Source organism: Hordeum vulgare, chromosome 2H (genome assembly GCF_904849725.1).
Source record: "Hordeum vulgare subsp. vulgare chromosome 2H, MorexV3_pseudomolecules_assembly, whole genome shotgun sequence".
NCBI lineage: Eukaryota > Viridiplantae > Streptophyta > Magnoliopsida > Poales > Poaceae > Hordeum > Hordeum vulgare.
The window spans coordinates 492,830,905-492,902,993 of record NC_058519.1 but is presented as its reverse complement, the minus strand read 5'-3'; the positions used below and the strand labels follow the sequence as shown (position 1 = coordinate 492,902,993).

Below are 72,089 nucleotides of genomic sequence, written 5' to 3'. Positions count from 1 at the left end.
TGATGTTGACTCCTTGATTCCATCCACGGGGTAGCCGGGATCGCCCTCTATCATTCTTCGTGCATCGTCGGGTGAGGCCTCAGATTCAGCCATGCTGCTTTTCCGCTTAGATGGGGCGCCGGTAATATCAAGTGCGGGATCTTCCTGGCGCGCTACTCCTCTAAGCTCATCAATCTGCTTCTGTTGCTCGTTAATCCTGGCAAGCAACTGGTTGAACTTGTCATTCTCCTCATCCTGCTGCCGCTTCTTTGCTCTCGCTCGGCTTTTGTAAGTGTCTTGGTCTCTGGCAAACCCAAGCCACCACGGGTAAGAAGGACCGAAGCCTCGCGTTCGTCCTCCATGTTCGTCATTGCCGAGGACCAGTGTGAGCAAATCTTTCTGTCTATCTGCAGTGAACTTCCTTTTTCCCTCCTTAATTTCTTTCACTATCTTTTTCCAATTCTCCCTGGGTATCCTAAGACCGTCACTGCAGATGAGGTCCCCTGTTTCTTCGCCGTACGAACCACCATGCGCAAGGAACCAATTTCTTGCTCTCAATTCCCACTCATCACGGAGTGGTTCAGGTATGATGCCTTTAGCTAGCAGATCTTGCTCTTTCTTATCCCACTTTGGGATGGCAGTCTCATAGCCCCCTGGCCCCAGCTTGTGGTGATATTTCTTCTTGTCGGCATTTATCTTGTTCTTTTCTGATAATGCCTGGGCATCTTCTGACTCCTTGTACTCTTGAAATGCCTTCCAGTGATTCGCCTGCTTGGCTATATACCCCTCGAATACTAGCACTTTCTTTGTCTTCAGATAGTTTTTCCATAGCTTCTTCTTCCAGCTACGGAATAGTTCGCCATCTTCTTTAGAGTCCACTGCTTGACTTTGGCCCTCAGTTTGTCTGCGGCGTCTTCATTCTCACATTCTAGCAGGTTGAAATGTGACATGAGATCATTCCAGAGATTATCTTTGTACCTTTCAGCGACATAGTCACTATCGGCTGCCCCTTTGCGCTTGTTCCACTCCCGAACGCTGATCGGGACGTGATCCCTAACGAGAACTCCGCATTGCTTCTTGAATGTGTCAGCAGCATTCTTAGGAAGCTTGGGTTCGCCCGTAGGCAATATCACCTCAAAGGTGTAATGCATCCGTGCATCCAACTTTCTAGTCGGGCCTCGTTTCGTAGCTTTGCTCGATGTGGAGGCCTAAGAGGGAGAAACATTCGTCAAATGAACGTATATGTATACAATATAGAGCTATCTCCAATATTTTTTACATATTACAAGTGATTGTCGAACTTCATATGTATACCTCGCCGGACTTTATTATTTCTCCACCGGCTTCTCTCCTGCCCCGTCGGCTTCATCTTCGTGTCGGTCGACCTCCATTCCATATCCGGAGGGGTTTAGATATGATGACGGAGATTCAGCTGGTTCAACGTCGGGGCCGTCTTTGATTATATCTTCGAGAAGTTCTTCCTCTTCGAGGTTCCTGATATGTGGATCCATAGTTCTGCAAAAAACGGACATTTGATTAACTAATAACCTAAAAAACTATACAAGAGGGGTTGGAAACTTCGAAGTGTCGTTTTATATAGGAGGACCTTTAGTCCCGGGTCTTGGCTAGAACCTAAACTCTAAAATATGTCTAACGGATTCTCTTAACCTTTAAGGATTTAACAAAATGGCGACATTCTAGATGTGTAGAAAATGATCCTATTTTTCCTGATCTCATCTACCCTTCTATATGTCACATTGTCTAGTGTCAAAGGACTTTGTTGAACTTTGTACCAAAAAAGAATTATTCTATCAGGAACTTCGTTCCAAAACAACTTTAGTCCCGGCTCGTGGCTCCACCCGGGACTCCTAGATTTCTGCATAGTATTCAAAGTAGGAGTAATTTTCCAATTTGAGCATTCAATAAGCAAAACCAAATCATAAAATAAAGTAGTATTCAAATTAGCATGCATTCAATTATAAGCAAAACTACATCATCTCTTTTGTCCGTACATCGTCGAATATTATCACTAATACTCCTCGAATACTATCATACATATAGCATCACTGATACAGCTAGAACCGTAGCGCCCGACGGGTATCGTCGCGGGCGGTGGACACCCAAAGAGAAGGAACCACCACAGGATCATAGCTCCAGTGAGATCCCCGAAGAACCTGCCAGGTATGCTCGAACCTGCCCACCAACGCAACCATGTAGCGACGGACGTGCTCATCCTCCTCGCTGACACGGTGACGTACCACCTCCGCGGTGTCCGGAAGCCTCGGCACCGTCACTGGCCCACGCGACCGCCACCAAACAAGGATCGGGTCAACAACGGGCTGGCTCCTCACCAACCTACGCCCCCCGGAAGGTAGCACCTCCCAATACCAGCCGGGCGGAGCCCAGTCCCGGACATGGCCCCTCTGATCAAGCAGGTGTCCTCCGCCGAGTCGACGACGAGGATGCGGGATAGGCATCGTAAAATGAACTAAAAAAATAAACTAGTTCTATTAATTTTCTTGCTAAAATTAAACTATTAACACTTAAGCATATACAATAGCAAAATTAAACTATTAACACTTAAGCATATACAATAGCAAAATTAAGCAATAATCTAAGAAACACAAATTAAGCATCTATATACGTAGAAATGTCTTCTTCTTCTTCTTCTTCTTTCTTATTTTCTTCTGCGCTTCTTCTTCAACTTCTCTTCTTCTACTTCTCCTCTTCTTCTATTTTTCCACTTCTTCTCCTCTCCTCCTCTTCTTATTCTCCTTTTTCTTCTTTTCTTCTTCTCCTCTTCTTATTCTTCTTTTCTTCTTCTTATAAGCCTAACCTAATTCTAAATATTACTAACCCTAATAATCTAGCACAAACCTAATAACAATAGGTATTAAATGACAAAAAATATTTTTCTTTTTCTTCTTTTCTTCCCTTTTTCTTATTTTCTTCTCCTTTTTCTTCTTTTCTTCTCCTTTTTCTTCTTTTCTTCTACTTTTTCTTGTTTTCTTCTACTTTTTCTTCCTTTCTTCTCCTTTTTCTTCCTTTCTTCTCCCTTTTCTTCTTTTCTTCTCCTTTTTATTCCTTTCTTCTCCTTTTTCTTCCTTTCTTCTCCTTTTTCTTCCTTTCTTCTCCTTTTTCTTCCTTTCTTCCCTTTTTCTTCCTTTCTTCTCCTTTTTCTTCTTTTCTTCTCCTTTTTCTTCTTTTCTTCTCCTTTTTATTCCTTTCTTCTCCTTTGTCTTCCTTTCTTCCCTTTTTCTTCTTTTCTTCTCCTTTTTCTTCTTTTCTTCTCCTTTTTCTTCTTTTCTTCCCTTTTTCTTCTTTTCTTCTCCTTTTTCTTCTTTTCTTCTCCTTTTTCTTCCTTTCTTCTACCGGCCGGAGTGTTGGGGAGGAGGGGGCGGGGGGCTTACCGGCCGGAGGTGTCGACGACGGCGAGGAGGACGGCAGGCGGCGGCGAGGAGGACGACGGCGACGGCGAGGAGGACGGCAGGCGGCGGCGAGGAGGACGGCGGGCAGCCTGACGGTGTCATCGAGTTCGTCGGTGTGCCGCGTCGGGCAGGAGAACGAGGAAGAAGGAGAGAACGAAATGCGATTTGGGTTGGAAATTTTCTAACTCCCGCTTATATAGGTGGATCTTTAGTCCCGGTTCGGGGCTCGAACCGGGACTAAAGACACCCTTTAGTCCCGGGTGGAGCCACGACCCGGGACTAAAGGCCCTTTTTCGGCAGACCAAAAGGCGGGAAGCAGGGGCCTTTAGTCCCGGGTCGGGGCTCGAGCCGGGACTAAAGACACCCTTTAGTCCCGGGTGGAGCCCCGACCCGGGACTAAAGGCCCGTGCTCGGCAGGCGGCACGCGAGGGGCTTTAGTCCCGGGTCGTGGCTCCACCCGGGACTAAAGCCCCTCCTTGGTTGCACGATAAGTTTAGTCCCACCTCGCCCAGCGAGGGGGACTAACACTGGTTTATAAGCCCCGTCGCAGCATCTCCATCGTGCTCCTCTCTAAACCAGGCTTACGGGCCTAAACTGACTGTAAATTTAAAAATTGAAACTATATTTGAAATTATGGAGAAAATTAAACCTGAATTCAAAGTGAGGTCACTTTGAATTTAGGTTTAATTTTCTTCATAAATTCTCATATAGTTTCAATTTTTTTCAATTTTCAAAATTAACTATTTTGTTATTTTCAATTAAAAACTATGTTTATTAAAATTCTTTTTGCATATTTGAGAATTTGACAAAACTATGATAATGAAAAGTGTTTGAAATTGAATAAATAATTCAAAACTATTTTCTATTTTCAAAAGTAATTATTTTGACTATCCAAACTATTAACTATTTTGTTATTTTCAATTAAAAACTATGTTTATTAAAATTCTTTTTGCATATTTGAGAATTTGACAAAACTATGATAATGAAAAGTGTTTGAAATTGAATAAATAATTCAAAACTATTTTCTATTTTCAAAAGTAATTATTTTGACTATCCAAACTATTAACTATTTTGTTATTTTCCATTAAAAACTATGTTAATTAAAATTCTTTTTGCATATTTGAGAATTTGACAAAACTATGATAATGAAAAGTGTTTAAAATTGAATAAATAATTCAGAGGGCTACGACAAAAACTGGATGCACTTCGTGTACAAAATGGACAATCTCTCTCGAAGTATGAGGGTTTCGAACGAGAACTCATCTCTTACAAAGGGATTTCATTTTTTTGAACTTATTTGAACTCCATACTTTTTGTGTATTCAAAATGCACCATTCAAAGGCACATCACAAAATTTCAACAATTTCTGACTTCATTTGGTATTCTTCGTGCATTTACTTTTTTTTGAGCTAGTTGACCCTGAAATTGAAAAGCACTACAAATGAACTATGAAAATGTTGAAAGTTGGCATGCTATCATCATTTCACCCACATAGCATGTGTTAAAAAGTTGAGAGGGCTACGACAAAAACTGGATGCACTTCGTGTACAAAACGGACAATCTCTCTCGAAGTATCAGGGTTTCGAACGAGAACTCATCTCTTACAAAGGGATTTCATTTTTTTGAACTTATTTGAACTCCATACTTTTTGTGTGTTCAAAATGCACCATTCAAAGGCACATCACAAAATTTCAACAATTTCTGACTTACTTTGGTATTTTCGTGCATTTACTTTTTTTTTTTTTGAGCTAGTTGACCCTAAAATTGAAAAGCACTACAAATGAACTCTGAAAATGTTGAAAGTTGGCATGCTATCATCATTTCACCCACATAGCATGTGTTAAAAAGTTGAGAGGGCTACCACAAAAACTGGATGCACTTCGTGTACAAAACGGACAATCTCTCTCGAAGTATCAGGGTTTCGAACGAGAACTCATCTCTTACAAAGGGATTTCATTTTTTGAACTTATTTGAACTCCATACTTTTTGTGTGTTCAAAATGCACCATTCAAAGGCACATCACAAAATTTCAACAATTTCTGACTTAATTTGGTATTTTTCGTGCATTTACTTTTTTTTGAGCTAGTTGACCCTGAAATTGAAAAGCACTACAAATGAACTCTGAAAATGTTGAAAGTTGGCATGCTATCATCATTTCACCCACATAGCATGTGTTAAAAAGTTGAGAGGGCTACGACAAAAACTGGATGCACTTCGTGTACAAAACGGACAATCTCTCTCGAAGTATCACCGTTTCGAACGAGAACTCATCTCTTACAAAGGTTTATTAAAATTCTTTTTTCATATTTGAGAATTTGACAAAACTATGAAAATGAAAAGTATTTGAAATTTAGTACATTCCATACATGCATTACATAAAAGGTTTAATACATTATTACATTATTGCACCAATATTCCTATCTATTATTTCCGTTTTCTTCTGGGTCGTAGCCATGGAGAATCTTCATCATTCAGTAGGGTGCTTGGGTCAGTTTTCACTTTGAAGGGCCGAATTTCATGAAACTTATTATAATCTTCTGACATGTCTGTCTTGTCATCTACTCCCACGATGTTTCTTTTCCCTGAAAGAACTATGTGGCGTTTTGGCTCATCGGACGATATCTTCTTTTGTTGATTTCTTTTTCTCGTTTTTGTAGACATGTCCTTCACATAGAAAACCTGAGCGACATCATTGGCTAGGACAAATGGTTCGTCCATGTACGCAAGATTGTTGAGATCCACTGTTGTCATGTCGTACTTTTGGTCTACAACTACCCTGCCTCCTGTCAACTTCACCCATTTGCACCGAAACAAAGGGATCTTAAAAGTAGGTCCACAGTCAAGTTCCCATATCTCCTCTATGTACCCGTAATATGTTTCCAAACAGTGCCCATTCTCGTCTGTTGCATCAAAGCGGACACCACTATTTTGGTTGGTGCTCTTTTTATCTTGGGCAACCGTGTAAAATGTATTCCCATTTATCTCATACCCTTGGAAAGTACATATAGTCGAAGATGGTTGCCTGGCCAAATAGTACATCTGATCTCCAACGGTGTCATCATTCATGAGATGTGTCTGCAACCAACTGCCGAAAGTCTTCTCGTGTTCCCCTTTAATCCAAGAGTCAGCCTTCCCCGGGTTTTCGGAGCATAGAATATTCTTGTGTCTCACGATATACGGAGCCACCACGATGGAATTGTGTAGAACTGTGTAGTGTACTTGAGAGAAAGAATGCCCGTCTATACATACTTTTGCTTTCCTTCCTAGTGTGCCTTTTCCTGTCAGCCTACCCTCATACCGAGATTCAGGAACACCAATCGGCTTAAGGTCAGGAAGAAAGTCCACACAAAACTCAATGACCTCCTCTGTTCCATAGCCCTTGGAGATGCTTCCTTCTGGCCTAGCACGGTTACGAACATATTTCTTTAAGACTCCCATGAACCTCTCGAAGGGGAACATATTGTGTAGAAACACAGGCCCGAGAATTCTAATCTCTTCGACTAGGTGAACTAGGAGGTGTGTCATTATATTGAAGAAGGATGGCGGCAACAACAACTCAAAGCTGACCAGACATTGGACCACATCAATCTGTAACCCTGATAGACTTTCTCGATCGATTACCTTCTGAGAAATTGCATTGAGGAATGCACATACCTTCACAATTGCCAGGCGAACATTTTCCGGTAGAATTCCCCTCAATGCAACCGGAAGCAATTGCGTCATAAGCACGTGGCAGACATGAGACTTTAGGTTTTGAAATTTTTAGTCTCTCATATTTACGATTCCCTTTATATTCGACGAGAAGCCAGTCGAGACCTTGATACTGAAAAGGACTTCAAAGAAGATTTCCTTCTCTTCCTTAGTAAGAGCGTAGCTGGCACGCCCTTGAAACTACCCTGGATGCATGCCATCTCTTCCTTTATGACATTCCTGGTCCTCCCGTGCTTCCGGTGTATCTTTTGACTTCCCATACAAGCCCAGGAAGCCTAGAATATTCATGTAGAGATTCTTCGTCAGGTGCATCACGTCGATTGCCGAGCGGACCTCATGGACTTCCCAGTAGGGTAGCTCCCAAAATATAGATTTCTTCTTCCACATGGGTACGTGCTTATCAGGGCCGTTAGGAACAGGTTGGCTGCCAGGACCCTTTCCAAAGATTACTTTTAAATCTTTGACCATATCAAATACTTCAGCACCAGTACGGATGACAGGCTTCCCCCGGGGTTCTGCCTTGCCATTGAAATGCTTGCCTTTTTTCTTTAAGGGATGCTTGGGCGGAAGAAAACGACGATTGTACGGGTACACATTCTTCCTACATTTGTCCAGATATATACTTTCTGTCTGATCCAAACAGTGCGTGCATGCATTGTATCCCTTGTTTGACTGTCCTGAAATGTTACTAAGAGCAGGCCAATTATTGATGATTACGAAAAGCAACGCTCGAAGGTAAAATTCCTCTTGTTTGTGCTCGTCCCACACACGTACACCTGGTTCGGCCCACAGCTGTAAAAGTTCATCAACTAATGGCCTTAGGTACACATCAATATTGTTGCCGGGTTGCTTTGGACCTTGGATAAGCACTGGCATCATAATGAACTTCCGCTTCATGCACAACCAAGGAGGAAGGTTGTAGATACATAGAGTAACGGGCCAGTGCTGTGACTGCAACTCTGCTCCCCAAAAGGATTCATGCCATCTGTACTCAGACCTAACCATAAGTTCCTTGCGTCAGCTACAAATCTCGGGAACTCTCTCTCGATTTTTCTCCACTGCCGACCATCAGCGGTGTGCCTCAACTTATCGTATTTCATATGATCTTCCATGTGCCATCGCAACAACTTCGCATGATCTTTATTTCTGAGCAGACGTTTCAACCGTGGTATTATAGGAGCATACTACATCACCTTGGCAGGAACCCTCTTCCTGGGTGGCTCGCCCTCAATATCACCAGGGTCATCTTTTCTGATCTTATACCGCAATGAAGTGCATACCGGGCATTTATCCATATTCTCGTACTTCTCACCGCGGTAGAGGATGCAGTCATTAGGGCATGCATGTATCTTCTGCACGTCTAATCCTAGAGGGCAGACAAGCTTCTTTGCTTCGTACGTGCTGGCGGGCAATTCATTCTTTCTTGGAAGCATCTTCTTCATCAGTACCAGCAAATTTTCGAATGACGAGTCAGTCACACCGGTCTCTGCCTTCCACTTCAGCATTTCCAGTGTGCTACCCAGCTTCTTCTGGCCATCTTCACAAGTTGGGTACAACAATTTGTTGTGGTCCTGTAACATCTGCTCGAACTGCAACCTCTCCTTTTCTGTGTCGCAACCTCGCCGTGCATCAGAAATGACCCGGCCAAGATCATCAGCGGGCTCATCTGGTTCCCGTTCTTCATCCTGATCTTCTTCTTCATTGTCTTCCATTGCGGTATCAGCATACTCAGGAAACATAGATCGGTAGTTGTCATCATCGTTCTCTTCTTCTTCATCGTCGTCTTCCATCATAACCCCTCTTTCTCCATGATTGGTCCAAACATTATAGCCCGACATAAAACCGGACCGAAGCAGGTGGCTCTGAATGACTCTTGAGGAAGTGTAATCCTTCTCATTCCGACATTCAACACATGGACAAAACATAAAGCCACCACCATGCTTGTTCGCATCGGCTGCATCTCAAAAAGAATGCACGCCTTCTCTGTAAGCGGTTGTGCGTCGATCACCGTACATCCATGGATGGCTCATCTGCGTTATACGACAGTATATCAAATACAATCACGATCCTAAAAATTAGTACCGCACGGTCTAAACGAGGAAATATAGTTGCTAACCTTCTAGCATAAGTAGAAATAAAGAGGAAGAGGTTTAAGCGTGGCTCAGGCATCTCATATCGTAGTTGTGTTCGGTGAACTGAAGCGGCATCGCTCTAACACACATTTCAACAAACACCTCTAGTGCATCAAAAAAAATGGAGAGCTAGCACACACCCACACTCTTCCATCCAAGAAAAATGCAAGGAAGAGGGGAGAGGGGGGTTGTGCTATATATAGGCAGAGGACTTTAGTCTCGGTTTGAGACACAAACCGGGAATAAAGGTGGCGCACATGCGGGCTGCACACCGCATAGCCCTTTAGTCCCGGTTTGGTACACGAACCGGGACTAAAGGCTCCTTACGTGCCGGGACCAAAGCCTCGTGGGAGGCATTGCGATTTGCGACGACGTGGCCGGGCCTTTAGTCCCGGCCCAGAGGCAGGCCGGGACTAAAGGGTCCAGGCCAAAGGCCCGTTTTCCACTAGTGGTAGCACAGCGGCGGTAAGTATTTCCCTCACTATGAGAACCAAGGTATCAATCCAGTAGGAGGATCGCGTCAAGTCACAAGTACCTGCACAAACACAAAGAGCTTGCACCCAACGCTATGAAGGGTTGTCAATCCCTTATAGATTTTTTGCAAAGTGAGAACTAAAAGCAAAAAGTAAACAAAGCAAAGTAAAAGTAAAAGCTGAGATGATAATTGTGAGTAGACCCGGGGGCGTAGTGTTTACTAGTGGCTTCTCTCATGAAAGCAAGTAGACGGTGGGTGAACGAATTATTGTCGAGCAATTGATAGAACCGTGCAAAGTCGTGACGTTATCTATGGCAATGATCATACATATAGGCATCACGTCCAAAACAAGTAGACCGATACTTTCTACATCTACTACTATTACTCCACATGTTGACCGCTATCCAGCATGCATCTAGGGTATTGAGTTCATAAGAACAGAGTAACGCCTTAAGCAAGATGACATGATGTAGATGGACAATCTCAAATCTATCATGAAAGCCCATCTTGTTACCCTTGATGGCAACAACATGATCTGTGCCTTGCTGCCCCTTCTGTCACTGGGAAAGGTCACCGCACGGTATGAACCCAAAACCAAGCACTTCTCCCATTGCAAGAATCATAGATCTAGTTGGCCAAACAAAACCCAAGACCCGGAGAGACTTACAAGGAAATCAAATCATGCATATAAGAAATCAACAAAGAATCAAATATAATTCATAGATAATCTGATCACAAATCCACAATTCATCGGATCTCGACAAACACACCGCCAAAGAGGATTACATCGGATAGATGTCCATGAAGATCATGGAGAACTTTGTATTGAAGATCCAAGAGAGAGAAGAAGCCATCTAGCTACTAACTACGGACCCGTAGGTCTGAAGTAGACTACTCACGAGTCATTGAAGAGGCAATGATGTTGATGTCGAAGCCCTCCAGCTCCAAAGTCCCCTCCACAGGGCACCGGGAAGGGTCTCGAGATGAGATCTCGCGGAAACGGAAGCTTGCGGCGGCGGAAAAGTGGTCTCGTGGACGCCTGATTTTTTCTGGGATTTTACGGAATATATAGGCCAAAGAGCTAGGGCAGGGGAGCTCCACGGAGGCCACAAGCCTGGTGGCCGCGCCCCCTTGGCCACGGCTACAGGGCTTGTGGGCTCCCTGTGGGCCTCTTGCCTTGGCCCTCAAGTCCCCCGATCTTCTTCTGTTCTGGAAAAATTCATTTCGGGGATTTTATTCCGTTTGGACTCCGTTCCAAAATCAGATCTGAAAAGAGTCAAAAACACAGAAAAAATAGGAACTGCCACTTGGCACTGAATTAATAAGTTAGTCCCAAAAAAGATATAAAAGGTATATGAAACATCCAAAGTTCACAAGATAACAGCATGAAACCATCAAAAGTTATAGATATGTTTGAGACGTATCAAGCATCCCCAAGCTTAACTCCTGCTCATCCTCGAGTAGGGAAGTGATAAAGAATGAATTTTTCATGCTTTCATGCTACCTAGCATAGATGTCCTTGTAACTCCTCTTATGTGACGTGAATGTTCAGATCCGTTAGATTCAAAACAATAGTTTGCTATTGACGTGGAGACAATAATACTTCAAGAAAACTAGCAAGGTAATCATGAACTTTCAAAATAACAAGGCCAAAATAAAGTTATCCCGACAAAATCATATAGTCTGGCTATGCTCTATAATCCTTGCACTATGAATTTAAATCATGCACAACCTCGGTATTGGCCAAATAATTGTTTTCACACCTTTACTTTCTCAAACCTTTTCAACTCTCACGCAATACATGAGCGTGAGCCATGGTTTTAGCACTATAAGTGGAATGGAGTCTGGTGGAGGTTGCAAGGCAAACAAGGAGAAGATGGTCACATTGACTAGGCATATCAATGAGCTATGGAGATGCTCATCAATAGATATCAATGTGAATGAGTAGGGATTGCCATACAAATGATGCACTAGAGCTAAGAGTATGTGAAAGCTCTTAAAGAAAACTAGTGGGCGTGCATCCAACTTGCTTGCTCACGAAGACCTAAGGCAATTTTGAGGAAGCCTATCAATGGAATATACAAGCCAAGTTATATAATGAAAAATTCCCACTAGCTATATGGTGGTGACAAAACGAGAGACCCTCAATCATGAAGATCATGGTGCTTAATAAGCACAAGTGTGGAAAGATAGTAGCACTGTCCCTTCTCTCTTTTTCTCTCATTTTTTTGGCGGGCTCTTTGGCCTCTCTTTTTTTATATTTTTTTATTTTTGTGGGCATCTTTGGCCTCCTTTTGTAAATGGGCTTCGCTGGCCTCTTTTATTTCCTCACATGGGACAATGCTCCATCAATGATGATCATCACACTTACAACTCAAAATTTAGAGCAATGATGACTCTATATGAAATGCCTTCGGTAGTGTACCATGACAATGATCTAGCATGGCATAGACATCAATGGAAACATCATGCTAGCTATCTTATGATCATGCAATGGAAATGTAGAAGTGGTGGCACATGTCATGGTGGTAATTGCGTGGCAATATATCTCGGAATGGCTTTGAAAAAGCCATAGTAGGTAGGTATGGTGGCTGTTTTGAGGGAGGCCAATGGTGGTTTTATGCACCGGCGAAAGTTGCACGGCACTAAAGAAGATAGTGATGGTGGCAGGTGAAAGTGCATCTAAACCATGGACTCAACATTAGTCATGAAGAACTCATATACTTGTTGCAAAAAAATTAGTAGTAATCGAAACAAAGCATTCAACGCATACTCCTAGGGGAAGGGTTGGTAGGTATAAACCATCGCGCGATCCTGACCGCCACACAAAGGATGACAATCAATAAACTAATCATGCTCAGACTTCATCATATAGCGGTTCACCATACGTGCATGCTACGGGAATCACTAACTTCAACACAAGTATTTCTAGATCCACAACACCTTACTAGTATAACTTCAATATTACCACAACCACAACTCAAAACTAATTGAGATGAAACAAACTTCTCTAACTACTCAATGCACATGAAGGTCGAAGTTTTCATATCCCTTTGGATAACTACCCCTTTTGAGACTACTTTCATAGCATAGATCAACTACCATGCCACGCGCTTCCGTGCTCTAAAATATAGAAGTGAAACACATAGAGAAAAATCAACTAGCTCAAAAGATATAAGTGAAACACATGTGAGCTGAATTGTCTAACCAAAGGATATAAGTGAAGCTCGACAAAATCATGGTGAGTGCATGTCTCTCTCTCTCTAGGTGTGCAGCAAGGAAGATTGTGACACAACAAAAATAAAAGACTCCTACGATACAAGACGCTCCAAGAAAAACACATAACATGTGGTGAATAAAAATATAGCCCCAAGTAACGTTACCGATGGATTGAAGACGAAAGAGGGGATGCCTTCCCGGGGCATCCCCAAGCTTAGGCTTTTTCGGCATCCTTGAATCAACTTGGGGTGCCTTGGGCATCCCCAAGCTTGAGCTCTTGCCACTCTTTATCTCTTTGTCCATAAGAACTTCACCCAAAACTTGAAAACTTCACAACACGAAACTTAAACAGAAACTCGTGATATCATTAGTATAAGAAAGCAAATCACCACTTCCTTAGGTACTGTAGCAAACTTAAATTCTACTTATGTTGATGTTGGGTTACTGTATTTTCAATCTTCCATGGCTAATACCCCCCGATACTATCCATAGTTTCATCAAAATAAGCAACCAACTCAACAAAAATAGAATCTGTTAACAGCAGACCAGTCTGTAGCAATCCGTATACTTCGTATACTTCTGGTACTTCAAAAATTCTGAACAATTACGAAAGTCTGAAGAATTTGCGTAGAAATCAGCAGAAAAAAGAATCAACTGAAAATCTCAAACAGAAAAAACATGAAAATTCTTTTCGTGAGCAGAAAGTTTCTGTCTTTTCCAGCATGACCAAACGATCATCCCCAAGACTAATCATAACGGTTTTACTTGGCACAAACGCAAAAGAAACACAAAAAACACAATCATAACAGAATTATGAAAGTGTGGAAAACACAAAACAGAAAGAAAAAGGATAGATTCATTGGGTTGCCTCCCAACAAGCGCTATTGTTTAACGCCCTTAGCTAGGCATAAGGTGGTGGAATCACGTATAGTCATCTTTGGTGCTCAAACCATAAGTAGTGTGATCATTTATCATCTTAAGATCTTCATCTTTATTGGATGACTCACCACTAGCTTTAGGAACAAAAGCTGACTTGACGGTCTTTTTGAGAGTGAGATTTGGAGTATTTTGCGCAGCGGCAAAAGCGGAACCCAAGTTGGTTATGGCATCTTCTAGTTTGCCAATTCTAGAGGAATCATTAACTATAGGTTCCTTCTCCCTTAAAATTTTCAAAACCATTCCCACTTTGGATCCATACTGAGTAATTTGATTGTGGATCTTTCTAGCCAAATCCTCAATAAGTTCAATTGTGGCCAATTTGTTTTCAATGGCGTCAAGCCTTTGCATCACGTGTTCCAAGGTCAAGGTAGTTCCATTAACCATGAGCGGGGGTGAGCCTACCAAATTCATGAAAGCTCCATAGGAGTCAACAGTATGGCTCCCCAAAAAATTCATGCCTACGATGATATCAAGAATATACCTATTCCAAGGAGAGATTCTAACATAAAAACTGCGAAGAAGAACGGTAGTGGATTGATTACGAGTAGATCTACTTTGAGCATTGCAAATCCTGTACCAAGCGTCCTTTAAATTTTCTTCCTCATTCTGCTTGAAATTGAGAACTTCGTTCTCAGGGGTATCGTTTGGAGTGGTGGGTCTAGCCATTGATGGACTATCCCACACACAAACGAGCAGGAAGTAAGCGAGTGAAACAGGCAAAAGAGAACGGCAAAAAGGCAAATGAAAACGGCAAAGGAGAAAGGCAAATGAAAATGGAAAATGTGAAGTGGGGGAGAGGAAAACGAGAGGCAACTGGCAAAAAAGGTAAATGCAAGAGATGAGTTTGTGACACTTACTTGGATAGATCTTGACTTGATCTCTCCCCGGCAACAGCGCCAGAAATCCTTCTGCTGCTGGCTACGCCTATAGGGATTTCCTTGGAAAATATGCAAAGGATTCCCCCGCGGACTTGGAGCCTCGCGTTGGTGTTCCCTTGAAGAGGAAAGGGTGATGTAGCACAGCGGCGGTAAGTATTTCCCTTAGTATGAGAACCAAGGTATCAATCCAGTAGGAGGATCGCGTCAAGTCACAAGTACCTGCACAAACACAAAGAGCTTGCACCCAACGCTATGAAGTAAGTGGAAGGAAGGTAGAACTTGATGAGGTAATTACACCCCCTCTCGAACAGGATAGTAGCGCAGCGCGGGAAGTTGTTCATGTGGCGCCTACACCGACTGAAGAGGAAGTTAATGATGATGATCATGAAGCTTCGGATCAAGTTACTACTGAACCGCGAAGGTCCACAAGGGCACGCTCCGCACCAGAGTGGTACGACAACCCTGTGATGGAAATCATGTTGTTAGACAACGGTGAACCTTCGAACTATGAAGAAGCAATGGCGGGCCCGGACCAACAAATGGCTTGAGGCTATGAAATCCGAGATAGGATCCATGTATGAGAACAAAGTATGGACTTTGGTGGACTTGCCCGATGACCGGCGAGCCATAGAAAATAAATGGATCTTCAGGAAGAAGACTGATGCAAACGGTAATGTAATCGTTTACAAAGCTCGACTTGTCGCAAAGGGTTTTCGACTAATTCAAGGAGTTGACTACGAAGAGACTTTCTCTCCCGTAGCGAAGCTGAAATCAGTCCGAATCATGTTAGCAATTGCCGCCTTTTATGATTATGAAATTTGGCAAATGGACGTCAAAACAATGTTCCTTAACGGGAACCTTAAGGAAGAGTTGTATATGATGCAACCAGAAGGTTTTGTCGACCCTAAGGGTGCTAACAAAGTGTGCAAGCTCCAGCGCTCCATCTATGGGCTGGTGCAAGCATCTCGGAGTTGGAACATTCGCTTTAATGAGGTGATTAAAGCGTTTGGGTTCATGTAGGTTTACGGAGAAGCCTGTTTGTACAAGAAAGTGAGCGGGAGCTCTGTAGCTTTCCTCATACTATATATGGATGACATATTATTGATGGGGAATAATATAGAGATGTTGGAGAGCATAAAGGCCTATTTGAACAAGAGTTTTTCGATGAAGGACCTTGGAGAAGCTGCATACATATTAGGCATCAAGATCTATAGAGATAGATCGAGACGCCTCATAGGTCTTTCGCAAAGTACATACCTTGACAAGATATTGAAGAAGTTCAATATGGAAAACTCAAAGAAAGGGTTCCTGCCAGTTTTGCAAGGTATGAGATTGAGTAAGACTCAGTCGCCGACCACGTCAGCAGATAGAGAGAAGATGAGTTCTGTCCCCTACGCTTCAGCCGTGGGCTCTCTAATGTATGCCATGCTGTGTACCAGACCTGATATAAACCTTGCCATAAATTTGGTAGGGAGGTACCAAAGTGATCCCGGTACGGAACACTGGACAGCGGTCAAGAATATCCTTAAGTACCTGAAAAGAACTAAGGAAATGTTTCTCGTTTATGGAGGTGACGAAGAGCTCGTCGTAAAGGGTTACATCAACGCTAGCTTTGACACAGATCCGGATGACTCTAAGTCACAGACCGGATACGTATATGTGTTGAATGGTGGGGCAGTGAGCTGGTGCAGCAGCAAGCAAGAAGTCATGGCAGCATCTACATGCGAAGCGGAGTACATAGCTGCTTCAGAAGCGGCTCATGAAGGAATTTGGATGAAGGAGCTCATCACCGACCTTGAGTGGTTCCAAGCGCGTTGGGTCCAATGACACTCTTCTGTGATAACACTGGAGTCATTGCCATAGTCAAGGAGCCCAGGTTTCACCGGAAGACGAAGCACATCAAACGCCGCTACAACTCCATCCATGACCATGTCCAGAGTGGAGTGATAGATATTTGTAAAGTACACACGAATCTGAATATTGCAGACCCGTTGACTAAACCTCTTCCACGAGCAAAACATGATCAACACCATAATGCTATGGGTGTTCGATACATCACAACGTAACTAGATTATTGACTCTAGTGCAAATGGGAGACTATTGGAAATATGCCCTAGAGGCAATAATAAAATGGTTATTATCATATTTCCTTGTTCATGATAATCGTCTATTGTTCATGCTATAATTGTATTAACAGGAAACAGTAATACATGTGTGAATAAATAGATCACAATGTGTCCCTAGCAAGCCTCTAGTTGGCTAGCTCGGTAGTCAATAGATGATCATGGTTTCCTGATCATGGGCATTAGATGTCATTGATAACGAGATCACATCATTGGGAGAATGATGTGATGGACAAGACCCAATCCTAAGCCTAGCACTAGATCGTATTGTTCGTATGCTAATGCTTTTCTAATGTCAAGTATCTTTTCCTTCGACCGTGAGATTGTGCAACTCCCGGATACCGTAGGAGTGCTTTGGGTGTATCAAACGTCACAACGTAACTGGGTGACTATAAAGGTGCACTACGGGTACCTCCGAAAGTGTCTGTTGGGTTGGTGCGAATCGAGATCGGGATTTTTCACTCCGTGTGACGGAGAGGTATCTCTGGGCCCACTCGGTAGAACATCATCATGAGCCCAATGTGTCTAAGGAGTTAGTCACACGATGACGTGCTACGGAACAAGTAAAGAGACTTACCGGTAACGAGATTGAACAAGGTATAGGTATACCGACGATCGAATCTCGGGCAAGTTCTATACCGACAGACAAAGGGAATCGTGTACCGGATTGATTAAATCCTTGACATCGTGGTTCATCCGATGAGATCATCGTGGAGCAAGTGGGAGCCACAATGGGCATCCATACCCCGCTGATGGTTATTGGCCACAGAGGTGTCTCGGTCATGTCTGCCTGTCTCCCGAACTCGTAGGGTCTACACACTTAAGGTTCGATGACGCTAGGGTTATAGGGAATTGTTATACGAGGTTACCGAAAGTTGTTCGGAGTCCCGGATGAGATCCCTGACGTCACGAAGAGCTCCAGAATGGTCCGGAGGTAAAGATTGATATATAGGACGGATGGTTTCGGACACCGGAAGTGTTTCGGGCATCACCGGTAACGTACCGGGACCACCGGGACCACCGGAGGTGGCCCCGGGGGACCACCGAAGGGGGGAAACGACCCCGGGAGGTAAGGTGGGCCAAGTGGGGGTGGGAACCAGCCCCTAGGTGGGATGGTGCGCCTCCCCACTCAGCCCATTGCGCAAGGGAGAGAAAAGGGGGGGCAAACCCTAAGCCAGGTGGGCCTAAGGCCCACCAGTTGGTGCGCCACCCCCTCCTCCCCCCTCTGGCCGCCGCACCACCCATATGGGAGGGCTGCCGCACCCCCTAGGGTGGGAACCCTAGGTCTGGCTCCCCCTCTCCCCTTCCCCTATATATAGTGGGCACTTTTGGCCATTGGAGATCAGACTTTTCCATCTCCCTCGGCGCAGCCCTGCTCTTCTTCCTCCTCCTCTGTGCCGGTGCTTGGCGAAGCCCTGTCGGGAGACCTCGTCTCTCCATCGACACCACGCCGTCGTGATGCTGGAGTTCTTCCCCAACCTCTCCCTCCTCCTTGCTGGATCAAGGTGCGGGAGACGTCACCGGGCTGCACGTGTGTTGAACGCGGAGGTGCCGTAGTTCGGCACTAGATCGGAATCGCCGCGAGTACGACTCCATCAACCGCGTTCTAGCAACGCTTCTGCTTAGCGATCTTCAAAGGTATGAATATGCTCTTACCCCTCTCTCGTTGCTGGTCTCTCCATAGGAAGATCTAAATATGCGTAGGGAAATTTTGAATTTATGCTACGTTACCCAACAGTGGCATCCGAGCCAGGTTTTCTATGCGTAGATTCTATGCACGAGTAGAACACAAAAGTTGTGGGCGATGATTTGTCAATTTTCTTGCCGCTACTAGTCTTATTCTTTTCCGGCGGTATTGTGGGATGAAGCGGCCCGGACCAACTTTACACGTACGCTTACGTGAGACTGGTTCCACCGACAGACATGCACACCGTGCATAAAGGTGGCTAGCGGGTGTCTGTCTCTCCTACTCTAGTCGGATTGGATTTGATGAAAAGGGTCCTTATGAAGGGTAAATAGCTTTGGCATATCATCGTTGTGTCTGTCACGTAGGTAAGAAGGCGTTCTTGCTAGAAACCCAAATCAGCCACGTAAAACTTGCAACAACAATTAGAGGACGTCTAACTTTCTTTTGCAGGGTTTGACATGTGATGTGATATGGGCAAAGTTGTGATGTTGCATGTATGATGTATGAGATGATCATGTTATTGTAATAGGTTTCACGACTTGCATGTCGATGAGTATGACAACCGGAAGGAGCCATAGGAGTTGTCTTAAATTATTGTATGAGATGCAACGCCATGTGCTTACTACTTTTACTTCATTGCTAACGGTTAGCTATAGTAGTAGTGATAGTAGTAGTTGGCGTGACGACTTCACGAAGACACGATGATGGAGATCATGATGATGGAGATCATGGTGTCACGCCGGTGACGATGATGATCATGCGATGCCTGAAGATGGAGATCGAAAGAGCAAAGATGATAATGGCCATATCATGTCACTATATGATTGCATTGTGATGTTTATCATGTTTTTCATCTTATTGCTTAGAACGAGGTAGCATAATAAGATGATCCCTCTTAAAATTTCGAGAACGTATTCCCCTAAGTGTGCACCGTTGCGAAGGTTCGTTGTCTCGAAGCACCACGTGATGATCGGGTGTGATAGATTCTAACGTTCGCATACAACGGGTGTAAGCCAGATTTACACACGCGAAACACCTAGGTTGACTCTACGAGCTTAGCATGTACAGACATGACCTTGGATACAAGAGACCGAAAGGTCGAACATGAGTCGTATGGTTGAATACGATCAGCATGAAGTTGCTCACCATGGTGACTAGTGCGTCTCACGTGATGATCGGACACGGGTTAGTCAACATGGATCATGTATCACTTAGATGACTAGAGGGATGTCGATTTAAGTGGGAGTTCATACTTAATTTGATTAAATGAACTTAATTGTCATGAACTTAGTATAAAAGTTGTCTTTATAAATATTGTAAATGTCCAACGTCAACCTCAATTTCAACGCATTCCTAGAGAAAAACAAGCTGAAAGATGATGGTAGCAACTATGCGGACTGGGTTCGCAACTTGAAGCTCATCCTTGAAGCAGCTAAAAAGGCTTATGTCCTTGATGCGCCGCTAGGTGACCCTCCCGCTCCCGCAGCAGCCCAGGACATTCTGAACGTCTGGCAAACGCGGAGTGATGACTACTCTCTGGTTAGGTGTGGCATGTTATACAGTTTAGAAACGGGGCTCCAAAGGCGTTTTGAGCAACACGGAGCATATGAGATGTTCCAGGAGCTGAAGCTAGTTTTTCAAGCCCATGCCCGTGTCGAGAGATATGAAGTCTCCGACAAGTTCTTTAGCTATAAGATGGAGGAGAACAGTTCTGTCAGTGAGCACATACTCAAAATGTCTAGGTTACACGGTCGTCTGACTTCACTTGGAGTCGAACTTCCGGATGATGCTATAATTGACAGAATCCTCCAGTCTCTCCCACCAAGCTACAATGGCTTTGTGCTTAACTACAACATGCAAGGGATGGAGAAGACCATTCCTGAATTGTACTCGATGCTCAAGTCTGCAGAAGTAGAAATCAAGAAAGAGCATCAAGTGTTGATGGTCAACAAGACCACTAGTTTCAAGAAAGGCAAGGGTAAGAAGAACTTCAAGAAAGACGGCAAAGCTGTTGCCGCGCCCGGTAAGCCAGATGCCGGGAAGAAGAAAAAGAACGGACCCAAGCCTGAGACTGAGTGCTTCTATTGCAAGGGAAAGGGTCACTGGAAGCGGAACTGCCCCAAATACTTAGCGGACAAGAAGGCCGGCAACGTTAAAGGTATATGTGATATACATGTTATTGATGTGTACCTTACCAGCACTCGTAGTAGCTCCTGGGTATTTGATACCGGTGTTGTTGCTCACATTTGCAACTCAAAGCAGGAACTGCGGAATAAGAGGAGACTGGCCAAGGACGAGGTGACGATGCGCGTCGGTAATGGTTCAAAGGTCGATGTGATCGCCGTCGGCACGCTACCTCTACATCTACCGTCGGGATTAGTTTTAAACCTTAATAATTGTTATTTAGTACCAGCTTTAAGCATGAACATTGTATGAGGGTCTTGCTTAATGCGAGACGGCTACTCATTTAAGTCAGAGAATAATGGTTGTTCTATTTATATGAGTGATATGTTTTATGGTCATGCTCCGCTGGTGAATGTTTATTCTTGATGAATCTCGATCGTGATGTTACACATATTCATAGTGTGAGTACCAAAAGATGTAAAGTTGATAATGATAGTCCCACATACTTGTGGCACTGCCGCCTTGGTCATATCGGCGTTAAGCGCATGAAGAAGCTCCATACTGATGGACTATTAGAGTCTCTTGACTTTGAATCATTTGACACATGCGAACCGTGCCTCATGGGCAAGATGACTAAGACTCCATTCTCAGGAATAATGGAGAGAGCAACCGACTTATTGGAAATAATACATACTGATGTGTGTGGTCCAATGAACGTTGAAGCTCGCGGTGGTTATCGTTATGTTCTCACTCTCACCGATGATTTGAGTAGGTATGGGTATATCTACTTGATGAAGCACAAATCTGAGACGTTTGAAAAGTTCAAGGAATTTCAGAGTGAGGTTGAGAATCAACGTGACAGAAAAATTAAATGTCTACGATATGATCGTGGAGGAGAATATTTGAGTCACGAGTTTGGCACACACCTAAGGAAGTGTGGAATCGTTTCACAACTGACGCCGCCTGGCACACCGCAGCGCAACGGAGTATCTGAACGTCGTAATCGCACTTTATTAGATATGGTACGATCTATGATGTCTCTCACCGACTTACCGCTATCATTTTGGGGATACGCATTAGAAACTGCAGCATTCACTTTAAATAGGGCACCGTCTAAATCCGTTGAGACGACACCATATGAACTATGGTTTGGCAAGAAACCTAAGTTGTCGTTTCTTAAAGTTTGGGGCTGCGAAGCTTATGTGAAGAAACTTCAACCAGAAAAGCTCGAACCCAAAGCGGAGAAATGCGTATTCATAGGATACCCTAAGGAAACTATTGGGTATACCTTCTACCTTAGATCCGAAGGTAAAACCTTTGTTGCCAAGAACGGATCCTTTCTAGAGAAAGAGTTTCTCTCGAAAGAAGTAAGTGGAAGGAAGGTAGAACTTGATGAGGTAATTACACCCCCTCTCGAACAGGATAGTAGCGCAGCGCGGGAAGTTGTTCCTGTGGCGCCTACACCGACTAAAGAGGAAGTTAATGATGATGATCATGAAGCTTCGGATCAAGTTACTACTGAACCGCGAAGGTCCACAAGGTCACGCTCCGCACCAGAGTGGTACGGCAACCCTGTTATGGAAATCATGTTGTTAGACAACGGTGAACCTTCGAACTATGAAGAAGCAATGGCGGGCCCGGATTCCAACAAATGGCTTGAGGCTATGAAATCCGAGATAGGATCCATGTATGAGAACAAAGTATGGACTTTGGTGGACTTGCCCGATGACCGGCGAGCCATAGAAAATAAATGGATCTTCAAGAAGAAGACTGATGCAAACGGTAATGTAACCGTTTACAAAGCTCGACTTGTCGCAAAGGGTTTTCGACAAATTCAAGGAGTTGACTACGAAGAGACTTTCTCTCCCGTAGCGAAGCTGAAATCAGTCTGAATCATGTTAGCAATTGCCGCCTTTTATGATTATGAAATTTGGCAAATGGACGTCAAAACAGCGTTCCTTAACGGGAACCTTGAGGAAGAGTTGTATATGATGCAACCAGAAGGTTTTGTCGACCCTAAGGGTTCTAACAAAGTGTGCAAGCTCCAGCGCTCCATCTATGGGCTGGTGCAAGCATCTCGGAGTTGGAACATTCGCTTTAATGAGGTGATTAAAGCGTTTGGGTTCATACAGGTTTACGGAGAAGCCTGTTTGTACAAGAAAGTGAGTGGGAGCTCTGTAGCTTTCCTCATACTATATGTGGATGACATATTATTGATGGGGAATAATATAGAGATGTTGGAGAGATAAAGGCCTATTTGAACAAGAGTTTTTCGATGAAGGACCTTGGAGAAGCTGCATACATATTAGGCATCAAGATCTATAGAGATAGATCGAGACGCCTCATAGGTCTTTCGCAAAGTACATACCTTGACAAGATATTGAAGAAGTTCAATATGGAAAACTCAAAGAAAAGGTTCTTGCCAGTTTTGCAAGGTATGAGATTGAGTAAGACTCAGTCGCCGACCACGTCAGCAGATAGAGAGAAGATGAGTTATGTCCCCTACGCTTCAGCCGTGGGCTCTCTAATGTATGCCATGTTGTGTACCAGACCTGATATAAACCTTGCCATAAGTTTGGTAGGGAGGTACCAAAGTGATCCCGGTACGGAACACTGGACAGCGGTCAAGAATATCCTTAAGTACCTGAAAAGAACTAAGGAAATGTTTCTCGTTTATGGAGGTGACGAAGAGCTCGTCGTAAAGGGTTACGTCAACGCTAGCTTCGACACAGATCCGGATGACTCTAAGTCACAGACCGGATACGTATATGTGTTGAATGGTGGGGCAGTGAGCTGGTGCAGCAGCAAGCAAGAAGTCGTGGCAGCATCTACATGCGAAGCGGAGTACATAGCTGCTTCAGAAGCGGCTCATGAAGGAATTTGGATGAAGGAGCTCATCACCGACCTTGGAGTGGTTCCAAGCGCGTCGGGTCCATTGACACTCTTCTGTGATAACACTGGAGCCATTGCCATAGCCAAGGAGCCCAGGTTTCACCGGAAGAGGAAGCACATCAAACGTCGCTACAACTCCATCCAGGACCATGTCCAGAGTGGAGTGATAGATATTTGTAAAGTACACACGGATCTGAATATTGCAGACCCGTTGACTAAACCTCTTCCACGAGCAAAACATGATCAACACCATAATGCTATGGGTGTTCGACACATCACAATGTAACTAGATTATTGACTCTAGTGCAAGTGGGAGACTGTTGGAAATATGCCCTAGAGGCAATAATAAAATGGTTATTATCATATTTCCTTGTTCATGATAATCGTCTATTGTTCATGCTATAAGTGTATTAACAGGAAACAGTAATACATGTGTGAATAAATAGATCACAATGTGTCCCTAGCAAGCCTCTAGTTGGCTAGCTCGTAAGTCAATAGATGATCATGGTTTCCTGATCATGGGCATTAGATGTCATTGATAACGGGATCACATCATTGGGAGAATGATGTGATGGACAAGACCCAATCCTAAGCCTAGCACTAGATCGTATTGTTCGTATGCTAATGTTTTTCTAATGTCAAGTATCTTTTCCTTCGACCGTGAGATTGTGCAACTCCCGGATACCGTAGGAGTGCTTTGGGTGTATAAAACGTCACAACGTAACTGGGTGACTATAAAGGTGCACTACGGGTACCTCCGAAAGTGTTTGTTGGGTTGGTGCGAATCGAGATCGGGATTTCTCACTCCGTGTGACGGAGAGGTATCTCTGGGCCAACTCGGTAGAACATCATCATGAGCTCAATGTGTCTAAGGAGTTAGTCACACGATGACGTGCTACGGAACGAGTAAAGAGACTTACCGGTAACGAGATTGAACAAGGTATAGGTATACCGACGATCGAATCTCGGGCAAGTTCTATACCGACAGACAAAGGGAATCGTGTACGGGATTGATTAAATCCTTGACATCGTGGTTCATCCGATGAGATCATCATGGAGCAAGTGGGAGCCACAATGGGTATCCAGACCCCGCTGATGGTTATTGGCCAGAGAGGTGTCTCGGTCATGTCTGCCTGTCTCCCGAACCCGTAGGGTCTACACACTTAAGGTTCGATGACGCTAGGGTTATAGGGAATTGCTATACGAGGTTACCGAAAGTTGTTCGGAGTCCCGGGTGAGATCCCTGACGTCACGAGGAGCTCCAGAATGGTCCGGAGGTAAAGATTGATATATAGGACGGATGGTTTCGGACACCGGAAGTGTTTCGGGCATCACCGGTAACGTACCGGGACCACCGGGACCACCGGAGGTGGCCCCGGGGGACCACCGAAGGGGGGAAACGACCCCGGGAGGTAAGGTGGGCCAAGTGGGGGTGGGAACCAGCCCCTAGGTGGGATGGTGCGCCTCCCCACTCAGCCCATTGCGCAAGGGAGAGAAAAGGGGGGCAAACCCTAAGCCAGGTGGGCCTAAGGCCCACCAGTTGGTGCGCCACCCCCTCCTCCCCCCTCTGGCCGCCGCACCACCCATATGGGAGGGCTGCCGCACCCCCTAGGGTGGGAACCCTAGGGGTGGCTCCCCCTCTCCCCTTCCCCTATATATAGTAGGCACTTTTGGCCATTGCAGATCAGACTTTTCCATCTCCCTCGGCGCAGCCCCGCACTTCTCCCTCCTCCTCTCTGCCGGCGCTTGGCGAAGCCCTGCCGGGAGACCTCGTCTCTCCATGGACACCACACCATCGTGCTTCTGGAGTTCTTCCCCAATCTCTCCCTCCTCCTTGCTGGATCAAGGTGCGGGAGACGTCACCGGGCTGCACGTGTGTTGAACGCGGAGGTGCCGTAGTTCGGCACTAGATCGGAATCGCCGCGAGTACGACTCCATCAACCGCGTTCTAGCAACGTTTCCGCTTAGCGATCTTCAAAGGTATGAAGATGCTCTTACCCCTCTCTCGTTGCTGGTCTCTCCATAGGAAGATCTAAATATGCGTAGGGAAATTTTGAATTTATGCTACGTTACCCAACAAAAGTAAACAAAGCAAAGTAAAAGTAAAAGCTGAGATGATAATTGTGAGTAGACCCGGGGGCCGTAGTGTTCACTAGTGGCTTCTCTCATGAAAGCAAGTAGACGGTGGGTGAACGAATTACTGTCGAGCAATTGATAGAACCGCGAAAAGTCATGATGTTATCTATGGCAATGATCATACATATAGGCATCACGTCCAAAACAAGTAGACCGATACTTTCTGCATCGACTACTATTACTCCACACGTCGACCACTATCCAGCATGCATCTAGTGTATTGAGTTCATAAGAACAGAGTAACGCCTTAAGCAAGATGACATGATGTAGATGGACAATCTCAAATCTGATGAAAACCCATCTTGTTACCCTTGATGGCAACAACACGATGCGTGCCTTGCTGCCCCTTCTGTCACTGGGAAAGGTCACCGCACAGTATGAACCCAAAACCAAGCACTTCTCCCATTGCAAGAATCATAGATCTAGTTGGGCAAACAAAACCCAAGACTCGGAGAGACTTACAAGGATATCAAATCATGCATATGAGAAATCAGCAAAGACTCAAATATAATTCATAGATAATCTAATCACAAATCCACAATTCATCGGATCTCAACAAACACACCGCCAAAGAGGATTACATCGGATAGATCTCCATGAAGATCATGGAGAACTTTGTATTGAAGATCCAAGAGAGAGAAGAAGCCATCTAGCTACTAACTACGGACCCGTAGGTCTGAAGTAGACTACTCATGAGTCATTGGAGAGGCAATGATGTTGATGTAGAAGCCCTCCAGCTCCCCTCCGGCAGGGCACCGGGAAGGGTCTCCAGATGAGATCTAGCGGAAACGGAAGCTTGTGGTGGCGGAAAAGTGGTTTCATGGACGCCCTGATTTTTTCTGGGATTTTAGGGAATATATAGGCCAAAGAGCTTGGGCAGGGGAGCTCCAGGGAGGCCACAAGCCTGGTGGTCGCGCCTCCCTGGCCGCGGCTACAGGGCTTGTGTGCTCCCTGTGGGCCTCCTGCCTTGGCCCTCAAGTCCCCCGATCTTCTTCTGTTCTGGAAAAACTCATTTCGGGGATTTTATTCCGTTTGGACTCCGTTCCAAAATCAGATCTGAAAAGAGTCAAAAACACAGAAAAAACAGGAACTGCCACTTGGCACTGAATTAATAAGTTAGTCCCAAAAAAGATATAAAAGGTATATAAAACATCCAAAGTTGACAAGATAACAGCATGAAACCATAAAAAATTATAGATACGTTTGAGACGTATCAGTGCGCTTCTCGGCCTATGAGGTTCGATAGCTACTTGATCTAAAGTTTCATGGTCATCATCATTAGCTTCCTCTTCAAGTGGTGTATCTTCGACGGAAACTTCTTTGTGTCCTGCGCCACCATCTGGTTGAAGCAAAGGTTCTACAACCTCATCAAGTTCTATCTCCCCCCCCACTCAATTCTTTCGAGAGAAACTCTTTCTCAAGAAATGCTCCATTTTTAGCGACAAACACTTTGCCTTCGGATCTAAGATAGAAGGTGTACCCAACTTTCTCTTTTGGGTATCCTATGAAGACATACTTTTCCGCTTTGGGTTCCAGCTCTTCGGGTTGAAGCTTTTTGACATAAGCATCACATCCCCAAACTTTAAGAAATGACAACTTTGGCTTCTTGCCATACCACGGTTCATATGGTGTCGTCTCAATGGATTTTGATGTTGCCCTATTTAAAGTGAATGCAACTGTCTCCAATGCATAGCCCCAAAATGATAATGGCAAACCAGTAAGAGACATCATAGAACTCACCATATCTAATAAAGTGCGATTACGACGTTCGGACACTCCATTACGTTGTGGTGTTCCACGCGGTGTAAATTTTGAAACAATTCCACATTGTCTTAAGTGAGCACCAAACTCGTAACTTGGATATTCACCTCCTCGATCAGATCGTAGGAATTTGATATACTTGGTACGATGATTTTCAACTTCACTCCCAAATTGCTTAAACTTTTCAAACGTTTCAGACTTGTGCTTCATCAAGTAAATATAACCATATACTCAAATCATCAGTGAAGGTGAGAAAACAATGATATCCACCACGCGCCTCTATGCTCATTGGTCCGCACACATCAGTATGTATGATCTCCAACAAGTCACTTGCACGCTCCATTGTTTCAGAGAACGGAGTCTTAGTCATCTTGCCCATGAGGCATGGTTCACATGTGTCAAGTGATTCAAAATCAAGTGGCTCCAAAAGTCCATCAGCATGGAGTTTCTTCATGCGCTTTATACCAATATGACCTAAGTGGAAGTGCCACAATAAAGTGGCGCTATCATTATTAACTCTACATCTTTTGGCCTCAATGTTATGGATATGAGTGTTATCACTATCAAGATTCGACATGAACAAACCCCTCACATTGGATGCATGACCATAAAAGGTATTACTCATATAAATAGAAAACCATTATTCTCTGACTTAAATGAGTAACCGTCTCGCAACAAATAAACAAGATCCAGATATAATGTTCATGCTCAACGCAGGCACTAAATAACAATTATTTAAGTTCATCACTAAATGTGACGGCTATTGAAGTGAGAGCGTGACTACAACGATTGCATCAACCTTGGAACCATTTCCCACGTGCATCGTCACTTCATCCTTCGCCAGCCTTCGTTTATTCCGTCGTTCCTGTTTCGAGTTGCAAATGTGAGCAACAGAACCAGTATCAAATACCCAAGCACTACTACGAGAGTTGGTGAGGTACACATCAATAACATGTATATCAAATATACCTTGTTTGACGTTGGCCACCTTCTTAACGGCCAGATACTTGGGGCAGTTCCGCTTGCAGTGACCAGTCCCCTTGCAATGATAACACTGAGTCTCCGGCTTGGGTCCAGACTTGGGTTTCTTCGTCAGAGGGGCAACAACTTTACCGCTCTTCTTGGAGTTACCCTTCTTGCCTTTGTCGTTTTTTCTTGAAATTGGTGGTCTTATTGACCATCAACACTTGATGTTCTTCTTGGATTTCTGACTCAGCGACTTTCAGCATCGCAAACAACTCGGCGAGTGACTTATTCATCCCTTTCATGTTATAGTTCAACACAGAGCCTTTTGTAGCTAGGTGGCACTGATTGAAGAACTCTATCAGTGATAGCCTATGGCAGGAGAGAATTCCCAGCTCAGCCATACGGTTAGAGTACCCATACATTCTGAGAAGATTTTCACTGAAAGACCCGTTCTCCTCCGTTTTGCAAGCATAGAACTTATCGGAGGTCTCATACCTCTCGATTTGGGCATTCTTCTCAAAGATAAAATTCAACTCCTGGAACATCTCATATGGTCCATGACGTTCAAAACATCTTTGAAGTCCCGGTTCTAAGCCATGCAATACTGCACATTGAACTAATGAGTAGTCATCCTTGCGCGTGTGCCAGACGTTCATAAATTTTGGAAACGTGGTTGGGTTGTTTCATCACCTACCGGCGCATAAAGGACATATTGCTTTTGGGAGGCCGTGAGGATAAGCCTCAGATTACGGGCCCAGTCAACAAAGTTGCTTCCATCATCTTTTAGCCTAGCTTTCTCTAGGAACGCATTAAAATTGAGGGTTGCTACTGCGCGAGCCATTGATCTACAACATAAAATTTTACAAAGATTACTTAGACTATGTTCAAGATAATTGAGTTTAGCTAATCATATTACTAATAAACTCCCACTCAAATTGACATCCCTATAGTCATTCGAGTGTCACGTGATCCAAATTCACTAACTCAAGTCCGATCATCACGTGAGTTGAGTTAGCTTCAATGGTGAACATCTCCATGTTGATCATATCCACTATATGACTCATGCTTGACCTTTCGGTCTCTTGTGTTCCGGGGCCATGTCTGTAAATGCTAGGCTCGTCAAGTTTAACCCGAGTGTTCCGTGTGGGCAACTGATTTGCACCCGTTGTATGTGAACGTAGAGTCTATCACACCCGATCGTCAAATGGGGTCTCGAAACGACAAACTGTTGCAACGGTGCACACTCGGGGAGGACACAATTTTATCCTGAAATTTTAGTAAGGTATCACCTTATAAAGCTACCGTCGTCCTAAGAAAAATAAGGTGCATAAAAGGATTAACATCACATGCGAATCATAAGTGACATGATATGTCCATGAACTTGTGCTTCTTGATCTCCATCACCAAAGCACTGGCATGATCTACATCATCACTGGTGCCACACAATGATCTCCATCATCATGATCTCCATCATTGTGCTGCCATCGAGGTTGTCGCACTAACTATGTTGTTACGACTAAAGCTACTGACTAGCGATAAAGCAAAGCATCACCAAGCGCAAAATAATTAAAGACAAGCTTATGGCTCCTATCGATTGTCGTAGCATCGACGTGCAAGTCGATATTTAACTATTACAACATGATCATCTCATACATCCAATATATCATATCATGTCTTTGGCCATATCACATCACATCATACCCTGCAAAAACAAGTTAGACGTCCTCTAATTTGTAGTTGCAAATTTTATGGGTTGCTATGGGTATCTAGTATGATCACATCTTACTTACGCAAAGCCACAATGGTGATATGCTAGTTGCTATTTAACCTTCTCCAAGGACCGCCTCAGTCAAATCCGATTCAACTAAAGTTGGAGAAACAAACACCCGCTAGTCATCTTTATGCAACAAGTTGCATGTCAGTCGATGAAACCGGTCTCTCGTAAGTGTACGAGTAATTTTGGTCCGGGCCGCTTCATCCAACAATACCGCCGAATCAAGAAAAGGCTAAGGATGGCAGCAAATTGAACATCAATGCCCAAAAAATCTTTTGTGTTCTACTCGAGATATCATCTACGCATAGACCTAGCTCATGATGGCACTGTTGGGGAACGTTGCATGGGAAACAAAAAAATCACTACACACACGCAAGACCTATCCATGGTGATGATCATCTACGAGAGGGGAGATCGGATCCACATACCCTTGTAGATCACTAAGCGGGAAGCGTTAAGAAACGCGGTTGATGTAGTCGAACGTCTTTGCGATCCAAATCACAAGCCGTCCCACGAACACCATTCCAATCTAGCGCCGAATGGTCGACACCTCCGTGTTCAGCACACGTACAGCTTGATGACGATCTCCGCCTTCTTGATTCAACAAGAGGGGCGGAGAGGTAGATGAGTTCTCCGGTAGCACGACAGTTTGGTGGTGGTGGTGGTGAACTAATCCAGCAGTGCTTCGCGAAGCTATGCCGGACTAATCTAGATGAGGGAGACGATCTATGGAGGAGAGGGCAACACGTGGCTTTTTGTGTAGTTTGCCCTCAAAGCCTCCACTATATATAGGAGGAATAGGAGGGAGGGCTGTCTTGCCTCCTACTCCAACGAGGAGGGCTCGGCCGAGCCAAGGGAGGAGAGTCCTCCTCTAATTCGGTTTGGTGGAGGACTCCCTTGATTGCAATCTCTGGCGATGGCTAGACGAATGCTGATGACAACAAACCTTCACCTGCAACGGCACCAGAAGAATGCTGCTAGCACTCCACGGCAACGAAACTAGAAGAATGTTGTTGATGGCCCACCAACGCGTGGGTTCGCAGCAATTTTCAAGGGTAGAGTATTCGGCCCAATTTGTTGGTTTACCAGAAAGGAGGTGAGAGAATACTCTCCAGTATTAGCAGCTGAATTTGTCAGATTCAACCACACCTGAAAGATTAGTATCTGCAAGCAAAGTAGTAACAGCAAAGTAGCGAGTAACGGCAGTGTAACGAGCAGTAGCAGCAGCAAGGAAAAGCAGTAGTGACAGCAGTAGCAAGTAGCAACAGTAGCAGCACAGCAAGACAAGTAGCAACAGTAGCAGCAGCAGAAGAGCAAGACAAGTAACAGCAGCAGTAGCAACAGTAGTAGCAGCAGCAGAGCAAGACAAGTAACAGCAGCAGTAGCAACAGTAGTAACAGCAGTAGCAACAGTGGTAGCAGTAGCAGCAGAGCAAGACAAGTAACAGCAGTAGCAACAGTAGTAGTAGCAGAGCAAGACAAGTAATAGCAGTAGCAATAGTAGTAGCAGCAGAGCAAGACAAGTAACAGCAGTAGGACAAACTCGTAGGCAATGGGTCGGTGATTTGTTTGGATGATATTCATCATGCAACAGCTATAACACGGAGAGATATGTGGCTAGCTCCCGTTCGTCAATGTGATGTAGGCATGCATTCCATGTGTCATCATACGTGCTTAGGGAAAAGAACTTGCATGACATCTATTGTCCATCCCTCCCGTGGCAGCAGGGTCCAAAAGGAAACTACGGGATATTAAGGTTCTCCTTTTAATAAAGAACCAGACCAACGCATTAGCACTTGGTGAACACATGAACTCCTCAAACTATGGTCATCACCGGGAGTAGTTCCGGTTATTGTCACTCTGGGGTTGTCGGATCATAACACATAGTAGGTAACTACAACTTGCAAGATCGGATCTAAAACACACATATATTGGTGACAACATAATAATTTCATATCTGAAATCATGGCACTCGGGCCCTAGTGACAAGCATTAAGCATGGCAAAGTAGTAGCAACATCAATCTCAGAACATAGTGGATACTAGGGATCAATCCCCATCAAAACTAACTCGATTACATGATAGATCTCATCCTACTCATCACCGCCCAGCGAGCCTACGAATAGATTACTCATGAAAGACGAAGAGCTTCATGGAATTGGAGAGGGAAGAAGGTGATGTTGACAATTTCCCCTCTCCGGAGCCCAAGACGGACTCTAGATCTGCCCTCGAGATGAAGAACAGGTGGTGGCGGTGCCTCCGTATCGAAAACGCGACGAAAACTTCTCTTTTTATTTTTTCTGGGACGAAAGGGATCTTATAGACCTGAGATTGGGGGCGGCAGAGCCGTGTGGGCCCCACAAGCCTGTCCACCGCCACCAGGGGGGTGGTGGCGGAGCCAGGGCTTGTGGCCCACTGGCCCACCCCCTAAGGTGGAACTTGGCGCACATATTTTTCTTATTTTCCAAAACTGCTCCCCGTAAATTTTCAGCACGTTTGGAGAATGTTTATTTCTGCACAAAAATAACACCAAGGCAATTCTGCTGAAAACAGCGTCAGTCCAGGTTAGTTCCATTCAAATCATGCAAATTATAGTCCAAAACAAGGGCAAAAGAGTTTGGAAAAGTAGATACGATGGAGACGTATCAACTCCCCCAAGCTTAAAACCTTGCTTGTCCTCAAGCAACTCAGTTGACAAACTGAGAGAGAAAGAAAAACTTTGACAAACTTTGTTTGATATTGTTGTTGCAACTATGTCTAACTCATAACCAGAATTTCAGCAAGATCACAAGTTAACCACATAAGCAAATGACACAAAGGTCTCACGGTAAACTAATATCAATGGCATAATCAGCTAACGAGCAAATAATAATGAGTTTAAAATACCAACACTTCAATCAAAACAAGCATGAAGCAATATGAATAGGTGGTATCTCGCTAGCTCTTTATGAGACCGCAAAACATAAATGCAGAGCATTTTCAAAGATCAAGGGCTGACTAAACATTGTAATTCATAGCAACGAAGATCCAGTCATAGTCATACTCAATATCAATCAAAAGCAAAGCATAAAAATGACAGAGGTGCTCTCTAATTGGTGCTTATATAAGAGGAGGATGACTCGACAGGAAAATAAATAGACAGGCCCTTCGCAGAGGGAAGCATTGATTTGCAGAGGTGCCAGAGCTCAAGCTTTGAAAACAGAGATAATAATTTTGGGTGGCATGCTTTCATTGTCAACGCAATGACCAAGAGTTATCAATATCTTCCATGCTACTCATGCTATAGGCGGTTCCCAAATAGAAAAGTAAAGTTTTAACTCCCCCACCACCACGGCTAGCCGAATCCTCGGGTATCGTCCATACTAACATCAAACCGGGGGGAGTCTTGTTTTACAGTTATGTTTTCGATTTAAGCGTGGAACTGGGCATTCCAAATACCGGCCCCTTTCTCGTGAATGACTGTGAATAAACACATGTCGAGGATAACACTCCTAGCATGGAAGATACCAATAGCCCTCTGTCACCACATGAGCGGTCCAGGCATGCAAAACATATTATTTCTTGAAGGTTTAGAGAATGGCACATGCAAATTTACTTGGAACGGCGGGTAGATACCGCAAATAGGTAGGTATGGTGGACTCTCATGGAAAAACTTTTGGGTTTATGGAGGTGGATGCACAAGCAATATTTCGCTTAGTACAAGTGAAGGCTAGCAAAAGACTGGGAAGCGACCAACTAGAGAGCAACAACAATCATCAAGATGCAATGAGTTTGACTAACATTGAATGCAAGCATGAACATGATATAAATCACCATGAACACGAACATCATAGAGGCTATGTTAATTTTGTTTCAACTACATGCATGAACATGCGCCAAGTCAAGCCACTTGAAACATTCAAAGGAGAATACCATCCTATCATACTACATCATAGTCATCTCAAAATCTATGTTGGCAGTCAAGACAAACCATTATAAGCTCTCAGCTAAATAAGCATGGCATCAGAAACTATGATCTCTAAGTTGTCATTGCAAACATGGTTCTCTCACAACAAAGCTAAATCTGGGTCGACAAGCTAGTCATATTTACAAAAACAAAATAGATAGAGTTCATACCGGCTTTTCAGTCTCAGTCACTTCATCATATATCATCATTGTTACCTTTCATTTGCACGATCAAACGATGTGAACAATAATAAGCGCATTGGACTAAGCTGAATCTACACGCAACACAAAGGAGAAGACAAAATAATATGGCTCTTTGAAAGCTAAATAGGTAAGCATGCAAGAACCAATAAACATTGTAACCAATATCTTCTACCTTGACACGAAGAAAAAGAAAACTATTTACACGGGAAAGCTCCCAACAAGCAAAAGAAGAAAGAAAATCTTTTGGGGGTTTCTCAAAAGGACACAAAACAAGAAAACAAGAAAACGAAAAGAAACTAGCATGGATAATACAGTGGCAAAGTGTAAACACCGGCTAACAAAGTGAAAGCATAAGTATGAATGTAAAGTCGGTGAGAACACGTACTCCCCCAAGCTTAGGCTTTTGGCCTAGCTTGGTCTACTCCCAAGGTGGGAAATAACCAGCTCCAAGATAATCCGGAGCAGACTGTGGATGCCACTGCTATGTGAGCTCCTCTGGCTCCCACTGATAAACTGGCGTCTGGTACTCGACTGGCGGCTCGGGCACGGGCGCCTGTGGTTGGGCCAAGCCCCAATATGCATAGATATCCGCGGGCATAATAGTGTACCTGCCTGCATGAAGATCAAACAAAGAAGGAGCAAGCAAAGTAATTGTCTCTCGAGTACCCTGACTAAATACCAGGTTATAAATCATCTGTCTACTAGCATCTCTATCCAGAAAATCATGGCGAACCATGTTGTCATAATCCAGATATCTCTCAGGGAGAAGCATCTCTCCTTCCTCTCCCAGTCTAATGGGTATCTCAAAGTGTGTGGCAAGACGGGTAGCATAGATACCTCCATAGACCACACCTTTAGAACGGTTCAGGTTCAACCGTTGAGCTACTATAGCGCCCAGGCTATAAGTTTTATCGTTATAAAGGCCTTCGCGCAGAACCGCAAGGTCTGGAGAACTAAGTGATCCATCCTCCCCACGGCCAATCAAACATTTTCCCACAAATAGTGAGAAGTACCGAAGCACAGGAAAATGTATGCTAGCAATTCTAGCACGAGACACTCCTCTCTGCTCTCCAATGGCAATAGAACCAATGAAATCCTCCAAGTCCCGTGGACGAGGGTCACGGATATCCCCAACATAAGGTAATTTGCATACATTGCAAAAGTCCTGCAGCATCATGCACTGGGGGGCATCGTAAATCATGAACTCAACCATGGGAGGATTCTTCCTCGGATAAAAGTTGAAGCTTTGAACAAAAATATTGGTGAGGAGGAGGTATTGTGGGCACTTATCTTCAACGAATGCAGTAAGACCTGTGTTCTCCACCAAGTAATAAAAGTCTTCATAAAGTCCGGCGGCACGCAAAAATTCATCACTTGGCCACTCGCACGCTCGAACTTCTGTGACTCGAGGGACTACGTACTTGGGGTGATTCTTCTCATCCTCCTTGGGGTTACGGCTTGAAGAGCCTCTCAAGAACCTCCTCATCTTTTCCCTTTTCTAGCTTTGAAATTTTTTGAAATTTTTAGAGACTTCGAAAGAAAAGTGAATGAAGATTAACCCAACTTGTAGCAACTACTCCTACTAGTGCCTAGAGACCGTATCACGCGCTAAAACTACTTGGGACCAGCTAAAATCAACATTTCTAGCTCAAGAACAGGGTCACCAAGGTAGCAAGAATACGCGAAGGATAAAGCACTGGAGCAAAAACTAATTGGACCAATGGAGGAGTCACTTACCAAGGAGTAATTTCCCCAAAACGGTTCGGAGAATGGTGCTTTGAGCAAGGAGATCGAAAATCACAGCCAAATGAGCAAGAATACGGGTTTGAGCTGCGAAACAATTTATTCTGGAGGAGGAAGAAGAGGCTCAGAGCTGGAATGAGTGGAGGGGGTGCCTGTGGGCCCCACAAGCTTGCACCCCGCCACCACGGGGGTAGCTGGCGGTGGCAGGGCTTGTGGCCCACTGGTCAGGCCCCCAGGCCAGCTCTCAGGCCCAGAAATTTTCAAAAATTCTAGAAAAAATCATACTAAATTTTCAGGACCATCGGAGAACTTTTATTTTCGAGGTATTTTTCTCCGGGACGCCAAAACAGAAAACAGGAAAAACTAAACTAATTCTATCATTTTTCTTCTAAGCAAAAGAAAAGGAAAACTTAAAACAGAGGTATGTGACTCCTTGATCATCCGTTTCATGGTCATCAAAAGAAATCCGTCAATGGCATTGATCAAGTCCTTATGACAAAACCTTCTCGATTCGCAAGAGAGAACAGAGAATTTTTGAATAGCCACTAAGTCACCTCAATGGGGATATGTATCTCCCCAACAAGCCACTCATACTTCATCTTGACACGAGGAATAGGGCATTCAAAGCTCCCAATGAGAATCGATGAAGTCTTTTCGATAGCATTGATGCAATGTACTGGATACCGTTTCTTCGGAAAGTGCATTGTGTGCTCATTACCGTTGACATGGAAAGCGACATTGCCTTTGTTGCAATCTATAACAGCCCCTGCAGTGTTTAAAAAGGGTCTTCCAAGGATGATAGCCATGGCATCGTCCTCGGGAATATCCAAGATAACAAAGTCTGTTAAGATAGTGGTATTAGCAACCACAACACGCACATCCTCGCAAACGCCGATAGGGAAAGCAGTTGATTTGTTGGCCATTTGCAGAGAAATTTCAGTGGGTGTCAACTTATCCAACTCAAGTCTACGATAAAGAGAGAGCGGCATAACACTAACACTGGCCCCAAGGTCACATAAGGCAGTTCTTACGTAGTTTCCTTTAATGGAGCAAGGTATAGTGGGTACTCCGGGATCACCAAGTTTCTTAGGAGTTCCACCTTTAAAAGTGTAGTTGGCAAGCATGGTGGAGATCTCAAGATCTGGTATCTTCTGTTTATTAGTCACAATATCTTTCATGTACTTGGCATACGGAGACATCTTGAGCATATCAGTTAACCGCATCTGCAGAAAGTCAGGTCTTATCATCTCAACGAAGCGCTCAAAATCCTCATCATCCTTTTTCTTGGATGGCTTAGGAGGAAAGGGCATAGGTCTCTGAACCCATGGCTCTCTTTCTTTACCATGCTTCCTAGCAGTGAAGTCATTCTTGTCGTATCTCTTAGGTTGTGGATTATCAGGATTAACCGTAGGTTCAATCTTCACATCCTCGTCATGGCTAGGTTGAGCATTATTATGAACATCACTATCCATATTGTCACCAGGTTCATGTTCATCACCTGATTATGTTTCTGCATCAGACGCAGAAATATCATTAGGTTCTTCAGGTGTGACAGTATTTGGTGAACTGGCGTGTAGGCTTCTATCATCCTTCTTCTTCTCCTTAGGGTGACTAGGTGTATCAACATTGATTCCTTGAGAATCTTGATCAATTCTCTTAGGATGACCTTCAGGATACAGAGGTTCCTGAGTCATTTTGCCTCCTCTAGTAATGACTCTGACAGAGTTGTCATTTAATTCATTGAGCAGGTCATTCTGAGCTTTAAGTACTTGTTCTACCTGAGTAGTAATCATAGAGGCATGTTTACTCAGAAGCTTCAGATTGTTGACATTTCTGTCTACACACGCACTTAAATGGCTCAGCATACGAGCACTTTGTTCCAAATGTCTGCTAACATAATCATTGAAACTCTGTTGTTTGGCAACAAAGTTGTCAAATTCATCAAAGCATAGGCTAGAAGGTTTATCAAAAGGAATATCACTCTCATCAAACCTACGCAGAGAATTCACTTCCACTACCTGTATCGGGTTATCGAGACCATGGATCTCTTCGATAGGTGGTAGATTTTTGACATCTTCAGATCTAATGCCTTTCTCTTGCATAGATTTCTTGGCTTCTTGCATATCTTCGGGACTGAGGAATAGAATACCTATTTTCTTAGGAGTTGGCTTAGGAGGTGGTTCGGGAATAGTCCAAGCATTACCGTTGATCAAGAGGTTATTCAGTAGGGTCTCATCTTGTTCTACAGTTTGTTCCCTAAAAACACAACTGGCACAACTATCTAGGTGGTCTCTAGAGGCATCGGTAAGTCCGTTATAGAGGATATCAAGTATCTCGTTCTTCTTAAGAAGGTGATCAGGCAAAGCATTCTGTAGATGGACGAGCCTCCCCCAAGCTTGTGGAAGACTCTCTTCTTGGAGTTGAGCAAAGTTGTATATTTCCTGCAACGCAGCTTGCTTCTTATGGGCAGGAAAATATTTCTCACAGAAGTAATAGACCATCTCCTGGGGACTACCCACACATCCAGGAGCAAGAGAGGTGAACCAGACTTTAGCGTCATCCTTTAGAGAGAAAGGAAACAGCTTAAGGATATAGTAGTGGCGGATCTTCTCCTCATTAGTGAAAAGGTTGGCTATTTCGAATAGTTTGGCAAGATGGGCCATGACCGTCTCAGACTCATAACCGTGAAAAGGATCAGATTCGACTAGAGAAATTATCTCAGGGTCGACAGAGAATTCATAATCCTTATCGGTGACAAAGATAGGTGAAGCGGCAAACTTCGGGTCATTTTTCATCCTAGCTTCCTGAGATTTTTTCTTCCACTTGAGAAGTAATTTCTCAGCGTCATAGGCATCCTTACACGCAAGAAAATCCTCAGCTATCTCTCCCTCCATAACGTAACCCTCAGGTATATCAGGCAATTCATATCTAGGAGAGCTAGATCTAGCAGGAGCAAAAGCAGGTTCTATCTCAATAGTATCGGCAGTTTCAGAAGCATCACGAGCATTGGCAATAACTCTAGCAATATGAGAATCAAGGAACACTCCTAATGGAACATCAGGTAAAGTAGTATCTCTAGCAGTATCAAGCATAGCATCATCAGGAAAAATAGCGTCTCTAGCATCATCAGGCAAAGCAGTATCAAGCATAGCATCTCTAGCAGTATCAAGCATAGCATCTCTAGCAGTATCAAGCATAGCATCTCTAGCAGCATCAGGCGTAGTATCAAGCATAACATCTCTAGAAGTATCAGGCATAGTATCAAGCATAGCATCTCTAGCAGTATCACGCATAGTATCAAGCATAGGTCATCAGGCATAGTATCAAGCATAGCATCTCTAGCAGTAGCATCATAAGCATCATCAAGCACAGGCGACATATCAAGATTTCTAGCAGGAGGTGATGTCGCAGTGAATCAAGTGCAGAGCTAGATGGAAATTCCTTACCTCCCCTCATAGTTGAGGGAAAGACTTTGGTCTTCGGATCCTTCAGATTCTTCATAGTGATCAGCAGATATAAATCCCAAGTGACTCAGAGAATATAGCAACACGTCCCCGCAACGACGCCAGAAAAATGTTGATTGCAATCTCTGGCGATGGCTAGACGAATGCTGATGACAACAAACCTTCACCTCCAACAGCACCAGAAGAATGCTGCTAGCAATCCCCGGCAACGAAACTAGAAGAATGTTGTTGATGGCCCACCAGCGCGTGGGTTCGCACCAGTTTTCGAGGGTAGAGTATTCGACCCAATTTGTTGGTTTACCAGACAGGAGGTGAGAGAATACTCTCGAGTATTAGGAGCTGAATTTGTCAGATTCAACCACACCTGAAAGATTAGTATCTGCAAGCAAAGTAGTAACAGCAAAGTAGCGAGTAACGGCAGTGTAACGAGCAGTAGCAGCGGCAAGGAAAAGCAGTAGTGACAGCAATAGCAAGTAGCAACAGTAGCAAGCGACAGTAGTAGCAACAGTAGCAGCAGAGCAAGACAAGTAACAACAGTAGCAACAGTAGTAGCAACAGTAGCAGCAGAGCAAGACAAGTAATAGGAGTAGCAATAGTAGTAGCAGCAGAGCAAGACAAGTAACAGCAGTAGGACAAACTCGTAGGCAATGGGTCGGTGATTTGTTTGGATGATATTCATCATGCAATAGCTATAACACGGAGAGATATGTGGCTAGCTCTCGTTCGTCAATGTGATGTAGGCATGCATTCCGTGTGTCGTCATACGTGCTTAGGGAAAAGAACTTGCATGACATCTATTGTCCATCCCTCCCATGGCAGCGGGGTCCAAAAGGAAACTACAGGATATTAAGGTTCTCCTTTTAATAAAAAACCGGATCAACGCATTAGCACTTGGTGAACACATGAACTCCTCAAACTATGGTCATCACCGGGAGTGGTTCCGGTTATTGTCACTCCGGGGTTGCCGGATCATAACACATAGTAGGTAACTACAACTTGCAAGATCGGATCTAAAACACACATATATTGGTGACAACATAATAATTTCAGATCTGAAATCATGGCACTCGGGCCCTAGTGACAAGCATTAAGCATGGCAAAGTAGTAGCAACATCAATCTCAGAACATAGTGGATACTAGGGATCAATCCCCATCAAAACTAACTCGATTACATGATAGATCTCATCCTACTCATCACCGCCCAGCGAGCCTACGAATAGATTACTCACGAACGACGAAGAGCTTCATGGAATTGGAGAGGGAAGAAGGTTGATGATGATGATGGCGACGATTTCCCCTCTCCGGAGCCCAGGACGGACTCCAGATCTGCCCTCGAGATGAAGAACAGGTGGTGGCGGTGCCTCCGTATCGAAAACGCGACAAAAACTTCTCTTTTTTTATTTTTTCTAGGACGAAAGGGATCTTATAGACCTGAGATTGGGGGTAGCAGAGCCGTGTGGGCCCCACAAGCCTGCCCACCGCCACCAGGGGGTGGTGGCGGAGCCAGGGCTTGTGGCCCTCTGGCTCACCCCCTGAGGTGGAACTTGGCGCAGATATTTTTCTTATTTTCCAAAACTGCTCCCCGTAAATTTTCAGGATGTTTGGAGAACTTTGATTTCTGCACAAAAATAACACCAAGGCAATCTGCTGAAAACATCGTCAGTCCAGGTTAGTTCCATTCAAATCATGCAAATTATAGTCCAAAACAAGGGCAAAAGAGTTTGGAAAAGTAGATACGATGGAGACGTATCATCCCTTCCTACTTGGCCACCTCCTTCTCCTTTTTTCCTTTTTCCTTTCCCTTTTGCACTTGGCCGAAATTGGTCTTCTTGGGCTGGCCGCACCAGCCCACTAAGGGTTGGTGTACCACCTTTAGGCCTATTAGGTTCTCTCCCGGATGGGTGGCCCCTCCCGGTAAAACCCCGAAATCCATTCGTCACTCCCGGTACTTTACCGGTAATGCCCAAAAACTTTCCGGAAGCCAAATGCAACTTACCTATATATCAATATTTACCTCCGGACCATTCCGGAGCTCCTCGTGATGTCCGGGATCTCATCCGGGACTCTGAACAACTTTTGGTCACCAACATACATAGCTCAATAATACCGAAATGTCACCGAACCTTAAGTGTGCAGACCCTGCGGGTTTGATAACTATGTAGACATGACCTGAGACACTCTCTGGTCAATAACCAATAGCGGATGTATATGCCCATATGGTATCCTGCATATTCTACAAAGATATTTATCGGTTGAACCTCTATGTCAAGGATTCAGTTAATCCCGTATAACATTCCGTTTGTCCTTCAGTATGTTACTTGCCCGAGGTTCGATCGTCGGTATCTCTATACCTATTTCAATATCGTTACTGGCAAGTCTCTTTACTCGTTACGTAATACAAAATCCCGTGGCTAACTCTTTAGTCACATTGCTTGCAAGGCTTGTTTGTGATGTTGTATTATCGAGTGGGCCCCGAGATACCTCTCCGTCATACGGTGTGACAAATCCTAGCCTTGATCCATGCTAACTCAACGAACACCTTTAGAGATACCTGTAGAGCACCTTTATAGTCACCCAATTACGTTGTGATGTTTGATACACACAAGGCATTCCTCCGGTGTTAGTGAGTTACATGATCTCATGGTCATAGGAATGTATACTTGACATGTAGAAAATAATAGCAATAACATAACACGGTCACATGTTGCGTCCATAGTTTGGGTGTTGTCCATCACATCATTCTCCTAATGATGTGATCACATTATCAAGTGACAACACTTGTCTATGGCTAGGAAACCTTAACCATATTTGATCAACGAGCTAGTCAACTAGAGGCTTACTAGGGACACTGTTTTGTCTATGTATCTGCACATGTATTTGTGTTTCCAATCAATACAATTCTAGCATGGATAATAAACGATTACCTTGAAATAGGTAATATAATAATAACTATTTTATTATTGCCTCTAGGGCATATTTCCAACAAAAACCACATTGGTGATATGCAAGTTGCTATTTAACCTTCAACAAGGACCGCCTGTGTCGAATTCGATTCAACTAAAGTGGGAGAGACACACACCCGCCAGCCATCTTTATGCAACAAGTTGCATGTGAGTCGATGGAACCGGCCTCTCATATGTGGACGAGTAAATTTGGTCCGGGTCGCTTCATCCCACAATACCGCTGAACCAAGAAAAGACTAAGGAGGGAAGCAATGTGAATATCAACGACCACAAACTCCTTTGTGTTCTACTCATGATGTCATATACACATAGACCTAGATCATGATGCCATTGTTGGGAAACGTCACATGGGAAACAAAAAAAAAATCTACGCACGACGGATGGTGGGGATGATGGTGGAGCAGTGCGAGCAGGGCTTCGCCAAGAGCTGTCGGAATCGATCTGAGGAGAAAACGGAGTTATGGGAGAGGTAGGGCTGCCCCCGGGGCATGGGAATTGGCGTGTTAAGCCCCTCCCCCCACTATATATAGGAGGCAAGGGGGAGGGCTGGGTCGCAACCCTTGAAGGAGGGGCGTGGGCGTAGGGAGGTTTCCTCCCTCCCCAAGGCACCTAGGAGGTGCCTTCCCCTTTAGGCCTTGTTTGGCAGGAAGGGGTTGGGGAGGATTGTGGAGGGGGGGGGAGGATTTCAGAGGATTGGGTGAATTCCTTCCTTCCAACCAATCCTCTCAAATCCCCTCAATCGCCAAACCCCTCACATACCCTTACTATTTGGTACACAAGGATTCATACAAAGGGTTTGTAAAATTACTATACTACTATTAAAAATGTAATTTTTACAACTTTAAAAGCTCAGAGAAAAAATGTACTTAGAACAAGATGGGTACTAAAAAGTGGTTGTTTGGCTGGCAGATTGAAGTGTTGTGACATGAACAAGTGTGGAGGGGGAACAGGAGGATTTGGGACAAGAAGAAGAGGGGCAAACTCTGTCACTGTCTGTGGGCGGCGTCAGCGTGGAGGGGGTGGAGGAGGAGCGATGCGAGGTTGGTCCTCCTAGTGTGGCGGTGTAGGTGAGGCCGTGAGCGACACCACCTCCCAGTCGCTGCCCGCCATTTTCTCCTTGTTGCTTGCTTGCTTGCTTGGTGTGGCTTGTGGGATTGATTATACAGATGTAGAGGAACAGAGGCGCTGGTTGTCAGATTCTAGTACATGGATGGTCCATTCATCTGCGACTGCGAGCACAAGAAACAATAGCCACAAGAATGGAAGGGAGGAAGTTGACGTCACCTGCAGGCAGCGGAGAGTCGCCGCTGACGAGAGGAGAGAAGCGATGACTTACCAGGGGAGAGAAGACCAGCCGGAGTTCACCGGCGTTGAGGTGTCGGGAGACGGGGTGTTGAGGAGGCATCGTGCGACAGGGTGTTGAGGCGTCGGACGGCGGGGTGTTGAGGAGGAGCGGCGGCAGCTGGGTGTGTCATAGGCTCGTACAACGATTCCACGCCTACCCCCAGGAGGGCTCTGAACCGCGTGGGTGGAGGGTTTTCTGAGGCCTCGGGGGTTGCTGGCCCGGTGAAACCCTGTCCTGAGAGGGAATCCAGAGGTTTTCGGCCCACGCTGGGATAATCCCCTCAAAAACCTGTCAATCCCCTTGTGCCAAACGAGGCCTTAGGGACTCTTCCCTCCCAACTGGATGGGCCCTTGGGGCCGGCCCAACAAGGTTTGGACGCCCCTTACAGCCCATGCACGTCCTAGGGGCTGGAGGGATCCTTCTGGACTCCTCCGGAACCCTGTGGAACCTTCCAAAACCTTACAGAAGTTTCCCGATACAATACTGATAAAACACAAAACTTTTCTGGTAACCAAAATAGGACTTCCCATATATAAATCTTTACCTTCGGACCATTCCCTAGCTCCTCGTGACGTCCGGGATCTCATCCGGGACTCCGAACAACATTCGGTCACCAACATACATATCCCAATACTACTCTAGCGCCACCGAACGTTAAGTGTGCAGACCCTACGGGTTCGAGAATATGCAGACATGACCGAGACACCTCTACACTCAATAACCAATAGCAGGACCTGGATGCCCATATTAGTTCCTACATATTCTACGAAGATCTTTATCGGTCGAACCACGATGTCAAGGATTCAATCAATCTCGTATATTGTTCCCTTTGTCCGTCGATATGTTACTTGCCCGAGACTCGATCGTCGGTATCTCCATACCTAGTTCAATCTCGTTAACGACAACTCTCTTTACTCGTTCCGTAATACAAGATCCCGTGACTAACTCCTTAGTCACATTGCTTGCAAGCTCATTATGATGTTGTATTACCGAGTGGGCCCTAGAGACACCTCTCCATCATACAAAGTGACAAATCCGAGTCTCGATTCATGCCAACCAAACAGACACCTTCGGAGATACCTGTAGAGCACCTTTATAGTCACTAGTTACATTGTGACGTTTGATACACACACAAGGTGCTCCTCCGGTTTTCGCAAGTTGCATGATCTCATGGTCATAGAATCAGATACTTGACCTGCAGAAAACAGTAGCAATAAGGTGACACGATCACATGCTACGTTCATAGTTTGGGTCTTGTCCATCACATCATTCTCCTAATGATGTGATCCCGTTATCAAATGACAAGTCATGTCTATGGTCAGGAAACGTTTACCATTTTTGATGAACGAGCTAGTCCTTAGAGGCTCACTAGGGACAGTGTGTTGTCTATATACTCACACATGTATTTGAGTTTCCAATCAATACAATTATAGCATGGATAATAAACGATTATCATGAACAAGGAAATATAATAATAAATAATTAATTATTGTCTCTAGGGCATATTTCCAATAGCAGAAGCTTGGTGGATCGTGTTCAAACCATTCTCTCAACCACAACGACAAGGGAGAAGAATAAATCCCAATCGATCCTCTGTTTGGTGACGTGGCACATTTGGAAGGAGAGAAACGAGCGCAGTTTCAGAAACATCTGCTCCAATGCCACCTCGGTGATGGCGGCAATTAGAAACGATATGGACTCCCTGTGCGTGGTTGGGGTGAAATGCCTAGAAGGACCACTTGGAGACCCAAGCTAATCTTGCTATGAGGGTCTCTTGCTTCTACATGGTACTTGACATGTGCTCCTGAGTTTCCTTGCCAAAGACCCCAATGCCGTATGATCTGTTTTTCGCTATCTCCTCCTAATATATTGGAAGTCAACTGTTTTCTTGTATTTCTAAAAAAACTGTGAAGCGATGCGCTCGAGGGCCTTTTCTATTTGGCACTTCTTGCGCCTGTCACAAACGTTTTGCAAACGGCCGCGTGAAGCGCCCCCGCGCTCGGCCGACCCATCTATTTCTTTTTCATTTTTGAATCCACAAAAAAGCGCACCCTTTGCGAATCAAACGAGCAACCTCCCTCATCAAGGTACAACTCATGTAACCACCCCACCACCCAGCGGGATTTGGTAGCATTCAATATTTTTTCCTTTTTATATTCTTTGCCCTTTTCTTTTTTTCGTTTCTCTTTTTTTTTCTTTTTCTTCTTCCTATTCGATAATTGTTTACAAATACACGAGCCTTTTTTTCAAATCAATGAACTTTTTTCAAAATCCATGAACTTTTCTTAATTTTGATGATTTTTTCAAATTGATTAACGTTTTCTACAAATCCAAGAGTTTTTTTTAATTTTATGAACTTTCTTTGCAATTTCAATGAAATTTTTTCAAATCGATGAACTTCTTTAAAAAATCATAAACTTTTTTTGAAAATCATGATTTTTTTAAATCCATGAACATTTTTGACACGATATTTTTGTTATTTTTTAAAAGCGATCGAGCGAACCCAGAGGAAATAAATGCGACTGATCTCGCTCTACATGGCCTGGCCACAAGGGTTGTCGTGGCGGAGCCATGGAGCTTCCCTAGCGCGTGAAACACCCAACAGGAGCTCGCGTGTTTGAACGCGTCCCACACGTTTAGTGGGACGGATTTTTAAGTCCAACGATAGATGCTTTAAGGCCAACTCCAATGCACGATCCTATACGGACGTTCGTTTTATTCGAATTTGTCCGTTTGGGCAGGGTAATGGGGCGACGTCCGATCGTTTTTGGATGTGTTGGTCATGCGTCCAATGCGTGGAGGCATCTGATCCGCATGTATACATTTTTTTGGCCGCTTTTTATTCTATTTCAAATACAATGTTTTGATGCATTGTAATGCATTCACCTATTCTCGGCTAGAAAAGGAAGACAAAAAAAAACAAGAACAACAGTTAGACATTTTAAAAGATATCCAACTTCCACAACTGCTCTTATTAGTTGGATTAATATCTTTTTTACGTCTTTATTGTTGATCCGCGGATTCTCAAGCTTACATGCTTCTGTCTTTTTTGATTCTAAAGAAATAGCCGTTGCTTCCTCTTTAGTCTCTTCTCTATTCTCATCTCTACCCTCAATTATAGCAAGGGATGCATGAACATCTATCAAATATCATGCTATCAACAAATCAATGTGTTCTTATTCCCAATACCAAAACTTGCATTTGTTAGCCTACACACAATTTAAGCGAACAATGAGCTACCAAAATTGCTCTGAATCCGGTGAACAACCAAATCAAAAGAAGCACATACCCCCATCTTTTTTGCACTTGAAGAACACCAATCAGGGATGTTCTCGTGTGGTAGAAACGCGACACACAATCTGCAGTGGGCAGTCGTGGCACTTTATGAGCGACAATGGCGAGCCGGCGAGTCGCTGGGCTAGAGCTGAGCCCGGACGATGACCGAGCATGTCTTTGCCAGCGAACCACCGATGAGATAGATCGAACGACTAGAGACGGACTCAATACCTGCATGCGGCGCGAAACGCTACCGAGGCTGTGTGGCCCGATATCCGGCCAGTCCATGGCAAAGCGGAATCACTGGCAGCCGGACGCGCCAAATCTGGCGGTTGGGTGTGCGAAATCCCGCCGCCGCAGATCTAGCGGATAGCCGCCGGCACAGGGGCAAGAGACGGGGGCAAGAGAGACACACATCCGACAGTCATGCTTTTGTCGGCCGGGCTGGATAGTGAGGCAACCGAGAATTTGGCGGCTGTGACTATGGCTGGGGGTCGAGGGATGGGGGCGACAGGAAGGGAGGGGACGGGGAGAAGAAAAATGGGCGACTATGTCCCCGATGGACGGGCCAGGGAAGGACAAGGTCACGTATCTCGTCCGTCCGCACGTGTTCATTTCAACGTAAATGCTATCAAAGACAAAAAATGATCAAAAAGGACATAAAACGGATAAATATTCATTTGTTCTCGCATGTTGAACCTTGTTTTGTGTCCGTTTACATCCAAAGACCGGTACCATTTGATATGTGCGTTGGAGTTGGGCTAAGAAGTGGACATACGGTCGCGCGCCCACAGACGATCTCAGCAGACTTGACTAATATCCATGGACCACGGTGGGCGATCTGTCACCTCAGCTGCGCCCCATCATCGACTACCCTATCGCACGTTGTAACCTAGTGCCCACTTGGCGACCCACTGTCAGCGAAGTTAAAACTAGTCATCAGCCCAACACATCGACCGACTGGCGGGCCATCTTGGCACTGTCAGTGACGAGTGCGGGTGAACACGGCAGTGCACATTTGCGTGCACAATCTTCATGGAGAAAAATAATGGCCGGGATAGCCGCCACGGCTCTGAGCACCCTCCGGTCTCCAACCTACCCACCACACCCACAGACAGGCGGTCCCGGTTGCCGATGCCCCACTTGTCATCCAGGTTACCTGACTGACGGCGCGCGCGGTTGTTGGCGCCTCGTACGCGAGCCAAAACGAGTAAACAAAGCAAAGGCAAAGGCGGGCGCCACCTCCACCCACGCCACACATAGATCTCTCTCTCTCTCTCTCCATCTCTTGCTTTGCCTCTAGTCGTCGCCCAGTCGCTGCCGCACTGCTCCGGCTCGAGCTCGACGCGGGAAGGAGCAGCCCGGGCCTTCTCCAACCCTCGTGCCGCTATCGTTTGCCAGTTACTAGTTGCTAAGGTTCGGCACCACGCCTCCTTGTCCTTGACTGCGATTCGAGGTGTTGATTTTTATGGAGTTTCGGGCCGGTTGTTTTTAATCCCCGAATTGTGGTGGTGGGCGCAGATCTGACCCACGGCGCCGGCAAGGTTGTGGCGCCGCGGAGATGCAGAGGCAGGGGCGCCACATGGAGCGGTCTGGCTCCAAGCGGGCGCTAGACCCTGGCGGCAGTGGCGGAGGCGGCGGCGACGACGAACGTGATCCTAAACGGCCGCGCGTCCCGGCCCTCGCCAGGTGAGTGTTGGAGACCTAACTTAATAGGTTTGTGACGGTGGCGCTTCCTAGGGGTTGGGTTAGCGATTTGCTGTAGTACTACTAGCTTAAACTCAGATATCATTAAGAGATGCTATCGCAATTAATGATTGGCCCAGTTCGTGTTCATACGGCTTTGGTTTTGTACTGACCTGTTTTAATGCTGAAATGTGTGCATTTGCTCTCAGCTGAAGGTGCTAAATCACTGTGTCTGCTCTTTAGACAGCTAAAATTGGGCAGTTAAAGAGAAAGTTCACTTTCACTTGAACGGACTAGTTAATGGAGAATAAGAGTTTCCTATCAAGAACGGGATTGAAACATAGTTTTTTGTGTGAGAAGTGAGAACATGTCCTGCATCGGCCATTTTAGTTGAAAGATTGTTTCAAAACATTTTATGAGCTCTGAAGTCTATTGTCATCCACAACAAGACATAGGCACATATAATCAGTCAATCAGTTCCTTGATTGGTATTGTTTAAGATTGCTATTCACCGGAATTTATTATAATATGTTTGTGATATATATTCACTGGACTAGGACTCAAGTTGATGTAATTTTTCCGATTTTAGTAAGATATTGATTATATCCTACGTTGAACGTTGAGTGAAATTCTTAATAGGCATCTGTCTCATCTGCTTCACCATATAATTCATTGACTACTTGAATTTGAATATCTATTTTCTAGGGTCCCGATATTCACCACACGTGTGACATATTAGACATCCGCCCACACACCATGTGTGGCGTACGCAGGAGGCAGCCCACACGGGTCGTGTGTGGGCGAACATTAGAACTGCCCACACGTGTGGGCGCAGCTACTTCGTGCCACACGCCCAACAAGTACTACTCATCCCCACCCCGCGCGTGTGGCACGAGGCAAATCTGCTCACACGTCCTGGCGTAGCTACGTTAGTTACCCGCGGGATGACACTTTAGTTACCCTCGGATGACAACTTTAGTTACCAGGATGGCAAATGTAGTTGTAAAAGCATGGCAACTCTCTCCGTTTTGGTTAACTATAGTTACCCGGGGATAGTTGCTATGTGTGTTTACCTAGTTGCCATGTGTGGTCCAACCATAGTTGCCATGTATGGTTAATCATAGTTGCCATGTGTTCACCTAGTTGCCATGTACGCGCAACTGCAGTTGCCATCTAGGAACGAACCATAGTTGACATGTGTGTTTACCTAGTTGCCACGTACGCGCAACTGCAGTTGCCATCTAGCAATGTACGAGCGTCGTATGGGCGAAGAGCAATTCGCCCACACGCGCGTGGACTAGGTGGTGACTGTGTGGGCAGAAACCGGTTCGCCCACACGACGCAGCTGGCAACCGCGCGCTGCGGGTTGTGTGGGCGAACTCTCCAACGCCCACACACATGATGATGCCTACGTGGCACTGAAATTCCAACAGATTCCTCTAGGATTCATGCAAAACAGATTCAACGTGGATCGACCGTGTGGGCGAAATGCAAACATGCGACACGTGTGGGCGTTATCATTTGGGATTTTCTAAAACCACATGACAACTATGTGACACATGCTTAATTTCATCTAAGAATTTTATATTGGTTAACCATTGCACAACAAATGGTATACGTAAATCTAAGGTTCTAAGGTGTGCATCCTTTGTTTATTTGAGGTTTATTATACCGTGCTTTGATAAACCTCTGCAACTTGTCCTTTTCTTTCAGTGTCATTGTAGAAGCTCTCAAGTTGGACAGTTTGCAGAAGCTTTGTTCATCCCTGGAGCCGATTCTCCGAAGAGTTGTGAGTTAAAGAACATGCGACATCTTTTATTAACTTGTTAATATACTCATCTGGCTGCTTTTATGATCAGTCGACACATGTTATTGCATTTGTAGGTCAGCGAAGAAGTAGAGCGTGCTTTAGCCAAATTGGGACCTGCAGCAGCACCTGCTAGAATTGAAGGAAGGTAAGATTATACAATTTGTTGTTGGTGATGCGCCATCTGAAAAGATGTAGATCTATATATTTCTGTAGTGGTATTTGGATCTGTTACTTAAGTCAAGCTTCATGTTAAACAGGACCTCTCCCAAAAGAATTGAGGGCCCCAATGGTAGTAACCTCCAGCTTCAGTTTCGGAGTAGGTTAGCACTCCCACTCTTTACTGGAGGAAAAGTGGAAGGCGAGCAGGGAGCATCAATACATGTTGTGCTGTTAGATGCAAACACTGGACATGTCGTCACTTCAGGACCCCAGTCATCTGCGAAACTGGATGTTCTTGTTCTCGAGGGTGATTTTAATAAAGAGAAGGACGAGGATTGGACTGAAGAAGAATTTGAGAGCCACATTGTGAAAGAACGTGAAGGGAAGAGGCCTCTTTTAAACGGTGATATCCATGTGACACTTAAAGAAGGCGTAGGGACCATAGGAGAGCTTATCTTCACTGACAATTCCAGCTGGATAAGGAGCAGAAAATTCAGACTTGGGATGAGAGTCTCTTCAGGATTTTGTGACGGAGTTCGTATCAAAGAGGCGAAGACAGAGGCTTTTACTGTGAAAGATCACAGAGGAGAATGTATGTTTCGGTGTTTTGTACTGATCTAGTGCCATTGTTAAACAATCTAAAATGTACTTATGTATTCCGTCTTTTTTGTAGTGTACAAGAAACATTACCCTCCTGCGCTTAAGGATGATGTTTGGAGACTGGAAAAGATTGGAAAGGACGGTGCATTCCACGGGAAACTAAACTCAAACGGAATCTATACAGTTGAACATTTTCTTCAACTTCTTGTTAAAGATCAACAGAAGTTAAGAAGTGTAAGTCGTACTATTTCTCGACTTTTGAGTTGTAAACCTTGCTAGTTCGTAGCAAAACATGAGCTTCTTCTATTGGCCTTTTGCAGATCCTTGGTACTGGCATGTCAAATAAGATGTGGGAAAGTCTTGTTGAACATGCAAAAACTTGTGTTCTGAGTGGCAAACATTATATATATTACTCGAAGGATACAGCAAGTGTTGGTGCAATATTCAATAACATATATGAGTTCACTGGTTTGATTGCTGATGATCAGTTTATTTCAACGGAAAATCTTACTGAAAACCAGAGGGTTAGTATGTTCTACATGCCCTGTTGATGCAGATCACTGGATGTTTAAATATCTTCCGTGCACTAGATAATCTATAAATTTAGATACTTGATGTTATATATTTTTCTCTGGTCTCTTGAATGTTGGTGCTGATTAATACGCAGTATTAAATGTATGTATGCATCTTACTCATTCTGAAAGTTTGCCTGCTTTCCTGACCATCAAATGTCTATTGACCATTGTTACTCTTGCCTGGAGTAGCCTGTTACACTTGTCAGGCCTAGGCAGGGCATTCACACTACCGAAAAGTTTGGTTTTAGTAGGACTGTTATCTCACACTACCGAGAAGTTTGGTTTCAGTAGGACTGTTGCCTATATTATTATTTTGGCTGGAACTGTTACCCGTATTAACTGATTTGAGGTCGTACCATATGCCATGAGCCGATGACACTTAGAAACTTCCTTTATTGGAGATCAGATTGAAAAAAAAAATCCTGCTGAGAAACATTTAAATGGTCATTTTGTAGTTACAGTAATCTTGGGCATGTCTCATGGAGATATGCACCTTTTCTTTAATTCAATTACTCAATTGAGTGACTTGCTCAACCTGGTGAATTATCAGCATTATGATATTTCTAGTTTTACGAAAATATTTCTTTTCTTTTGAAGATATATCTTTCATTCTCAGTATGAGATGTTATGTGGCATACATCAGAATAGATAAAACAAAATACAGTATGGTTCTCTTAGAATATTTTTTAAGGAATCCGATGACACACTCTATATCGCCCTTACTCCAATTGTGAATGGACCCTCATATGGCTATATCTGAATTAGAGAACCTGTTATCGCGAAAGTCACCATCACTTTACTTTGCCACAGGTGTTTGCGGATACGTTGGTGAAGCAAGCATACGATGATTGGATCAATGTTGTAGAATATGATGGCAAGGGATTGTTGAAATTTAAGCAGAAAAAGAAATCTGTCACAACAAGAAGTGATGTTGCAAATGTCTCTACAAGCTACACTTCTTATGATTCAGCGCACTCTCAGAAACAATTGGCACGAGGACATGCCAATATTGAGCGATCTCTCATGAGCAGTACGACTAAAGGTATCTGTTTTTTGCCTCTTGTAGCTCAAGACACTTCTTTCTGAATGTTTTTGGTGTGCCCTTCGCATTAGCCATTCTTCTTGAGCACACTAATTTAGATTATTGAAAATGCACTTAAATTCTATTATGACCTAAAGTTCATGGTTCCAGTTTCTATCCACCTACCATCCTTACATGAAAGGACAATAAATATTGTTTCCAGTGTCTATTACTCTTGCTAACATCCTTTTATACCTTTTGTATTAACGTGTTTGAAATATGCAAAATGGGATGGGATGCATCATCAGGGTCTAAAGAGTAAGCATAACAATATTTTTATTCCTGCTGTTTAATTTCACAAATGAAAAGTGTCTTAGAATGTACTCCCTCTGTTCATTAATATAAGTCATTTTTTTAGACTGACCAAAGTCTAAAAAACATCTTATATTAATGAACAGAAGGAGTACATTTTACAATTTAGTTGATTTATGTGCTTAGAAAAGCTTGATTGCTGTATTAGTTTATTCGCATGCCGCACTTTTAAGCCCTGATAGCATTTTATTTTCCATTTGTTAATTATACTATTAGCTTGACTTTAGAAGTTCTTTTGTTCTGTTCAGCAGACGAGACAAGAATTGCATCCAACGGGAATCAAGTAGCAATATATGAAGCCAATCCTCAGGACATTTCACCAAGTATTACCATGCAATATGGCATGAGTTCATTGATCCCTGAAGGCCAGTTCAATGGCTCTTCCATCCAAACTCAAGCATCAAGAAGCTCCAACATGCTAGCATTTGGACCTCCACCACAGCAGCCGCATAACTTCGAATTCTCAGCATTTGGTCTGTCCATGCAATCCCCAGCTCCTAATCCTTTTGATGACTGGCCTGGACGGTTGCAGGAGAACCGCGGTGGTGTTGATGACTGTCTGATGGAGGAGATAAGAGGGAGAAGCCATGACATGCTGGAGAATGAAGAAGAGATGCAACATATGCTGCGCATTCTTAGCGGCGGGGCAGCAGCAAACATGAATAATGTAGGTGGCTTTCCCTCCTACCCTTCTCCTGTACCGGACTTCAACTTCGTGGATGATCGTGCTCCCTCATCCGGTAAGGCTGTTGTTGGGTGGCTTAAGATTAAGGCTGCCATGCGGTGGGGCATCTTCGTCAGGAAGAAAGCAGCTGAGAGAAGAGCTCAGCTTGTTGAGCTGGATGACTAGGGGATACGGATGTTGGTAAGACACTTGTTTTTCTCGTCTTGTATAATTGCTTTGTTGACGCAATTATAGTCAGGATCTCAAGCTCCAAAAGTATGAATGGACTCACGTTGGTTGTATAGGTAGCTGTTTGATGGTCATTATCTAAGTTTTGTTGGTGTTCAGAAAAACAAAACTGCTACAACATTGGCCTCTACTGTGCAAACTTATTTGTTGGAGATTGGACACTTGAAACAGGCTTTTTTTATGGGAACTAGCAGGTGATCTGCTTTTGCATTAAATGGGCAAATGAGTTACTCCCTCCATCACAGTTTATAAGGCGTGCACGTGTATCTAGGTCGTCAATTTGACTTATATAAAATATATTGTTTAACATAAAAATTATATCATTAAAAATAGAACATCTAAAGTTTTTAATGATATATTTTTTGTAATATATGTCTCTTATTAAGTTGATCAAATTGACGACCTAGATACACGTGCAGGCCTTATAAACTGAAACGGAGGGAGTACTGTACATATGAAGAAAGAACCTCTCCGCCTAACTCATCTTGGAAAAACTAAAAGAGTTCTACGGTTTTAATAACCAGCGAATGCCAGCTGGCTAAGAACGGCAAAACGAATGTTTTCTATGGCAACTTATGGTGACATTAGGATAGCAATTTCATTTAGCAATCATGACAATGAAATAGCCATCCTTTGGACAATATAAATTGCCATAAAAATGTTTGACTTGCCATGCTTTCCCAATGAACATCACAATAACGTTGCCCAATTGTATGGTTAGATTCTTTCCATAAATGTCAAAGGATATAGGCTATAGTAGTAATTTCATAAGGAGAAAAGTCCACCCTTCATCCCTCTACTTTTCAGGAAGTCTAGATTGGGTCCATCAACTCTGAAACTACACAATAACACACCTTGACTCTTCAACCGGACAAGTTCTATCCCTCAAGTAAATCTTGTTAGTTGGCATGAGGCCATGGCATCCTCTAGTGCTTTGTTGCCATCTCAAATAAATTTGGAGCAACTAAAGCCGGGTCTTCAGCATTTCTCCATCTTGAATCTGATCGTACATGCAGAAAAGACTTGTAGGTCAATTTTGTCTCATATTTTTTGTAGGTCAATTTTGTCTCATATTTTTCTCTCTCTCACGGTCTGTGCTGCTCACGGAGTTGGCAAAATACCCAATACCGGTCACTGATGATCTTCTGGATGAGCTACAAGGTTATACTGTGTATTCAACAATCATTTTTCAATTCGCACATTGATTCACCAATCCTGGAACTCGCTATGGATAGAGAGTCCGTAGAATAGAAAGTAGGATGACGAGAGAAGAGTGAGGAGTACCGGAAACGAAGATTTTGGGCTTTGTGCCGACGAAGAAATAGTAGCATTTGAAACTGAAAAGATTTACTTTGTATAATAAATCTCCATGGAAGGGCTATAATCCAAACAAAGGAGCTAGCGGACGGTTAGAATTTCAGACTTTCAGTGATTAGGGAGGGGAATGAAACACTTGGCTTTCACAATCAATTCTTTTTTTTAATGTTTAGGACACGCGAAGTGAGCAAAACTCGCTATGAGGAGAAGACTCGGCAAGAGAGGTTTGAACAAGAGGAACTCTTCACCAAGCAAACCATGGAATGATAAATTTTAAGAGTCTACTAACCATCTTAATATCATCAACGGTCATTAAAAAGCAGGCCTTCGGGCATCTGTGTTCTGCAGCAAAAAGGAGTCAACATATTTCTGTTCAAAGAAGTTTCAGTCATACTATCTACATGCATTTTTGTGCATCACCATCAGTGTATATCAAAATATGCACAAAGCAAGAATTGTTATCTATATTTATTATTATTAGTTGTAGACTTGTAACATAGGTACTGGACAACTAATCATCGGTGTTTGCCATGTGATTCATGTGGAAGATTAACAAGTTTGAGGCTTTTCATGTGGATATGAATAGGTATCTAGTACTCCATCCGTCCTAAAATTCTTGTCTTAGATTTGTCTAGGTATGAATGTATCTAGTCACGTTTTGATACTTACATACATCCATTTCTAGATAAACCTAAGACAAAATTTTTGGGACAGAGGGAGTAGTTGTTTGTATCTTGCATCGGGACCACATGTTTTGTTGTTATGCTCTAAAAAGGATCTATTGGAATGTTGTTCAACATTTTCCTCTACTCCATCAGTTTTAAAATAGTTAAAGTTTTAGCTTTGTCCTAAATCAAAATTGCTTAATTTGATCAACTCTACATAAAAATGTGATGAGATCTACAACACAAATACTCATATTACTGAAATGTATTTCATACAAAATGCCATAAGAATAATTCTGTGTTCTAGATGTTAGTATATTTTCTATATACTTGGTCAAGGTCAAATAAGTTTAATTTGGGACAATCCTAGAACTTTACTTATTTTGAAACAAAGGTAGTACTTTTTGGGGAAAACTTTCGATCTATACATCACCTGTCATGACAAGATAAGAAGTACCAGAAATAATAAAAATTACATCCAAGTATGTAGACCACCTAGTGACGACTACAAGCACTAGAGTGAGCCGAAGGCACACCAGTGCCATTGCCCCTCCCTCACTAGAGTCAGGCAAAATTTGTTGTAGTAGTCAACTTGAAAGTCGCCGTGCTAAGACTCCACGGGACCAACACATCAGAATAGAAACCACTGCCAATGAGGAGACACGTAGATTGGAAAAATCCAACCTATAGACACACCAGTGAAGACTGGATTAACGTAGATCCATCGAAGACCAGCAAGACTGACTTCCACGAGATATGTCAGAGACACACCTCCAGACGTCCTCCTCCGATGCTAAACACACCACCGAGACGAGGGCTAGGTGAGGAGGATATTATTTCATCTTCATGGAGCCGCTGCGCTCCACCTGCTTCCTAAACATGACAAAAATACTAACTAGACTAAAAAAGCCTACCTAAAAACAAAGTAGGAACCCTCCCACCAGCAAGGGATGAGGTCCTGCTCTTGAAATATGGGGTGGGCTTTAGGCCCGTCTAACAATTTCAGGCCCATGTAGGTGTCATGACAAGGGATGGTGGGAAGTTTAGTCCCACCCCGCTAGTGGAGAAGTAGTTACACCTCCTTATAAGGGATTCCCTCCCACATGCCATCTGAGTATTGAGCAGAACTCGAGTGCAAAGGACACACATGGAAAAGGGGTTAAAAGCCCTTCTCTCGCCAATATGGTACATGAGAGGAACTTCAGTTCCCACAAGCCCAAGGGAAGAATTCTATCCGACATAATATCGACTTTAAGAAGAAGGGTAAGAAGGCCTTCAAAAAGAACAAGAAGGGACATGATTGCTTCACTTGTGGTTTGGAGGAACATTGGGCCAACAAGTTCCCAAATAGGTATAAGAAGTCAGGGCAAGACTCCAAGTCTGCCAACATGATTGTCAAAGGCCATGGGTCCGTATTGATGGGGAATGACACGAGTGCTTCTGTTTTTGGTGTTGGCACGGTCGATCTGAAGTTAGAAAATTAAATGAGTCCGGTCAGATCCTGGTGGAGAGTACTACTCGAATGCGTTTGATTCATTTTGTGCGGAACATGGCATTATTCATGACAGGACGCCTCCCTATTCACCCTAGTCAAATGGGGTTGTCCAATGGAAAAACCATACTCTAACTGATTTGGTTAATGCCATGTTAGATACATCGGGCTTATCCAAGGCATGGTTGTTGGTGTCAAAACCGGCGGATCTCGTGTAGGGAGTCCCGAACTATGGACCTTGGATTGATGGGTTGCAGGAGACGAAGGGGACAATGTTTTACCCAGGTTCGGGCCCTCTTGAGGAGGTAAAACCCTACGTCTAGCTTGATTATATTGATGGAGTATGAGGATTACAGATTTGATCTACCTCGATATCGTATGAGTTAAACCCTGGATGAATGAACTTGTTTATGCGGATGAAACCCTTTGGTTTATATAGACACCAGGGGTCCCTAGGGTTACATACAACCGACCTTAGCCAGGGGTAATTGTGCCAATCTAGCCTACACAACTTGGATGACATGCCAGTCTTTGGAGCTTTCCTACTTGTTTGCGAGATTGTCATGTAGTCCGATCTTCAATAATGCGGCCCATTAGGTCAGCCCACGAACAACAGCCTGACCGCCCGAGGACCCCTTAAACCCGGACTCCCTCAGTAGCCCCCGAACTATCATCCAATGCCGATAATGGACTTCGACACCTCCAGAGTAACCGACTTGCGAGGAGAATTCCGCTCATGTTCGGATGGTTTTAAACTTGATCCTTTGGTGATATCATGCCTTTAAACACATGCACTGGCTAATCAGAAGACCAAAAGGCCCGGGTGTGAACAGTTCCTCGACCGATAGCCTTTTCGACAAAAGGTCACAATAATCAGTTATGACAAAAACTCGATTCGTGGTTCGAGACCGCTTTCTCACAGGCACGTCTTGCCAAGTGGAGATTGTGCCCCACATTTAAGGGGATAAGGGTAATGGTCCGGGCAATCCCCTGTGCGTTCACCGGTGCGGCCATTTCAGGAAGTGGCTGGGCCGCGACGCAATAAACGGAAACCCCTGGCTCAGCGCCCCCATAAAAGGGAAAAAGATCCATAGAGCAGCCACATGCATTCCACACTCGAACCCCTCCCATCCTAGGTTCCGAGAGCTCATATTTATTTTGCTTTCTGCCTTCTCCCATCTGTCCTCCCCCAAACCTAGCCATGGCTGGATCAGGTTCTCACGACAAGTGGGAGATCTCGTGCATCTCCAACAAAGACATCCGGGAGCTGAAGGAAGCCGACTATCTTTTACTGGACATCGCTCACCATGCATCGGAGGAAGGTTAGGTGGTGCCTACTCCAAGGCTGGGCGAAAGATTGGTGTTTGTTCCCCACTTCATACGGGACTAGGTTTCCCACTCCACCCCTTTGTCAGGGGCCTGATGTCCTTCTACGGCTTAGATTTTCATGATCTTCCCCTGGAACTCCTTCATGCACATTTCTTCTTTCATCATCGTTTGTGAGGCCTTCTTGCGGGTTCATCCGCACTTTCGCTTATGGCTTAAGACCTTCAATGTCAAGCCAAAATCAGTCAGCGGCCAACACGTTGAGTGTGGCAGAGATGTGATCGACAAGGTTTCCCAAGTTGAATGGCCGGAGGACACCTTCATCGACACCATCAAAGCATGGCAGAAGGAATGGTTTTACATCACCGAGCCTCGGGAGGCGGGCTGTCTGGCTCCTGACGAATTTTGATCTGGCCCCCCTGAGAGGCTAACCTCGTGGGTGAGAAGGGGCCTCGATTGGGGGTCGTCTTTGGAGGTGAAAGCGCTGCAGAAGCGCGTCAAGCAAATGGTGAAGAAGAACGTCGAGCTGACCCACGTGGTTCAAGTTATGCTCCGTCGCTGCATCCTTCCGTGCGAGCATTGGGACACCCCAATGTTGTCTTACAAGCTCGGCGGCCCTGGCATCGTGAACCAGTTCTACCACATCACCCTTGAGAAGCTCTGGAAGGTGTTATTCAAACCTCAACAAGAGTGGCCAGCCGAGGAAGAAGACGTCGGCTTGGATGCCGCTAACCCCCCTTTGGATGTATGATCAAGCCTCTTGTTTTTTATTAAAGCTTTTCACTTTATCGATATCTCATTTTCTTCCCCCATCGTCTTTGCAGGGATGGCTGGAAAAGGCCAAGGAAATAGACGGCTCAGCCCCCCTGCCCGAGGAACCCAGGTCGCAATTGCTGACCACGATGCTAGTGGCAGCGTTGTACATGGCGCCAGATAAAAAGGAGAAGAAGAAGGAGGAGACCCGCGGGGGTCTCCCCTTAAGGGGCCCTCCAGATACTAAGTCCGGCGAGACCCATGCCTGCTCCACCTACGAGGAGGAGGAAGAAGAGGATGGAGGGTAAAAAGATTCCCTCCAAACAAGGAAGAGGGCGGCGCAAGAGGACACCAAGGAGGCCTTGCCTCCCCAGGCCCCGAAGAAACCTTGTAGAGGCAAGGTAGTCCTGATCAATGACAACCCGAATTCTGGCGAGGACTCCGAGGCCTTTGAGAAGGTTCCCCGAAGGACCCCGAGGGTCAAGCCCTAGCCCAAAGGTATGAAATCAGACTTGTATTTAATGAATTATGCTGAGCTTTCTTTGTTAACCACACATGCTCGTTTCTATGACGCAGCCCTGCCTGAGACCTGCCGACGGGTCAAGTCTCAGGGGGTTCACTACCAGCCAAACTGGCAGAGAGCGGGAATGCATCTTGCACTACTCCCCCTCCGTCGGATGAGGCTGTGGAGGTGATGTCCCGCCAAGCCCCTCCGAACACGAGGGGCGAGGTGGTGATGGCCGAAGTAAACACTTCGACCACCAAAGTTTGGGAGGTCCCGGCCGAGGTTCGTGCCTTGGTTATCAAAGACTAGGAGGTCCCATCCAAGGTTCATGCCTCGGTCACCGGGAAATAAGAAGTGGATCCCCTCTCGATGAGGGGAGAGGGGGACTTGGACTCATCGGAGCTTATTTTGGATACAACTCCAAGGAGCTCTCCTCCTTCGGTGTCTTCACCATTGCCTCGGACACCGCGTGTGCGAGGACAAGCTGCGGCCGAACGGCCCACAAGGATGGCGGAGGCCCTATCCGGTGCGGCCATCGCCGATGAACATCGCACCCTTATGGGTGTGATTCTGTAAAGCATTCAGTCCGTTGATAGCAGACCGAAGGGAGCCTTCAATAGTTTGTTGACAGGCTTCGAGGTACAATGATTAGTGTTTGTTTTTATTTATAAGGTTTTTATATGCCTTATAGGTATGATAGACCCCCGAGCCATTGGTGAGTTGAAAAGCTTGCCCGTGGCTTGAGATAATTTACTGTCTTTGAGGAAAATTGGATCGGGGGACCCATGAACTATTACATCTCAGTAGGATACTTTGGCCAAATAACCCAATCCCTTTAACGTGGATGCTTATAAAATCCTATCTGGTTATTGCAGGCCTCGTCCTCGGCTGTGGATACTAATGCCCTTGAATTAGCCAAGCCGAATCGGAAACTTAGCCGACTCAATAGTCGTCTAGAAGAGAAGCGAGGTAAGCTTAATGCATGCCACTGAGATTTTTAATGGTACTTGAATAGTCTAGTACTGTCTGGCTTTATACATGACATCGTGATTTTGATTATGTCAGCAGGCATGGACCTGGAGTTGGAGAAACTCCGAACAGAATTGGAGAAGGCTAAGAAGGAGGCCGCCGTTCATAAGATGGTGGGGGAGCAAACCATTGTCGAGCTAAACTTGTTGAAGAATGAGAAGGATGGGCACACGGCTAGAGTGGCCGAGGTCCAGCAGGAGATACAAGATGCAAGCGCCAAGAGTGAGGCCTTGGAACAGAAGTTCGGGGAACAAGCGACTGAACTCTCCAAGCTGTCCTCCGAACTCAATCGGAGCGGGTAGAGAGGCGCTTCTTCAAAGAAGAAATGTGCGAGGCCAAGAGGATTGCGGATGGTAAGCCATACTTACTACAAATTGCCTTTGGTGGACATAGGTTTGCCTTTCTTACATGGCTATGGCGTTCCTCAAGTGCTTTTACGGACCTCCCGCGAAGTGCGGTATACGCGGCCAAGCACTATGCGGTTCTTGACAGGGGCGTCAAGCAGAGGCTTTTCTAGGAGCAGTTTCGGACTCCCGAGCCCAACCCCCTTCTTGTTAATTATATGGAGCGGCTCATGGAGTTGCATAGGATGGCGGAGCCGGCCATGAAGGACCTCTGCATCCGGTTGTGGCCTACCGAGCCTCTACCGAGCAGTTATTTCGGCTTAGTGCAAAAGTTGTGCGACGCCGTGCCTCAATTCGAGGTCGTGAAGCTCTCCGTCTGCATAGAGGGAGCTCGGATGGACTTTGCGAGGACCATGATGCTCTGGCCAGGAGTGAAGCCCCTGACGATGGAAACCGCGCCTCCTCCTCCTCGGAAGGAACATCGGCAACCAGAGCTTTATTTCTCTGCTGTGACGGAGGGTGCTCGGGCGATCGAAGCCAAATGTCCCAAAGATGTAATTTACGAGTAGGGATATAGTAGTGTGCCTTGGAACAATTTGTTTTTAAGAAACTTGTCCCGATGTAATGGACTTTTGAATTATTTTTTGGGTCCTACTTTGTCCGTCTAATGTGAAAGTTTCCAATCATCGGCTTCAGCCCCCATGTAGAAACTACAAAGGGTGTTTCGACATCCTCACTCTGACCCTTAGACAATGTATTGGTGCCTGGAGGTGATAGTGTGTGAAGGAAACGAGGCAATCAGACTATTCGTCTTTAGTGCTTTCACTTAGCCTTAGGAGCTTGAATGTGTGGGCTAGCCCCCAGTTTTGTGTGGTAGTCGGATGAACCAAATTTTTCGAATAGTTACCACCAGGTTTGCAAGTACAAACATCTATGTATAACCTAGAATAAAACCTCCATGGGTCTTTTGTTTTTTAACTTGGATTGCAGATCGGTTCTCGCTTATTATGACAATCAGTTTTCGGCTTTCTCCACTGAGGTAATTTTAGCCAGGCCAGCTGGAAATACAATCGTAGTGGTTCTCCCTTTACCCCTTTAGCCGAACTAGCGTAACGTAAGGCGGTAAGCACAGGAGCGGGGCAACCCAACTATTGACCCAAGACATAATTCAGAATCGATGCATATAAAGAAATATCCAAGAAGTCGAACACTAAAAAAGGTAGTGGCAGGATAGTGCTCGGGGCGGTGTTTTATCTAAGCCCCCGGTCTATTAGCCGACGACACTTGATACTTATCAAACAAATCTACCCTTCGGCGCCAATGAAAAAAACACATATAAATGTAAAGATGCTGTAAAAAAGGTATATGCATAATATTTATTACAATTCATGGCGCCAATGCAGCTATTACATGGACCTCTTGTTCGGATCATCATATTTCAAGGCAACCTTTTCTCCATGGCCTATCATGGGTGACTTGACGTCACCCCTGCTTCCAACTGTGCAGTTTCTCCTACACTTCTTAGGAAGGAGGGGTAATATTCTTTAAAGGTTGTTTTATTGTCGGCAAACGAACCTTGAATGGGGGTCTTAAGAAGCTGTTGTGCTATAGGTGAGCTTTACACTTGAGAGATCCTTAACAACATCTCATTCTTTGTGTGCAAAGACCTGTGGTCCATAGTTCGGTCGAACATAGCATATGGTCCTTGGTTGTGGATCCCCACAACTGCCCATGGTATTTTGAGAATGAAATTGTGTCTACGAGGGACATACCTTATAGGTGATCGGGTTGTGCCGTGGGGAGAGTATCCCTATTTGTTTTGGTCTAAAGAAGCCTCCGGGGGATCCCGTTGAGCTCGGGCTCACTTGCCCGTTTGCTCTGCCTCGATGGCGAGCTTGCTGCTTGATGCTTCGGCGCTGTATTGGCATTCGACTGCCAAGGCCGATATGTGCTCCTCTGTCCGGAGAGATTGCTCTGTATTTCCATTAATGATGATAACTGTTGGAAATATGCCCTAGAGGCAATAATAAAATATTTATTATTATATTTCTTTTTTCAAGATAATCGTTTATTATCCATGCTATAATTGTATTGAATGGAAACATAAATGCATGTGTGGATATATAGACAAAACAATGTCCCTAGTGAGTCTCTAGTTGACTAGCGTGTTGGTCAAGGATGGTTAAGGTTTCCTAGACATAGACAAGTGTTGTCACTTCATGACGGGATCACATCATTAGGAGAATGGTGTGATGGACAAGACCCAAACTATAAACGTAGCATATGATCGTGTCATTTTGTTGCTATTGTTTTCTGCATGTCAAGTATTCATTCCTATGACCATGAGATCATGTAACTCACTGACACCGGAGGAATGCCTTGTGTGTATCAAACGTCGCAACGTTACTGGGTGACTATAAAGGTACTCTATAGGCATCTCCGAAGGTGTCCGTTGACTTAGCATGGATCAAGACTAGAATTTATCACGCTGTGTGACAAAGAGGTATCTCGGGGCCCACTCGGTAATACAACATCACAAACAAGCCTTGCAAGCAATGTGACATGATATCTTGTATTAAGGAACGAGTAAAGAGACTTACCGGTAACGGGATTGAAATAGGTATGGAGATGCCGACGATTGAATCTCGGACGAGTAACATACCGAAGGATAAAGGGAATGATATACGAGATTGTGTGAATCCTTGACATAGAGGTTCAACTGATAAGATCTTAGTAGAATATGTAGGATCCAATATGGACGTCGAGGTCCCGCTATTGGATATTCGCCAGAGAGTGTCTTGGTCATGTCTACATAGTTCTCGAACCCGCAGGGTCTGCACACTTAAGGTTCGGTGACATTTTTGGTATAGTCGAATTATTGATGTTGGTAACCGAATGTTGTTCGTAGTCCCAGATGAGATCCCGGATGTCACGAGTGTCTCCGAAATGGTCCAGAAACAAATATTGATATATATGATTGTTGCATTTGGCTTCAGGAAAGATTTCGGGCATTACCGGTAAAGTACCGGGAGTGACGAATGGGTTCTGGGGTTTTACCGGGAGGGGCCACCCACCCGGGAGAGAACCTAATAGGCCCATGGGTGGCGCACCAACACTTAGTGGGCTGGTGAGGCCAGCCCAATAAGCCTATTTCGGCTAAGTCAATAATAAAGGAAAGAAAAGAAAAAAAGAGAGGATGTGGGCAAGAAGGAAATGACTCCTCCTCCAAACCTAATTGGATGAGGAAACCTTCCTCCTTGGCTCGGCCGACCCCTCCTACTTGGAGTAGGAGGCAAGGCAGCCACCCCTTGGTTCCTCCTATATATAGTGGAGGTTTGAGAGGGTTTTTGCACCTCAAGCCTTTGTGCAAACATCTCTCCCTCCACTACTTCGTGACACATCGTAGGTAGATCGGTACGGCACGGCGAAGCCCTGCTGGAGTAGCTCCACCATCATAACTGCCACGACGTCGTGCTACCGGAGAACTCAGCTACCTCTTCGTCTCTCTTGCTGGATCAAGAAGGCGGAGATCGTCATCGAGCTGTACGTGTGCTGAATGCGGAGGTGCCATCCGTTCAGTGCTAGATCGGGACAGATCATGGGACGACGACAGTTTGGATCGTGAAGACGTTCCACTACATCAACCGCATTTCTTAACGCTTCCCGCTTAGCGATCTACAAGGGTATGTAGATCCGATCTCCCTCTCGTAGATGATCATCACCATGATAGGTCTTCATGTGCGTAGGATTTTTTTTGCTTCCCATGCAACGTTCCCCATCAATAACACCTTTGGGTCCGGGCATCTTGAGCTTTAGGTAAGCGTAATGAAGCACAACACTAAAGCAGGAGAATGATGTGCGGTCAACGTCGAAAATTAAGTCTTTGCTGCATAAGTTGTCGAGTGAGCCGAACACAACCTTCAGTGTTACCGTGCCCTTGCAGCGGGCTTCGACACCCGGGATTACTCCTTTAAAGGTAGTGTTGCTGGGTTTAATTCTTGATGGGTCTATGCCCATCTTTTTCACCATATCTGAGTAAATCAAATTAAGGTTACTTCCTCCGACTATAAGCACTCTGGTGAGGTGATACCCATCTACGATGGGGTCTAGGACAAGGGCGGCCGACCCTCCATAACGAATACTAGTCGGGTGGTCCCTATGATCAAAGGTAATAGGGCAAGCCAACCATGGGTTGGACTTCGGGGCCATGGGCTCTACGGCGTAGATCTCCCAAAGGGTTCGCTTCCTTTCTTTCTTTGGTATGTGAGTGATACGTCTCCAACGTATCTATAATTTTGATGGTTCCATGCTATTATCTTGTCAAACTTTAGATGTTTTGTATGCCTTTTATATCTTTTTTTGGGACTAACTTATTAACTCAGTGCCAAGTGCCAGTTCCTGTTTTTTTCCGTGTTTTTGACCCTTTTCAGAGGAGGATTTTAAACGGTGTCCAAACGGAATAAAACTTCCGAAAATATTTTTTTTCGGAATAGAAGATACGCACGAGACTTGAGAACCAAGGCAGGGTCCAACAGGGGACCCCACAAGCCCCCTAGGCGCGGCCACGGGGGCCGCGCCTAGCAGGCTTGTGGCCCCCCGTGTGGCTCGTCTGCCCTACCTCTTCCGCCTATAAATTCAGGAAAAATCCAAAACCGCGTGAGAGATCCATGAAAATACTTTTCCGCCGTAGCACGCTTCTGTCTCCGCAAGATCCCATCTGGGGCACGTTCTGGTGCCCTGCCGGAGGGGGGGATTCGGATACGGAGGGCTTCTTCATCAAGACCATGACCTCTCCGATGATGCGTGAGTAGTTCACCATAGACCTTCGGGTCCATAGCTAGTAGCTAGATGGCTTCTTCTCTCTCTTGGATCTTCAATACAAAGTTCTCCATGATCTTCATGGAGATATATCCGATGTAATCTTCTTTTGCAGTGTTTTTGTCGAGATCCGATGAATTGTGGATTTATGATCAGATTATCTATGAATCTTATTTGAGTTTCTTCTGATCTCTTATATGCATGATTTCATATCCTTGTAATTATCTTCGAGTTGTGGGTTTTGTTTGGCCAACTTGATCTATGATTCTTGCAATGGGAGAAGTGCTTGGTTTTGGGTTCATACCGTGCAGCGACCTCTTCCAGTGATAGAAGGGGCAGCGAGGCACGCATCATGTTGTTTCCATCAAGGGTAAAAATGTGGGGTTTTCATCATTGGTTTGAGTTTATCCCTCAACATCATGTCATCTTTCTTAAGGTGTTACTCTGTTCGTCATGAACTCAATACACTAGATGCATGTTGGATAGCGGTCGATGTGTGGAGTAATAGTAGTAGATGTAGAAAGTTTCGGTCTACTTGTCTCACATGTGATGCCTATATGTATGATCATTGCCTTAGATATTGTCATGACTTTGCGCGGTTCTATCAATTGCTCGACAATAATTTGTTCACCCATCGTAATATTTGCTATTTTGAGAGAAGCCTCTAGTGAACACTATGGCCCCCCGGGTTTACTTCACATCATATTTTCAGCCTTACACTTTTACTTCGTTGCACTTTCCGCCTTCAGATCTCACTTTGCAATCAATCTTGAAGGGATTGACAACCCCTTTATAGCGTTGGGTGCAAGCTCATTTGTGTTTGCGCAGGTACTCTGGACTTGGCGCGATTCTCCTACTGGATTGATACCTTGGTTCTCAAACTGAGGGAAATACTTACTCCTCCTGTGCTGCATCACCCTTTCCTCTTCAAGGGAAAAACCAACGGAAGCTCAAGAGTCAGCAGAAGGATTTCTGGCGCCGTTGCCGGGGAGGATCAAGTCAAGAACTCATCCAAGTAAGTGTCGCAAACTCATCTCTTGCATTTACTTTTTGCCTCTCGTTTTCGTCTCCCCCACTTTTGAAAAACAAAAATTTCAAAAGTATTTGCCTTTTCGTTTGCCTTTTCCGTTCGCCCTTTTCTCTCGCTTTCTTTCTATTCGCTTGTGTGCTTGTTTGCTTGCTGAAGTCACCATGACCGAAAACACCAAATTTGTGACTTCTCGAATACTAATAATAATGATTTTATTAGTACTCCAATTGCTCCCGCCACTAGTGCGGAATCATACGAAATTAATGCTGCTTTGCTGAATCTTGTTATGAAAGAGCAATTCTCCGGCCGTCCTAGTGAAGATGCCACATCCCATCTTTATACCTTCATTGAGCTTTGCGATATGCAAAATAAGAAAGATGTGGATAATGATGTGATTAAATTGAAGCTTTTTCCGTTCTCGTTGCGAGATCGAGCAAAAACTTGGTTTTCGTCTTTGCCCAAAAAATAGTATTGATTCTTGGAACAAGTGCAAAGATGCTTATATATCCAAGTATTTTCCGCCAGCTAAGATTATCTATCTCCGTAATGATATCATGAATTTTAAGCAACTTGATCATGAACATGTTGCACAATCTTGGGAGAGAATGAAATTGATGATTAGAAATTGTCCCGCTCATGGCTTGAGTCTTTGGATGATTATACAAATCTTCTACGCTGGCTTGAATTTCGCTTCTAGAAATATCTTGGACTCCGCCTCAGGTGGAACGTTCATGGAAATTACGTTAGGAGAAGCCACAAAACTCCTAGACAATATCACGACGAACTACTCTCAGTGGCACACTAAAAGGTCACCTACTAGTAATAAGGTACACGCTATAGAAGAAATTAACTCGTTAAGTGCTAAGATGGATGAGTTAATGAATTTGATTGCTAGTAGAAGTGCTCCTTTAGATCCTAATGATATGCCCTTGTCTTCCTTGATTTAGAGTAGCAACGCTAGCTTGGATGTTAATTTTGTTGGTAGGAATAATTTTGGCAACAACAATGCTTTTAGAGGAAACTATGTTCCTAGGCCTTTTCCTAGTAACCCCTCTAATAACTTTGGCAACTCCTACAACAATACTCATGGAAATTACAATAGATTATCCTCTGATCTAGAGAGTAATATCAAAGAGTTTATCAACTCGCAAAAGATTTTTAATGCGTCCGTAGAGGAAAAACTACTCAAAATTGACGATTTGGCTAGGAGCGTTGATAGAATGTCTAGTGATATTGATGCTTTGAAAGTTAGATGTGCTCCTCCCAAGATCAATATGGATGAAACTTTAAAAGCTATGCGTGTTTCCATGAGTGAGAGCAAAGAAAGAACAGCCCAAATTCATGCTTGACATGAATGGCTTAAAAAGGCGTGTTCTCGTGATAAGAATCACGAAGATCTTAAAGTGCTTGTTGTGACTCCCATTGAATCTTTGTTTTCTTGTGTCTAACATAATTATGATGGGGCTGGATATGAATCCACTTTGGTTGAAAAACGCCCCAATGATTCGGAGTCCATCTATCTTGATGCTAAAAGCACTAAAAGTGGAGTAGAAGATATTAAAACCTTGAGTAGTAATGAAACTACTACTTTGGATTTCAAGGAATTCAATTATGATAGTTTCTCCTTGATTGAATGCATTTCCTTGATGCAATCCATGCTAAACTCTCCACACGCTTATAGCCAAAACAAGGCCTTTACCGATCATATCGTCGATGCTATGATAAAATCTCTTGAAGAGAAACTTGAGTTGGAAGTTTATATCCCTAGAAAGCTTCATGATGAGTGGGAACCTACTATCAAAATCAAGATCAAAAACTATGAATTCAATGCTTTGTGTGATTTGGGTGCTAGTGTTTCCGCGATTCCAAAGTCTTTATGTGATGTTCTGGGTTTTAATGAGATTGAGGAGTGTTCTCTTAATTTGCATCTTGTGGATTCTACTGTCAAGAAACGCATGGGAAGGATCAATGATGTTCTTATTATTGCAAATAGGAACTATGTACCCGTGGATTTCATTGTGCTTGACATTGATTACAATCCTACATGCCCTATCATTCTGGGTAGACCTTTCCTAAGGACTATCGGTGCTATCATCGATATGAAGGAAGGGAATATTAGATTTCAATTTCCTTTAAGGAAGGGCATGAAGAATTTTCCTAGAAAGAAAATAAGATTGCCTTATGAATCCATGATGAGGTATACTTATGGTTTGAGCACCAAAGACGACGATACGTGATTCCATCACCTTATGCCTAGCTAAGGGCGTTAAACAATAGCGCTTGTTGGGAGGCAAACCAATGAATTTATCTTTTTCTTTCTGTTTTGTTGCGTCCACACCATAATAATTCTGTTATTATTGTGTTTTTTTGTGTTTCTTTTTGTGTTTGAGCCAAGCAAAACCTTTATGACTAGTCTTGGTGATGGTTGTTTGATCCTGCTGGAAAAAGACAGAAACTTTTCGCTCACGAAATTATTTTTCATTTTTATTCAGAAAGAGCTTTTAAGTTGATTCTTTTTTCTTCTAGTTGATATGCGTTTTTCCCAGGCAGTCGTAAGTTTTCAGAATTGTTGAGGTACCAGAAGTATACGAAGTATACAGATTACTACAGACTGGTCTGTTTTTAACAGATTCTGTTTTTGTTGAGTTGGTTGCTTGTTTTGATGAAACTATGGATAGTATCGGGGCGTACTAGCCATGGAAAAGTGGGAATACAATCATATAACACCAATATAAATATAAATTAAGATTGCTACAGTACTAAAGAGGTGGTAGTTTGTTTTCTTGTGCTAATGAATCACGAGTTTCTGTTTAAGTTTTGTGTTGTGAAGTTTTCAAGTTTTGGGTGATATTCTCATGGACAAATGGATAAAGAGTGGAAAGAGCTCAAGCTTGGGTATGCACAAGGCATCCCAAGCCAAATTCAACGACACCAAAAAGCCTAAGCTTGGGGATGCCCCGGGAAGGCATCCCCTCTTTCGTCTTCAATCCACCGGTAAAATTACTTGGAGCTATATTTTTATTCACCACATGATATGTGTTTTGCTTGGAGTGTCTTGTATCGTAGGAGTCTTTTCTTTTTTTATGTCACAATCATCCTTTCTGCACACCTTTTGAGAGAGACATGCACTCATCGTGAATTTGCTAGAATGCTCATTGTGCTTCACTTATATCTTTTGAGCTAGACCATTTTGCTCTATGTGCTTCACTTAGATCCTTTAGAGCACGACAGTGCGTAACTTGGTAGTTGTCTTGTGCTATGAAAGTAGTCCAAAGGTGATAGGTACCCAAAGAGGATACAATAAAACCTTCATCTTCATGTGCATTGAGTAGAAAGAGAAGTTTGATTCCTCTCAATTAGTTTTGAGACGTGGATTTGGTAATATTAAGAGTTATGTTAGTAGGGTGTTGTGAATCTAGAAATACTTGTGTTGAAGTTAGTGTTTCCCGTAACATGCACGTATGGTGAACCGCTATGTTAGGAAGTCGAAGCATACTTGATGTATTGATTGTCATCCTTTGTGTTGCGGTCGGGATCGCGCGATGGTTAACACCTACCAACCCTTCCCCTAGGAGTATGCGTTTAGCACTTTGTTTCGATTACTAATAAAAACTTTCGCAAAAAGTATGTGAGTTCTTCATGACTAATGTGAGTCCACAGTATAGATGCACTTTCACCTTCCGCCATTGCTAGCCTCTCTAGTACCACACAATTTTGCCGGTGCACAAACCCACCATATGCCTTCCTCAAAACAGCCACCATACCTACCTATCATGGCCTTTTCATAGCCATTCCGAGATATATTGCCATGCAACTCCCACCGTTCCGTCTCATGACTTGTGCTGTCACTTACATATTGCCATTACATGATCGTAAGATACCTAGCGATATGTTTCAACGTCATACGCCAAGATAGATCGTTGCACATCCCGGTACACTGCCGGAGGCATTTCCTATAGAGTCATCATCGTTCTAAGCTTTGAGTTGTGAGTAAATAAAAGTGTGATGATCATCATTATTAGAGCATTGTCCCATGTGAGGAAATAAAAAAAAGGAGGCCAAAGAGCCCAAACAAAAAAAAGAGGAAATAAAAAAAGAGGCCAAAGAGCCCAAACAAAAAAAAGAGAGCAAAAGAGAGAAGGGACAATGCTACTATCTTTTCCACACTTGTGCTTCATAATAGCACCATGTTCTTCATGATTGAGAGCCTCTCGTTTTTTCACCACCATATACTAGTGGGAATCTTTATTATATAACTTGGCTTGTATATTCCAATGATGGGCTTCCTCAAAATTGCCCTACGTCTGCGTGAGCAAGCAAGTTCGATGCACACCCACTAGTTCTCCTTTTGAGCTTTCACATACTTATAGCTCTAGTGCATCCTTTGTATGGCAATCCCTACTCATTCACATTGATATCTATTAATGGGCATCTCCATAGCCCTTTAATATGCCGAGTCAATGTGACCATCTCCTCCTTTTTTGTCTCACAACCACCACCATAGTGCTATAT

At 44.2% G+C, this 72,089-nt stretch overlaps 1 protein-coding gene across 4 annotated transcripts; it reads left to right on the top strand.

Annotated features, from left to right (window-relative positions):
- Positions 1-48,397: 48,397 nt before the first annotated feature.
- On the top strand, positions 48,398-56,192 carry LOC123426811 (calmodulin-binding protein 60 D-like). 4 transcript variants are annotated; one of them, XM_045110711.1, is made up of 10 exons: positions 48,398-48,578; positions 48,684-48,851; positions 50,562-50,637; positions 50,733-50,803; positions 50,916-51,409; positions 51,491-51,651; positions 51,738-51,941; positions 52,803-53,034; positions 53,637-54,250; positions 55,789-56,192. In XM_045110711.1, the coding sequence occupies exons 2-9, from the start codon at positions 48,724-48,726 to the stop codon at positions 54,233-54,235; spliced, it is 1,965 nt and encodes a 654-aa protein (XP_044966646.1). In that variant the 5' UTR covers positions 48,398-48,578; positions 48,684-48,723; the 3' UTR covers positions 54,236-54,250; positions 55,789-56,192. The 4 variants fall into 4 exon arrangements, with proteins under 4 accessions (XP_044966646.1, XP_044966644.1, XP_044966645.1 ...); XM_045110709.1 differs by having other exon boundaries at positions 53,634-54,250; XM_045110710.1 differs by lacking the exon at positions 55,789-56,192 and having other exon boundaries at positions 53,637-54,485.
- The last annotated feature ends 15,897 nt before the right edge of the window (positions 56,193-72,089 follow it).

Excerpts from the sequence above, each read along its gene's own strand:
- LOC123426811 (XM_045110709.1), top strand. The coding sequence starts at position 48,724 with ATGCAGAGGCAGGGGCGCCACATGGAGCGGTCTGGCTCCAAGCGGGCG. Across the intron at positions 51,652-51,737 it reads ATCAACAGAAGTTAAGAAGT|ATCCTTGGTACTGGCATGTC; the intron begins GTAAGTCGTACT and ends GGCCTTTTGCAG. Across the intron at positions 51,942-52,802 it reads ATCTTACTGAAAACCAGAGG|GTGTTTGCGGATACGTTGGT; the intron begins GTTAGTATGTTC and ends ACTTTGCCACAG.